General features: G+C 39.1%; 1 protein-coding gene across 3 annotated transcripts; it reads left to right on the top strand.

Moving 5' to 3' along the window:
• Nucleotides 1–6,191: 6,191 nt before the first annotated feature.
• Nucleotides 6,192–40,140, top strand: TNFRSF9 (TNF receptor superfamily member 9). Of its 3 annotated transcripts, XM_060201403.1 has the most exons (8): nt 6,192–6,271; nt 6,983–7,166; nt 9,383–9,490; nt 9,843–9,980; nt 10,877–10,943; nt 14,844–14,932; nt 15,790–15,924; nt 38,005–40,140. In XM_060201403.1, the coding sequence occupies exons 2-8, from the start codon at nt 7,052–7,054 to the stop codon at nt 38,091–38,093; spliced, it is 741 nt and encodes a 246-aa protein (XP_060057386.1). In that variant the 5' UTR covers nt 6,192–6,271; nt 6,983–7,051; the 3' UTR covers nt 38,094–40,140. The 3 variants fall into 3 exon arrangements, with proteins under 3 accessions (XP_060057386.1, XP_060057387.1, XP_060057388.1); XM_060201404.1 differs by lacking the exon at nt 9,383–9,490; XM_060201405.1 differs by lacking the exon at nt 9,843–9,980.
• The last annotated feature ends 20,808 nt before the right edge of the window (nt 40,141–60,948 follow it).

Here is a 60,948-nt window from a genome sequence, read left to right as displayed (position 1 = left end):
ATTCCCAAATAGCATTTATACTCATAATTAACTTGAAATTATGCCTAGTATATACTGATAAAGTCTGTTTATTGCCACATCACAATTATTTTTAAGATAAAAATCACTTTGTTGAAGAAATGTTGATTTACATGGTTATTCCACATCTCCTCTAAATGAGTATCAATAAATCCCCTCTTCCACCTAACCATCAGCCAAAAGTCCCCCAGTCCTCCTCGGCTCTCATTCCCTAGTATCCTATTCTGAGTCTTTGGGACCATTGTGGAAGACCATTTCCCAATTAAGGTTTCATATTGCATTACCTCTTGCTTTATTTCTTATGTCCCACTGATTCTCTCCAGTTCTATCCCTTTTGTAGCAAAAGAAATTTAATCATGAGATTATTTGTTTTCATGAGGGAGAGACAAGAAGATCAGAGCTTTGTTGGCTATTAAGCCAGGATCCTCACATAGAAGTCTACCACTGAGCCATTTCTCCAACTATGTTTTAAAATAGATTTCAGCATATTTCAGTAGAATTTTTTTGGCAATTCTTTGTGTTATATTCTACACACTTGGGGTGCAGAAGCTGGGAGTTCTGGCTTCTGTGATTGCTTCTATTCTCATCTACTCTGTTCCTACTTTTTGGTTCCTGTTCATTAATCATTTTGTCCTGCTTTATATCTTATCTCCTTTCAACCACCAAGTTGCAGATGCTATCATGATTCCATCCTGACTTCCCTGGGAAGATGACCTCACCAATGTGTCTTGGAACCTCATCTACCCCACTACGGAAAGATAGACACAGGCTGGCAGTATGGATCGACGTGCCAATGCCAGCATCTCTTTTTAAGTACTTAAATGTTTCATTTCCCCTTCTGTTAAGGAGGGATGTAGGCTATTGTGCCTTACATAAGTGAGGAGACCATATAAATACATATAACAATGCACATAGTAAGCCCTTAGTAAATGTCAGCCTGCAACAGAGAAACATTTAGTTTGAGATTTGAGTGTGGAAAACTGTATGGTATAGGTTGGGGACATATGCCTAAATGATTTTCCAGTGAAGAAAGAGGCATAAAATATATCAGGAAGACTGAAGTTAGCAAATCCATTCATGCATGCCTCAATACTTTCACTAACACTTGTGAGGTCTGGAGTAAGTATCTAAATGAAACTGCTGGGACCTAGTGATAGCTCATTCAAGTGAGTTTACATCTTACTACGCAAAAGGCTCAATGCGTACGCCCCAATACCACATAGCAACAGCATGGAGTATACTAAGGGAACTGCATGAATGTTGCAATAGTGCTGTGTTGTCTCTCCCTTTGTCTTCCCTTCTCTCCTTTCTCCATCATCTACTCTTCTTTCCTCTCTATAATTAAAAGTTGGGGAAAAAAAAAGGGTCTGGAAGGCTGCTCAATGGTGCAATGCATGTATGTGCAAGCTCCTGAATTCATTCTCCAGCACTGCATTAAAAAGAAAGAAAGATCCAGAACCTAAAATATAAGTATTTTTTTTATATCTTGCTTTTTTTTTTTTAAAGCTATTTAGTAATGGCTTATAAGGTTAGAAGATTACAGGGGAGTAGTTCCACTCTGAACCCAACATTACAGTTCTGTGACCTCCGCCCCCCCATACCCTCCCCACAAGGATTACTACCATAGTTTTCAAAGTCTTAGTGACTGTCTGACTATATATTTGTCTTTTTAACAAGTCATGTTTTTCAGTTCATTATATTGTACATATGAGCAAGACCATCAGTAGCTGCCCTTCAGAGAAATGCAGATCATTTGGTAAGAGATATAAACTATAACAACAGGAGTCCTTGAATACAAATACCAAACTTAAAGAATCTCTAAGTATTATACATGATAAGGAAGATGAAAAAGGGAGCCAAGCAGTGGTGTACCTGGTTGAGCATGCACATTACCATGTGGCAGGACCTGAATATGAGCCCCTGCTCCCCATCTGCAGGGAGGATGCTTCATGAGTGGTGAAGAAAGTCTGCAAATGTCTCTCTCCTTCTCTACCCTCCCAATTCCTCTCTGTCCTAGCAAATAAAAATAGAAAGGAAAAAAAGAAGGCCACTGGGAGCAGTGGATTTGTAGTGCTATTACTGAGCCCCAGAGATACCCCTAGTAGCAATTAAAAAAAATAAGAAAGAAGAAGCGGTGAGAAAAAGAAAAATCAATGTAGGAAAGATGAAAAAGTACTAGAAAGAAGATGGTATCATTTAGAATGACATGGAAAATTGTATTCATTTAAATGTTTTATACAGAAAAGTACACCACGCACTGATGCTACCTTCAATGGAGTAGGGGTTGGACTTGAACCTGACTTATGCCCATGTTAAAACATATGCAATATCCAAGTGAGCTATCTCACTAGCTCAGAGATACACATTTGAAATATCCAATAAAGACCTATGATAATCAAAACAAAACAACATATTACTCCATGACATAAAAGGAGAAGTTTAGAATGTGATAAAAGAAATATTATTGCTAATACCACCAAAGTGCTGATACATTGTGAGGTCATCTTTGATTTGGTTCTGAAAAACCTTATTTTTTTAAATTTTAAAAGATGAATTTTGGTTGAATTTGAAATACTGGAAGGCTAAGATGGATAAAGCAATGTGATACATATTTTAAAGAAAAATAAAAATCATATTTAAAGAGTATTATGCCTTTGACAAACTTAGATAGTATGCATACCCAGCTAGCTGTAGAATTTGCCTCAACTTACTATAATGATTTAACAAATAAGGAGTACCATTAACTATTATGAAACTCTTTAAGCAACCAAATAAAGTTGTGAACAGGTTTCAATAGAATAATTCTAAAGTGATTGATGCTGTTTAATTGTAGGCTGGCAAAGCTGCTCTTGAAAATTTTTTAGATTGCTTAAGAATTTTAGTCACTACCCCAAACTTATGCATGTGAGATAATTACTGTGCTGGGAAACTACCTACATCATTCTCAGAGGAGGTACATTCTCTGCCCACAGAGTAACCAAAACGTAGGTTAGTAAGTCACATTTAGCTAAATGAAAATATGCACAAATGTTAAATGCAGAATACCATATGTAAGTAAGGAGTTCACTGATTAGGTGGTAATTTTGTAAGTCTTAGAAGGTGACCAACAACGTGATTTTTTATGGTATGATACTCTACATTCAGCCATCTCTACTGAAATTGGTGGAGGAGCTCTCACAGCTGTCATATATAAAATGACTCAAATGGCTTTCAAAATTTGGGAATAAATTCTACAGAGAGCCCATGTGTTTCTCTTCTCTGTTGATGCTTGCCCTGTTTGCTTTCCTGATGATAAGTGTAGGATGTTAGGGGGAAGCAAACTTGCATCAATGAGTTTTTTTTTTTTTTTTTTTTTTTTTAAAGAGAACTACTTGTCAGGCATTAAGATTAGTCTAACATTATTACTTTATCTTCACTGCTTCATTGGATCCTTACTGGATGAGAATGAGGTACAGGGTTATTGTATTCTATAGTATGGTTGGAAAACTGAGCTTTACAAAAGTTGAAATTTGCCTGAGATCATAAGACCATCAATGATAAAGTCAAATTCAGTCTTGTGACTTTAGAGAAAAGCTTAGATTAACTCTGCACTGCTGCTCTCCCCACATGATGGGAAGGGGGGGGGGGTGGTAAAACTGGGGTAAGTTCAGAAAATCAAAACCACCATGAGCTAGCACTTCCCATTTACCAGTATGGCTGTAATTAATCTTTTTAGAAAAAAAAACAAAACAGAAAGATAGCAAGTGATAGTAAAGATGTGAAGTTGGTGCCCTTGTCCACTGCAGATGGGAATGTCAAATGATGCAGTTTCTGTGGAAAACAGTCTGGAAGTTCCTCAAAAAGTGATCCAAAATTTTCTCTGAAATAAACACTCAGAGAACTGAAAATATGTATGTTCATACAAAAACTTGTACACAAATGTTCATAGCTGCAATATTCAGACTAGTCAAAAATTTGGAGAAAAAACTCAAAAGTCTATCAATTATAAATGGAAAATTATGGTATATCCATGAAATAGAATACTCTCCAACCTTAAAAGAAAGTGATATATTATTGAACTATGTTGCAATATGGATGGATTTGAGTGCATTATGTTAAGCAAGAGAAAGTTAATATAGTATATAAGATATTGTATGACTCCATTTATGAGAAATACTCAGAAAAGATAAATGCATAGAAATAGTAAATTAGTAGTTACCAAAGGCTGGGAGTAGGAGGAATGAGAAGTGACTGCTAATTGTTTTTTTGATTGATGAAATTATTCTGGAATAGGTGATGGTGTGGTTGCAGAACATAATGAATATACTAAAACCCATGGAAATGTACCCTTTAAAATGATGAAATGGTATGTGAAAAATATATATCCTTCATGGTTATTGCTGGAGCTTGAATCCATTGCTCCTAAGGCTTTTTTTTTTTTTTTTTTGATAGGACAGAGAGAAATTGAAAGGGGAGGGGAAGATAGAAAGCAAGAGAGAAAAACACTTGCAAACCTGCTTCACCACTTGTGAAGCAACCCCTCCTACAGGTGGGGAGTTGGGGCTAGGATACTTTCATGGATCCTTACCCTTTGTATTATGTGTGCTTAATAGGGTGTGCCACCGCCCAATACACATGTGTACATGTACATATACATATATATGACAACAGCAAGTGAAATTGAGGAGGTCTTGAATACTGGACTATAGAATTCGTGTTTTCTTTTGTGGATATGGAATGAAAGTTCGTTGTTTTTTTTTTTTTTTGTTTTGTTTTTGTTTTTAACCAGAGCACTAGTCAGCTCTGGCTTATGGCAGTATGGGGGATTGAACCTGGGACTTGAGAGTCTCAGGCATGAAAGTCTCTGCATAACTATTATGCTATACCCCCACCCTCTGAAAGTTTGTTTTTATCAAAACACTGTTTGGCTCTGGCTTATGTTGGTGCTAGGATTTGAACCTGAAACCTCAGTCTTAGGCATGAATTTTTTTTTTTTCTTGTATAACCACTATGCTGTCACCCTGACACCTAGGAATGAATTTTTATGGAGGATGGCTGCATTATACATATCCTGGACTCCTGTACAGTGCTTAGTGCATAGCAAGTGTTAATTAGCTCCCTTCTCTTCTCCTTTCACCACCCTAATTCAAAACCAAGCTTCCATGTCTCCTGTGGAATATTACTACTTTTCTTTTTGAATCCTAGAGGAAAAAGTCATGTTTTAGTTTAAACCATTCTTGCTATTTGTTTCCCTGCTTGACTTCCCAAGGACTAACAACTCTTTGCTGGCTTATCTTAGCCTCTGTAGAGTACCTTCCTCCTCTCTCCTTCCTTATTTTCTTCATCCCTCCTTTCCTCTTCTTCTTTCTCTTCCTTCTCCCCCCTCCCACTGTACTCCTCTCCTCTCCCCAATCTTCTCCTTCCCTTCCTTTTCCTCCTCTTCCTTTAACAGGATTGAAATAATGGTTTTCTAAAAATATTACAATTTCTACCTAATAATTTTACCCACCATGTAAATTACAAGCTTACTTTCTTTTGTCCCTCTCTTCCCTTTCTCCTCCCTCCCCCAGTTTCACCTACACATCAAGAAGAAGCACGGTAAAAAAGGAGACTTGGGACAGGACATCCAGAGTTCCAATTCCAGCATCCAGTTCTGCTGCTGATTTGTCTAGATGCCTAACCTGGATGTTATTATCTGCATAATGTGTTCCAGTGGCCGCATGGTGGTAGAGGTAACATTGGTAATAAGTAGAAGTCATATCAACTCCTTGGGTTCCTTTAAGAATAGTACTTATTAAAGTGCATATCTAATGGCAACACTGAAATTCTATTTCAGCCCTAGCATTACTGTTATAAAGGAGTTAGTTGGGAGGAGGGTGCAGTGTAAGGCAAAAGAGCTAATCTTTATTAACGGTAGGTTTTACCTCTTAACTCTTACTACTTTAAGGATTTGTTAGAAATGTTGATATGGAGAGCTATTTAAAATGAAAAAGTCCTTTTCTCAAAAGCCATCTGAGAAATGTCCTAACTGTAGAGAACAGCTTCCAAGAAATGGCTTAAAGAGCTATTATCAAGTGGCACTAGGGGATTTTGGGGTCACCAAATATCAAATGAACTACCACAGGGTGCTGGGGATTTCCCATGAAGCCCCGCCCTCAGCTGAGTCACCTCTTGTAGCTCCTGTGTTAGGCTTACTGCTTTTCTCACCGGCAGAACTTCAGCTGCTCTGAAGATCAAGTGGTGGAAAGTTCTCTTCTAGCTCTGAGCTCTCAAGGTTTGTCCATTTGGGGCAGATGGGGGAAGTGGTCTGGGTGAAGTTAGAAGCTTTGTTCCCTTTGTACATGTCTACACTTTCCCCTTCTAATTTCTAATGCTATATATATCATAGTGGAGTTGTAGATTGTTCAATAAAGATCAAGAAATTAGATCAAGAAATTTTTTTCCTATAGGAAAAAAACTATTGTTTCTTTTTGTTACTATAATAATTTCAAATCTCAAAACAGGCAAGTAAATATCTAGTAAGAAAATGTGATAATAAATTAGATAGATATTTCAGCATATTATCAATTAGACATTAAAATGTCCACCTGCTATTCAGACAAAAGGGAAATAAAAATAATAATATACCTTCTCACTGAGTTAAACTATTAGTTGCCATAGACAAAAATCTCTTTTTAAGGAGTGAAATCTGAATGTTACTGCTATATATTCATGAAAGCGTCCCAAAATTCTTACTATTGTTATTTATGTATTTTAACAGAATATATTGAAAAGTGCATGCTTAGATTTGCTCAAAACTATGTTTAGTAACTCTTGTCTTGTGAAAGTTATATGAATTTCCTGTCATTTTCATAATATTCCATCATTGATTATTCCTGAAATATCCTGAGTTATAGTCTTGTGAAATTGGATAGATGATAAATACAATATAGATAAATCTTAAAAGAGAAAACACCCCATTCTTATAGCTATTTACCTTTTACAGCGCAGTATTTATAAGAATAGGAAGTTTTATTAATATTATTTTGGAATCTGCCTTGCTGATATCATATTTATGCAAAAATTCATCATGGGAAGTGGCTACTACAATATAGTGGCAACTGTGCTATTGGTCATGAATTTTGAGAGGACAAGATCAATACAGGACCCCTGTAGCATCTGCCCAGCAGGTAAGAACTAAATGGATATGTGTCTTTGCTCTGTTCTGTTGAAAACATGGTTCTGTTAAACTGCTAGTCAGAACTAACCCACTCTGTGTTAGTGATCTTTTTATTCATTCATCTATAACATTTCTTGAATGGCACATTTCAGCTTTATGAATGTAGCCACATCACATAATTTCTTGTATCCTAGCTTTGTTATCTGAGGATTTCTGGGAGGGTTATATTCTGGGCTTAGATCAGAGCACTGCACATAACAATAAATCAGTGTTAGCTTTGTGTGTTGTGAGCACCTGTACTCAGACTAGTGACAGAACAGGTGGTTCAAGTCTTAAAAGAGGGCAAAAGGCAGACATAGCTAAATTTTTAGTGTATCAGTGGTAGAAATTGGCCTCTTCTGTGGTTCAGTCAAATTGGTTTCTCAGATAAATGAAGAGAAATCATATTGTCATAAATAATTTGATTGATTGATTTGTTGTCATAGCTATATTTTGTTCTTTCTAATTTTTATTAGTGATTTAATAATGATTTACAAAATTGTAAGATAATAGGGCTATAATTTCATACAGTTCCCACCACCAGAGTTTTGTGTCCCGTCATTGGAAACTTCCTTATTATTTTATCCTTATAGGAATATGGACCAAAATTCTTTTTGAGGTGCAAAAGGTAGAAGTTCTGACTTCTGTGATTGCATTTTCACTGGACATGTTGGCAGGTCAATCCATACCTCTAGTCTATTTCAGTCTTTTCCTAGTGGGAGAGGGCTCTAGAGAGGTGAGACTTCAGGACACACTGGTGAGGTCATCTGCTCAGGGAAGTCAGGTTGGAATTATCATAGTTTCTGCAACTTGGTGACTGAACAGTGGTAGGATATAAAGCAGGACAAATTGTTTAATAAACAAGAACCAAAAGGTAGGATTAAGTAGATGAAATTAGGGGTCTTTGGGTGGGAAAAAACTCAGAAGTCTATTTTAGATATGTTCCTAGGGCACCATGATTTTAGAAATTTTTGCCTGATCTTGATAACTACCAAGTGGGTGGACTAAAAATATTGTCTGGATGGGGCTGGGTGGCGGCATACCTGGTTGAGCACACATGTCACAGTGTGCAAGGACCCAGGCTAGAGCGCCCAGTCTCCACCTTGAAGGGGAAAGATTTGTGAGTGGTGAAGCAGTGTTTTAGGTATCTCTGTCTCTCTTCCTCTTTATCACCCCCTTCTCTCTTGATTTCTGGGCTGTCTCTATCCAATAAATAAATAAAGATAATTAAAATTTTCTTTTAAATTGTCTGGGGAGAGGGTGTCAGAGTTGAAAATAGGGTTAGAAAGCTGAATTAGGTCAGAGAGTAGCTCCCAAACTTGAAGAAAATGTATAAATACAATTAACTGTGAACCCCATCAATTTTACCTATGGATCATATACATTCATATTTAGCACAGGAGCCTGTGTAACCTCTGAGTCTCTGTCAGTCTGAGCTTGTAGTCTATCACAGCTGGGAATATTCTAGGTTACACTCATTTCCAGATCAGTCTTCTTGGAGGGGTGGAGTATGATGACCCATCCTCCCTTCAGAGAGTAGGGAAGTCCTTACCATTGCTACTTTTTAGTGAGGGCATGGTCCTAGAGAGGCCCACAAGATGATGTTCCTGATGGAAGTGACTAGTGATAGTGGAGAGAAGGATCTATTAGAGGTCTAGGTGATGTGGGAATCCAATGATTCCCTAACTAGGGCCCCAGATGATGGGGTGGCAAAGTATTGATCAAAGAGGCCATCATTAAGTGAGCCAGTCTCTTGTGCTTATCCAGCTTTCGTAGTCTGTTATTTGATGAGCTTAGACTTTCTCGCTGTTGTTAAATTGTTGAGTGTCATTTTTTGTATCCAAACCAGTATTGTGTTTATGGGATCTGGCCTCAAGTTAGGGAGAGAATAGAGTGGGATCTAAGTTAACCTTGTTTTACTGCATTTTACTTGCTTGATGATTCTAATAGAGGTTGTCATAGGGATAATACTTGTCCTTTAGTTGATATTGTTTTGTAATTTCTAATTCTGTTATTATGCTCAAGAAAATTTTGCTTAGTTTTAAAAAGTCAATCAACAATGCAAAGCCTATCCTTGTGGTATCTAGAAAACTAACCATTGCTTTATATTTGAGTTTTTTGGTGAGTGTCATAAATCTTCGGTGGTGATAATTCATTGTCAAACAACTGTTATCTCACCCTTCTTAGGTACTTACTGTGGGAGAAACAAAGACCAAAGTTGTATCCCCTGTCCTCCAAATAGTTTCTCCAGTATAAGTGGACAAAAGGCTTGTAACATGTGTAAAAAGTGTGAAGGTATGATTTTAAAGATATATTCTTCATCTGAATACATGTTGAGAAGACAAACCTTTTTCCTCTATTGAAATCTGTTCCACAGATGCTCATTTCTCCCTTATTGGGTAGATACAGTAAAAGAATCAACTAGAATAATAACCATTTGTCTATTGGACTTTTAAACATTAGACGAAACAGCTGTTGATGAGAGAGTTTTTAATTGACAAAATGTTAAAATGTGGTCTATCCAAGTAAATATTTGTTTTATGGTCACTGAGAACATAACGAGTAGAGCATGGTTATTGTTGCTGAAAATAAATTCATATCCTAGTTTTGGAGGGCAAAAGTAATGTAACTGTGAGGGGTCTTGCAGGTGTTTTCTGGACAAAGAAGGCATGTTCTAGTACCAGCAATGCAGAGTGTGAGTGTGTCTCAGGATTCCACTGTGTGGGAGCAGGATGTACCAAGTGTAGAGAGGATTGTAAACGAGGTCAAGAATTAACAAAAGATGGTGAGTTTCCTTTTTTTTTTTTTTCAGTCTATGCTTGGATCAGACCTGAGTCTTTTCGTTTTTTATTATTAGTGATTTAATGATGATTGACAGGATTGTGGGATAAGAAGGGTACAATTCTACACGATTCCCACCACCAGAGTTTCTTTCTTTCTTTTTAAATTTTTTTTTGCCTCCAGGGTTATTTTTTATAACATTTTTAAAAATTTTAATATTTATTTATTTATTCCCTTTTGTTGCCCTTGTTGTCTTATTGTTGTAGTTATTATTGTTGTTGTTATTGATGCTGTTGTTGTTAGACAGGACAAAGAGAAATGGAGAGAGGAGGGGGAGACAGAGAGGGGAAGAGAAAGATACACACCTGCAGACCTGCTTCACCGCCTGTGAAGCGACTCCCCTGCAGGTGGAGATCTGGGGGCTCAAACTGGGATTCTTACTCCAGTCCTTGGGCTTTTGAGCCACCTGCACTTAACCTACTATGCTACCACCTGACATATCCCTTCCCCTACTTAGAATTTTCCCTATTCTTTATCCCTCTGGGAAGATCTGAGCCTTTTAACAATAATATAAAACAGATTTGTAGAAATTCAGCACAACAAATAGTGAGCCACTGAATCAAATATATTATATTTACAACATCATTTTTTCAATCATTGGGAATAATTTGTAACATTCACATTTCACCAGGAACATGCATTTTCATACATTCTAGACATAAACAATACTTTATGTACCTTTAGAATGAAAGTTTAGTTATCTTGGGATTTTTGTTTGAAGAATTGTTGCAACAATCTGTGTAATCCTTAAAGTCACAACTTTATTATGTGATTATGTTCAGCATAGAGAAAATTATAAAAATGCTTCATTCTAAATTATTGCTTTAATTTTTATGCAAGGTTGTAAAGACTGTGAATTTGGGAAATTTAATGATCAGAAGCATGGCAGCTGTCAACTATGGACAGAGTATGTATGATTTACTTTTGTTTATCAAAATAAAGAATTTGAGGCCAGGATGAACTCACCCAGTAAAGTGCATGCCTTGCTAGGAGAGAAATGCTGGCTTTGCATCCTGGCAGCACAAGTGAGCACTACAGCCCTAAACGAGGCTCCGTGGGTAGTAGAACAGTGTTGTGCTCCACCTTTCTCTATCTGAAATTAAAAGAACGAAAAAATTGATCTGGGAGTGCTGGTATTATCCATACAATGATTCTAGCAATGCACAGTAAAGAAATAAATAAAAGGGAGATGGGCAGTGGTACAAGGACCTGGATTCAAGCTCCCACTATCCACCTGCATGGAGGATGAGTCACAAGCAGTAAAGCAGGTCTGAAGGTGTCTGTCTTTCTCTATCCCACTCTCAATTTCTCTCTGTCCTACCTTAAAATAGAAAGAAAGAAAAAAAAAAAAAAGAAAAAAAGGGCCACTGGGAGCAGTGGATTCATAGTGCCAGCACCAAGTCCTAGTGATAACCATGGTGACAATCAATAGATAAATAAGTTATAGGTTAAAGATCTATTTTTTGTGTTCTTTTTTAAATTTTTTTTATTTATAAAAAGGAAACACTGACAAAAAAACATAGGATAAGAGGGGTACAACTCTACACAATTCCCACCACCAGAATTCTATATCCCATCTGCTCCTCTGATAGCTTTCCTATTCTTTATCCCTCTAGGAGTATGGACCCAGGGTCATTATAGGGTGCAGAAGGTGGGAGGTCTGGCTTCTGTAATTGCTTCCCCGCTGAACATGGGCATTGACAGGTCGATCCATACTCCCAGCCTGTCTCTCTCTTTCCCTAGTGAGACAGGGCTCTGAGGAAACAGGGCTTCAGGACAAATTGGTGGTGTCGTCTGCCCAAGGGAAGTCCAGTTGGCATCACGTTAGCATCTGGAACCTGGTGGCTGAAAAAGGAGTTAACATATAAGCCAAAAAAATTGTTGACTAATCATGAACCTAAAGGCTGGAATAGTTTAGATAGATTTGGGAGTTCCTATTCGTGACCACAGAATGTGAACTCAGATCTACAGGGATGCAGAGGTCACATAGGCTCCTAAGCTGAATATGGGCCCCAGATCAGATCAAATTGATGGGGTTTAGAGTCAACAATATTTACACACCTTCCCCGTATTTGGGAGCTACTTTCTTCCCTGATTCAGCTTTCTGGTCCTTTTTGCAGCCATGACATCATCTCCCCAGACAGTAACTTAGATCCACCTACATATCAGATGTCAGGCTCAGGAAAAAAAACAACAAACTAGTATAGTCATGGGTCCTTTGGAATATAACTAAAATAGGACTACTAACTATCTACAAAACAAAGATCTATTTTTTAAAGGCAAGTAGTGTTATCATTGATATATTTTTAAAAATCTCTGAAGTATAAGGAATTTTGAGTAGTAAGTAGTATGGGAACATTTTATTGGACCACAAAGTGAACTGTACCCTCACTTCCCTAGCCCATAGGTCCAGGACATCTAGATCAGAGAACTGTGTTACTGTCTATATCACATGTTCTTTTTTATTTTAATTTTTTTTAAAAATTATCTTTATTTTTTTGGATAGAGACAGCCAGAAATCAAGAGGGAAAGGATGGTGAGACAGAGGGAGAGAGGGAGAGAGGGAGAGAGACAGAGAAAGATAGACACCTGCAGCCCTGCTTCACCACTCATGAAGCTCTTCCCCTGCCAGGGGCTTGAACCCGGGTCCTTGTGTACTGTAATGTGCACACTTAATCAGGTGCGCCACCACCTGGCCCCTCACATGTTCTTCTGTCTCCTTTCCTGTCACTCTCATTGATGCTTCTTGCCTTCCTTCACTGATTAGCCATCTTCAAGCATTCAGTGCCAGCATCAAAAGCAATATAGATGAAGACTAAATTAGGTTTCCTAAGTACATATATGTCTGAACAAATGAGAGCACCAGAGATAGAAAACATCTATCAGTGTACAGGGTAACATTCTTAAAGACTTGTTTGACCTGATTCAGGGCTACTCAAAGTGTGGTGTTTGGAAAGGTGTGACTCCTAATCAGTACCTTGCCTGACCATGGCAAGAAGACTGCAGCCATGGAGAAAAAGCATTCAGAAACTTTTAAGACAAATTAGCAGATTTTGTGTGCCTGCTAACTCTAATAGTAAGAATTTGTGTTTTTTATTTTGAATGTTGTTCTTCAGCAACAGATTGGAAACCTAAAATATTTTTTGTATTTTAAAAGAAATATCTTTCAGGAGTTGGGCGGTAGTGCTTTGGGTTAAGTGCAGGTGGCGCGAAGTGCAAGGACCGGCTTAAGGATACTGGTTCGAGCCCCTGGCTCCCCACCTGCAGGGGAGTCGCTTCACAGATTGTGAAGAAGGTCTGCAGGTGTCTATCTTTCTCCCCCCCACCCCGTCTTCCCCTCCTCTCTCCATTTCTCTCTGTCCTATCCAGCAACGACTACAACAATAAAACAAGGGCAATAAAAGGGAAATAAATAAATATTTTTTTAAAAAGAAATATCTTTCAGCACAATAGTGCAGATTAATCTTCATGGAAAGTGAGTATGAACTGGGCTTTGGAGAGGAGTTAAGAAATGGGATAAATAAAAGGGCAAAAGAGAAGACATAAGGACAATGATGATGATCACTGTTTATTGGAAGTAAGTCAGTCATGTGAAAGTGTGTCACTGGATCATTCATTGGCTCATCACAATAGTCTTTTTTTTTTTTTTTGTGGGGGAGGAATATAAATGTCTTACTTCACATCTGAGAAAACTGAAGCCTACAGTGATTTTCTAACTTGCACAAGGTCATTCAGCTATGTAGACAGACTCATGGCTCAAACTCTGCTCTATCTGATGCCAGCACATCACAAGGTTAGATCTCCTGACTTCTTTGTTTAGTCATTTGTCCTTCATGTGAACTGGAGATGGACAAATATGCTTAAGAAGTTGGAGGTGTCAATTCCGTTAGGACCCTCAGAGAGAAGATGGAAAAAAAAAAAGGACACTCAGAAGTAATAATAGGTGAAGGTGTGACTTAGAAAGGAAAAGAGGTCAAGACCATGGAAAAAAATGGGTCGTGTATGTATGTATGTATGTATGTATGTATGTATGTATGTATGTATGTATGTGTGTATGTCAATACATATCTGTGACCTTGAGAGAACTACTGTAGTTTCAGTGGAGGGAATGGAGACGCAACTCTGGCATTAGAAACAGTGTGGAAATATCCCCCTGTTATCTTATAATTTAAAAATAAATATTAAACCATGAATAAAAGAGTTGGGGTGAGAGATTAACCTGGCAAAATATCCTAAACTGACCTATGACTAGGGTCCCTGACTCAGAAAGAATGGGAAACCCAGCTTGGTGGGTATAGAGGGTTGAAATGTGCAGAGCTGACCAAAAGCTGAAGGAGGCCAGATGATCAGGTGGATATTTTTCTTTTTTTTTTTGTGTGTGTGTGTTTTAATATTTATTTTATTTATTTATTCCCTTTTGTTGCCCTTGTTGCTTTATTGTTGTAGTTATTATTGTTGTTGGATAGGACAGAGAGAAATGGAGAGAGGAGGGGAAGACAGAGAGGAGGAGAGAAAGATAGACACCTGCAGACCTGCTTCACCGCCTGTGAAGCGACTCCCCTGCAGGTGGGGAGCCGGGGTTCGAACCGGGATCCTTATGCTTTGCGCCACCTGCGCTTAACCCACTGCGCTACAGCCCGACTACCGATATTTTTCAAATAGTCTTTACCTTGCCCATATATCCAGACCCACACCTCTATGTTAGTAGGCATTGTGTTACTGAGTTAAAAATACTAACATTCTTCATCTGAGTGATCTGTACCTATATTAACTCTTTAAACTCTTTTTTTTTGTTGAAACTTTTAAGCTGTTCTTTGCATGGAAAATCTGTACATGTGAATGGAACAAAGGAAAGTGATGTAGTGTGTGGACCAACTTCCAAGGACTTTTCTCCAGGTATTCCAGCCACCACTAAACACACCTCTGTGAGAGAGCCAGATAGCTGGTTTGTTATTATTAAGCCAAAATGAAAGGATCATAGCTATTTCATTTGCTATCTGAATTGTCCCAATATAATGTCATATATCTCTACCTCCAACAGATACCACCAATGTGTTTTACCCCAGTTTCTCAGGGGTTTGTTTACCAGTCAGCCTAAGATTCACATTAGCAGAGCAATGTAAGGAAAGATTTCAGTCAAATACATATTATAGCTTTGATATTGAGTCATATATATACTAGAGTTTAGTATTTTCTTTTGAACTAAGCCTTCATGCCTATGGGGTTAAACCACTCCCAGGGGACTCTTATTTCATCTTTTTTTCTAGATAGAGGGTGATAGACAGAGGGAGAGTGGATTGGAGAGAGAGAGAGAGAGAGAGGAGAGAGAGAGAAAGAGAAAGAGAGAGAGAGAGAGAGAGAGAGAGAGAGAGAGAGAACACCACAGCATTGCTTCACCAGTCATGAAGCTTCCTCTTTGCTTGTTGCTCCCATGTGGTGTCAAGGGTTCAAACTCTGGTCCTTGCACAAGTTAAAGTGTATACTTTATCAGTTGATCTGTCTTCTAGCCCTAGTCCCATATTTTCTATGTGCTAGAAAGGCCAAAATCACATTATTTTTTGTGGACCTTTAAGAAAATTACTGAAGATACTGTTTTAAGTTTTCTTAACATCAGAATATTTACTACATTATCTGGTTAAAGATGCCCAAGAGACTATTTCTCCTACTTAGGGGTTATCAAACAAAAATGTGTATATACTTTGCAAAACAATATTTCTATATTCCTTTATTCTTTTGCTTTTTTTTTTTTTAAGGTCAGACATCCCAAGTCACCATCTGCTTTCTGGCACTGACATCGACTGCCATGTTTTTCTTGGTGCTCTTTCTTGTGCTTCATTTCTCTGTTACGAAACACAGCAAAAAGAAGCTCCTGTACATATTCAAACAACGTAAGATCTATATAAACATAATAGATGTGAGCTGTTTTGAGGCAAGACTTGTGACAGTAGAAAGGAAAAGATTATTATACACGAGGGGACAACACAGTGGCTGCATATAGGACTTACTTACTGGAAGCTGCTAGTTCAGTCTCTCCTGCACCACCAATAACCATAACTATGGTGGTGCTCTGGGGAAAAATAGTAGTTAGGTAGTTAGATAGACAGATAAGAAAGAAAAAGAGAGGAAGGAAGAAAGAGAGAAAGAGAAAGAAAAAGAGGAAGGAGAAGAGGAGGGAAATGAGTGGAGTTAAGTAAGGGAAGAGAAAGGATGGGAAGTCATGGGTAAGGGACAAGAGGGGGGACCATAAAGGATGGTTAAGATAAAAGACTCAGTGTAGAGCCATGGTTGTCAAACAGGGACAGCATGCCCCTGGCAATATAAAGCATCCTATTGTGCAAGGGTCAGGACCCAACAAAGAGCTGTCCATCCCCCAATGGCAACAGTGTTAAAGGTGAGGAAACCTGGAGAAACTTGCAGCACTGCTTCACTGTTTGTGAAGCTTCTTTCCCTTTAGGTAGGGACTGGAGATTTGAACCTAGATCCTGTAACATGTAACAGCACTGTAACATGTGTCCTCTACTGAATGCACCACCACCTGGCCCTTTGAAGTGGTTAACAAAATTGATTTTATAATATTAGTCTGGATTAATAGCAACAGTGCGTTCCATTCACTGAACAATATGTTATTTCTGTAAGTAATTCAGCAAATATCTGGCACTTGCCAAATAAAAGCCAGTAATATTTATTCAAAACTATAGATGGGAGTAACCTGTTTTTCATCTTAGTGGAGGGAAAAGCAGTAGATAACAGGCTAGACTTAATCCAAAGAGTGAGGGAGAAAAAAGGAGGGGTGGGTGATGGTGCACCCAGTTAAGCACACATATGACCATCCACAAGGATCCAGGTTCTAGCTCCCTCTCCTCATCTGCAGGGGGAGCATTTCATGAATGACAAAGCAGGTGTCTATCTTTCTCTCCCATTACCTCCCCTCTCCTCTCAATTACTCTCTGTCTTGTCCCCTCTCCCCCCCCAAAGAATGTGTATGTTGGAGGAAATCTCTGAAAGATCTGTAGTAGAACCTGAAACACTCTAAGATGGGGGGTGTTGGTAGTGCAGTGCGTTAAGCACACATGGCGCAAAGTGCAAGGACTGGGTAAGGATGCTGGTTCAAGCCTGGGTTCCCCACCTGCAAGGGGTTCGTTTCACAAGCAGTGAAGCAGGTCTGCAGTCGCCTATCTTTCTTTCCTCCTCTCTGTCTTCCTCTCCTCTCTTGACTTTTCTCTGTCCTATCTAATAAGGACAATAACAACAATGGCAACAAAATGGAAAAAATGGCCTCCAGGAGCAGTGAATTCATAGTGCAGGCACCGAGCCCCAGTGAGACAACAACAACAACAACAATGGCAACAAAATGGAAAAAATGGCCTCCAGGAGAGTGGATTCATAGTGCAGGCACCGAGCCCCATGGAGGCAAAAAAAAAAAAAAAAAAAGGGGGAGTGTCTATTTGGAAATTATTACAAATATGTGAGAAAAGCCATCAAAGTAACTCACTTGGACAGTGTACTTGATTTGCTATGCACACAACCCAGGTTTAAGCCTGGCCTCTAACATCTTGAAGGAAGCTTCAGTCTATGGTGTCTTCCCCCATCTCTATCTTTCTTTCAGCCTGGAGCAGTGAGGTCCCAGTGATGGCAAACAGATTAGATAGACAAATAGATGATAGAGAAAATATGAGGCAGTGTTAATAAAATCTTATCCTTATATCTGTAGATGCACTATAATAACTTGTATAAAATTTTTGAAAATAGGGAGTTGGGCGGTAGCAGTGGGCTAAGAGCAGGTGGTGCCAAGCACAAGGACCAGCATAAGGATCCTGCTTCCAGCCGCTGGCTCCCCACCTGCAGGGGAGTCGCTTCACAGGTGGTGAAGCAGGTCTGCGGATGTCTATCTTTCTCTCCCCCTCTGTCTTTCCCTCCTCTCTGCATTTCTCTCTGTCCTACCCAACAACAACAACAGGATTAACAGCAATAATAATTAATAATTACAACAACAATATAAAACAAGGGCAACAAAAGGGAAAACAAAGAAATAAATATAAAAGAAAAATTAAAAAGAAGCAATTAAAAAATAACTAAAAATAGAACAAAAAATAAAAATAAATAAATAAAAAATTGAAAGTAATATAAACCTTTTTACATTGTAAATTATTGCATACAAAAATGCATATATGTAACATGTGCTCAACCAGGTGTACAACAACCCAGTGCCTATGTAAAGTATAACAATTTGTAAAATGAAAACCCTAACACCAACTCAGATCAAGATACAAGACTTTTGTACTACCTGAAGCCCTAGGTATCCCAATTCCAGAAGGAAACCCTCCTTCCCTCCTCTTGCCAACCACATTTAGATTCTCTTTCTTTCTCTCTCTCTCTCTCTTTCTTTTCTTTCTCTCTTTCTTTCTTTCTTCCTTTCTATTTCCTTGTTGGGGAATTAATGTTTTACATTCGACAGTAAATACAATAGTTTGTACATGCATAATATTTCCCAGTTTTCCATATAACAATACAATCCCCACTAGGTCCTCTGTCATCCTTTTTGGACCTGTATTCTCCCCCCAACCCACACCAGCATCTTTTACTTTGATGCAGTACACCAATTCCAGTTCAGATTCTACTTCTGTTTTCTCTTCTGATCTTATTTTTCAACTTCTTCCTGAGAGTGATATCATCCCATATTCATCCTTCTGTTTCTGACTTATTTCACTTAACATGATTTCTTCCAGCTCCTTCCAAGATGGGCTGAAAATGATGAAGTTTCAACATTTTTAATAGCTAAGTAGTATTCCATTGTGTATATATACCACAACTTGCTCAGCCACTCATTTGTTGTTGGACACCTGGGTTGCTTCCAGGTCTGGCTATTACAAATTGTGCTGCTAAGAACATATGTGTACAGAGATCTTTTTGGATGGGTGTGTTGGGTTCCTTAGGATATATCCCCAGGAGAGGAATTGCAGGGTCATAGGGTAGGTTCATATCTTACCTTCTGAAAGTTCTCCAGACTATTCTCCACAGAGGTTGAGCCAATTGACTACCAGCAGTGAAGGAGGATTTCTTTGATCCCACAACCTCTCCAGCATTTGCTGCTGTTACCTTTTCTCATGTATGACATTCTCACAAGAGTGAAGTGGTATCTCATCGTTGTCTTTATTTGCATTTCTCTGACAACCAAAGACTTGGAACATTTTTTCATGTGTTTCTTGGCCTATTGGATCTCTTGTGTGGTGAGTATTCTGTCCGTTTCTTCTCCCCATTTTTGGATGGGGTTATTTGTTTTTTTGTTGTTGAGTTTGGCAAGCACTTTATATAATTTGATTATTAGCCTTTTGTCTGATGTATAGCATATAAAGATCTCCCATTCTATGAGGGGTTTCTTGGTTTGGGTAGTGGTTTCTTTGGCTGTGCAGAAGCTTTTTAATTTGATGTAATCCCATGGTTTATACTTGCCTTAATCTTCTTTTTAATTGGATTCAATTCCTTGAAGATGCCTTTAAAATTTATGCGGAAAAGAGTTCTGCCAATATTTTCCTCTAAGTATCTGATAGATTCTGGTCTAAAAATCAAGTCCTTGATCCACTTGGAATTTACTTTTGTGTTTGGTGAAATATAGTGGTTCAGTTTCATTCTTCTGCATGTCTCAACCCATTTTTTTCCCAACATTATTTGTTGAAGAGACTCTGCTTTCTTCATTTAATAGTCTGGGTACCTTTGTTAAAGATTAGATGTCCATAGGTGTCGGGGCTTACTACTGGGCTCTCAATTCTATTCCACTGATCGGTGTGTCTATTCATGTTCCAGTACCAAGCAGTTTTGATGACAATGGCTCTATAATACAATTTGAGATCTGGGAGTGTGATGCCTTCAGTTCTGTTCTTTCTTCTCAACATTGTTTTGGCAGTTCTAGGTCTTTTCAAATTCCAGATAAATATTTGAAACATTTGTAATATTCTCCAAAAAATGTGTTTGGGATCTTGATGGGGATTGCATTAAATTGTATATGGAGCTGTGTAGTATATTCATTTTAATGATGTTAATTCTTCCAAACTATGAACATGGAATATGTTTCCACTTCTTTGTGTCTTTTTCAACTTCAGTGACTCATAGTTTTCAGTATACAAGTCTTTCCCTCCTTTGGTTAGGTTTATTCCTTGATATTTTATTGTTTTTGTTGCTATAGTAAAAGGAATTGATTTCTGGATTTCAACTTCTTCTAACTTTGTTTGCATAGAGGAATGCCACTTACATTTTCATGTTAATTTTCTAGCTTGACACCTTACTGTATTGCCTGATGATTTCCAAAAGCTTCTTGCTGGAATCCATCCTTGAGTTTTTCTATGTATGCTCTCATGTCATCTGCAAATAGGAAGAGTTTGACTACTTCTCTTCCAATCTATATGCCTTTAATTCCTTCCTCCTGTCTGATTGCTATGGCAAGAACTTCCAACACTATGTTGAATAGTAATGGTGATAGTGGGCAGCCCTGTCTAGTACCTGATCTGAGGGGAAATGCTTCCAATTTTTCACCATTGAGTACGATGTTGGCTATAGGTTTGCTATATATATATTCCACTTATTCAGGAATTTTCCATCTATTCCCATTTTTTTAGTGTTTTGATCATAAAGGGCTGTTGTATTTTGTCAAAGGCTTTCTCTGTATCTATTGATATGGCCATGTGGTTTTTGGTCTTGCTTTTATTGATGTGGTGGATCACGTTGATTGATTTACATATATTAAGCCAAACTTGTACCCCTGGGATAAACCCCACTTGATCATGATAAACAACCTTTTTAATATACTGTTGTTTGCAGTTGGCTAGAATTTTGTTCAATATTTTTGCATCTATGTTCATCAGAAATATTGGTCTGTAGCTTTCTTTTTTGGTTGTATCCCTGTCTGCTTTTGGTGTCAGAGTGATGGTGGCTTCATAGAAGCTGGAACGGAGTAGTCCAGTGTCTTCAGTCTTCTGGAAGACTTTTAAAAGTAGAGGTATTAGTTCTTCTTTGAAGGTTTTGTAGAATTCTTTTGTAAAACCATCTGGTCCAGGACTTTTATTCTCGGGAAGGGTTTTGATAACTGTTTCAATTTCACTAGCTGTGATGGGCCTGTTCATGTTATCTAGTTCCTCTTTATTTAATTTTGGAAGTCCGTAGGTATGTAGGAAATTGTCCATTTCTTCCAGGTTCTCAAGCTTGGTGGCATATAGTTGTTCATAAAAGCCTCACATGATATGTCAAATTTCTTCGGTGTCTGCTGTGATATCTCCTCTTTTGTTTATGATCCTTTTATTTGGGTCTTCTCCCTTTTTGTTTTGTGAATCTGGCTAAAGGTTGTCGATTTTGTTCACTCTTTCGAAGAACCAACATTTACTTTCTTTGATTTTTGTATGCTTTTCTTGTTGTCAATGCTATTTATTTCTGCCCTAACTTTAGTGATTTATGTCCTTCTGGTTGCTTTAGGGTTCCTTTGTTCTTCTAGGTCTTTAAGATGTGCAATCAGGCTGTTTATTTGTGCCTTTTCTTGTTTCCTAATGTGTGCTTGTGTGGCTATGAACTTCCCTTAGCTGTGTCCCAAATATTTTGATAGCTTGTGTCTTCATTTTCATTGAACTCTCAAAACATTTTCATTTCTTCCTTTATTTCCTCTTTGACCCAGTAGTTATCAAGTAGTGTACTGTTGAGTTTCCACATTTAGGGACTCTTACTAATCTTTTGCTGATTGTTAAGTGTTAGTTTAATTCCACTGTGGTCTGAGGATATACTTGGGATGATTTCAATGCTCTTGAATTTGCTAATGCTGACTTTGTGGCCTAACATATGGTCTATCCTTGAGAATGACCCATGTGGACTTGAGTAGAATGTGTATTCCAGTTTCTTGGGATGAATGACTCTGAAAATGTCCAATAGTTCTAGTTTATCTATCTGGTCATTTAGCTCCTTCATTTCTTTATTGATTTTTCTGCCTGGATGATCTGTCAAGTTGAGAGAGTGGGATGTTGAAGTCCCCTACTATGACTGTGTTGCTGTTAATATATTGCTGTAGATCTTTCAGTAGATATTTGATGTATTTAGATGGTTTCTCATTGGGTGCCTCAATGTTAATAATTGTTAAGTCCTCTTGATTGACTGATCCTCTGAGCATTAAGTAATATCCATCCCTATATTGTTTAATTTAATTTATTTTTAAGTCTATCGTGCCAGATATGAGAATAGCTGTTCCTGCACTTTTTTGTGAGCCATTGTCCTGTATGATAGTTTTCCATCCTTTCACTTTGAGTCTGTGCTTGCTTTGTTGAGTTAGGTGGGTTTCCTATAGACAGCATATGTTGGGTTGTGTTTTCTGATCCATCTTCCTACTCTGTGAATTCAGGCCATTGACATTTATTGATATCAAAGATTGAAGATATTTTAATGCTATTCTTGTAGATTTTTAGAGTGTTCTGGTATATAGCATATTTATGGTTGTCTGACTGTTTATAGGAGACCTTTCAGAACTTCTTTAGGGCAGGCTTGGTGATCATTGATTCTTTCAACTGTTCCTTATCTGAGAAGGTTTTTATGTCTCAATCTAGTCTGAATAACAGTCTAGCAGGATACAGTAGTTATGGTTGAAAGCCTTTCTCATTGAGCACTCGACAGATATCTTGCCATTCTTTTCTGGCCAGTGGTGTTTGTGTGGAAAAGTCTGCTACTAATCTTATGGGTTTTCCTCTGTAGGTGATTCTTTGTTTTTCACTTGCAGCCTTCAGTTTCCTTTCTTTATCCTTATTTTTTTCCATTCTAAAAATGATGTGTCTTGGTGTCTTTAAGTCTGGGTTAATTCTTTTTGGGACCCTCTGGGTTTCTTGAACCTTCATGTCTTTGATGTTGTCTAGGCTAGACAATTTCTTAGCTATTATGTCCTGAAGAATGCTTTCTTCCCCTCCCTCTCTTTCTTCCTCTGGTAAGCCAATAATGTGTATATTATTTCTTCTGAAGTCATCCCATAGGTCTCTGTTGTTGTTTTCAGTCTCTTAATCTCTTTTTGAGATCTCTTATTTCTTTTTTAGTTGCATTTAATTCATCCTTGATCTTGCTAATTCTGTCTTCAGCTTCATTTATTCTATTCTTTCTCTCTCTACTTTTTTCTGGAGTTCATCTATTTTGTTACCTCCTTCTGATACTGTTTTAGCTTGTTCAACTAGTTGTGTTCTTAGCTCAGCTATTTTAGCTATAAGCTCTCTAATAACCTTGAGATAATTAGTGTTTTCTTCCAGAGCTTCATATGTTGTTTCTGCATTTCTGATGACAATTCTTTCAGACTCTTTACTTACTCCTGTGATTATTTCCTTAGCTAGTGTTTGGATGTTTATCTCATTATTTTATGCTTCAACCTTTGGGGGCCTTTTAGCTGGACTCTTGTCCTGGTTCATTTCTCCAATATTTCTTTTGTTGTTTTAACCATTCTATGTAGTATGTTATGAGATTCCTCTCTCAGTACTTTTCAAATTACTGATCACTCTTGCCTGGATTGACTTGTGTCTAAGTACGGTAATTAAAGGGTTCACAGTTGTGGAAATTGACAGTTATTTCAATGTTATTTTAATCCCTGAGTTGCAGTGTCTTAAAAGCATCTTTTGTTGCTTTTCTTCCCTGTTAGGCTATGGAAGTCTGAGGGCTTTTAAACTATAAGTAGGCTTCTTAGCTTAATCCCTCATTTCTGACTAAGAGATAAAGCAGGGTGGGGCAGAGATAATCCAGTGGTTATGCAAAGAGACTCTCATAGTCCCACTGCTAGGCTGGTTAGTTCTCTGTTCCCTGGTGTCAGCACAGGACTTCCCCCCTGCTGCTCCAGCTTCTGAGGGCAGTAGCAATGGAGATTCACAGTTGCATTTGATGAGTCTTAGGGAAGTATTCTCTTCCTTTCAGCAGTCTTTTTGTTCGTGAAACAGACTGGAGGTGGTGTCTCAACTGGTAAACTGCCAGACTGTTACCACTGACTTAATCTCTCCCTAGGCTCCTCTCTGTCTGCAAGCCACACGTATTTGCACTCACCAGGGATTTGGTGGGTTCCTGAAGTTGTTCTAGTCCTGTCCTGTTGCAGTCCCAGATGATCTCCTTTAGTATTCCTAGCTGACCTGGGAGAGGAGAGGAAAGGAGAGGACAGAAGAGAAACACATCTTTTGCTGCTCTGTAGCCTTTCCTCTGGAACTCCCACATTTAGATAATTTTTTTTTAATTTTTAATATTTATTTATTTTACATTTTGTTGCCCTTGTTATTTTTTTTATTGTTGTTGTAGTTATTGTTGTTGTCATTGTTAGATAGGACAGAGAGAAATGGAGACAGGAAGGGAAGACAGAGAGGGGGAGAGAAAGATAGACACCTGTAGACTTGCTTCACCGCCTGTGAAGGGACTCCCCTGCAGGTGGGGACCCGGGGGCTTGAATCAGGATCCTTAAGCTGGTCCTTGGGCTTTGTGCCATGTGCACTTAACCCACTGCGCTACTGCCAGACTCCCCACATTTAGATTCTTATGGTATTCATTTCCTTGATATTTTTAATTTACAGTTTAATTTGGCCATTTGTGAATTTCATATGAATGAGCCATGCTGCATCTATTCTGTGTTTTTCCTTCTTCATATCTTTATGATTTCACCTGTTGCCTTTACTTTTAGTTAAGTTCTACTGTTGGATATCTTCTGTTGAATTGTAATATTGTAGCTAGTTTATCAAATACTGATGACCACTTGGGTTATTTCCAGTTTGGGGCTATTGTAAACAGTGATATTTGAATATTTTTATCTCAGTATCTCAGTATACATGTTTATGTATTTTGTTTTGTTTTTACATAGGGTTAAAATTGCTAGGATAAACTGTGGCTCTTAGTCCTTAGTAGACATACCAGATGTTTTTCTAAAGTTCTTGAGGCCATTTGCCTTCCCCCTGCAGCTGTGAGAAATATTTTTGTTCCACACTTGATACTATAAAACTTCTAATTTTTTTTTTTTTTTTTTTTTTTTTGCCTTTAGGGTTATTGCTGGGGCTCTTTGCTAGCACTAGAAATCCAATGCTCCTGGAGGCCATTTTTTCCATTTTAATGGATAGGGTAGAGAGAAACTGAGAGAGGAGGGGAAGATAGAGAGTGGTAGAGAGAGAGAGAGAGACCTACAGATGTGCTTCACAGCTTGTGAAATGACCCCACTCTGCAGGTTGGTAGTTAGTGGCTCAAACTGTGATCTTTATGCAGATCCTTGTGCTTAATACTATGTGTGCTTAACCTAGTGCACTATCACCCAGCCCCCAAACTTCTTAAATTTTATCTACCTGGTAGGTGGTATCTCATTGTGGTTTTTAATTTTCATTTTCCAGGTTACTAGTAAAATTAGATATCTTTGTTTTTTAGTTATATTGGTCATTTAGATTTCCTCTTTTGCAAAGTGTGTGGTCAAGTTTTGGGGGGTTATCTGTCCCTATCTTGTTCACCTATGGGAATTCTTTAGTTTGTGGTTCATGTGTATGCAAATAGGTTTTCCCACTCTGTGGTTTGTTCTACTCTCTGTGAAGTCTTAACTTCTGATTTAAACCTCTAAACTCATACCTAGATTTTTGGCTTAACGAGCTATTCTCATTCCCACCCCAAACGATAATGAAGTTCTTTATGAAATACTTTTCAGAAATATTTATGAGTAGTTAATGAGCTGCAATAGAGCCATGACCCATTTTTAAACAAAACTTATATCACTTAAAAAAAAAAAAGCAACTTTTTACCCACTATAATCTTGAACTCAGTTACAGCCAACTCAGTTTAAGAGAGGAGTTGGTTGTGTAAATCTTCAGTCCTACATATTCCATATATACTTACAATTATACAATACACTCTCTATATATTATATAAAACATATGTGGGGGGCCTGGTGGTGGTACACCTGGTTGAGCATATATGTTACAGTGCTCAAGGACCCAGGTTCAAGCCCTTGGTCCCCACCTGCAAGGGGAAAGCTTTGCAAGTGGTGAAGCAGGGATGCAGGTGTCTCTCTCTGTCCTTCTTCCTATCACTCTCTTCCCTCTCAATTTCTGGCTGTCTCTATCAAATAAATAAAGATAAAAAACCAAACATTTAAAAATATGTGGATTTGAAATAATAATTGTATTCAGAATTGATTTTGGGAGATGAGACACATAATAAAAATAGTATAGAATTAAAAGACATTTTTATTTGAAAATAATTAGATAAATATTCACAGGAAATTGAAAAGATAGTGTGTTTAAATCCATGGTCCATTTTTTGTTAAGTTTTGTATAAGATGTGGGAGATTTAGGTCTTATTTTTGCCTGTGGATGTCCAATTGCTCCATTAGTGTTTGCTGAAAATATTGTCCTTCCTCCATTGAATTGCTTTTGACAAATTTATTGAAAATCACTTTACTATGCTTAGACAGAGACTATTTTTGGTTTTCCTATTGTTCTTCTGATCCATGCACTTATTCTTTTGCTGATGCCACATAGTTTATTTTTAATATTTTATTTTAGAGAGAGAAAGTTACAGATGGGAGAGAGAGAGAGAGAGAGAGAAAGAAAGAGAGAGAGGAGGACCCTGAGATCAGAGCACTGCTTGACTCTGGTTTATCATGGTGCTGGGAATCGAACCTAGGACTTTGAAGCCTGAGACATGAGTGCTTTGCATGACCATCATGCTATCTCCCCAGCACGCCACAGTGTTTTGTTAGCTGTATCTTTAAAATAAATCTTGAAATTGGAAGGTGAAGAAGGCTAGAATGGGTCCTTTTATTTTCTTTTTCAAATAGTATTTTTTCCAACTTAGGTATTAATTTATTTAGGAAATATTGATTTACAGGAATTCTTTTTTATTGGGGAATTAATCTTTTACATTCAACAGTAAGTACAATAGTTTATACATGCATAACATTCCCCAGATTCCCATATAACAATACACCCCCCCACACTAGATTCTGTTGTTATTATGAGAGTACGTTTTCCCATTTTCCCAAGATAGGTGTTAGTACATTTCACTTTCCACCGAACTATCATCCTGTTCTACCATACGGACTTACATCTCCAACTTCCCCTCTCTGAGTCCCTAGATCTGCTTAGAAAGAGTACAGTCTACAAAGGCTTTTTTTTTTTAAAAAAAAAACAATTCCTTTGTATTTCCATGTAAACTTTAAGATAATCTTATCAGTCTCTACAAAAAGTCAACTGGAATACTGAAATAATAGTGTTATGCCTGTGTGTCAACTTGGGGGAGAACTGACTATACTATGCTAAATACTCCAATCCATGCACATAACATGTCTCCTCATTTGTGCATATATTTTAAATTTCTTTCCTCAGCATTATATTAGTTTTTGGCATATAAGTTCCATTCATGCCTTTTTAAAAAATTGGATAGGACAGAAAGAAATTGAGAGAGGAGAGGGAGATAAAGAGGGAAAGAGAAAGATAGGCCCCTGCAGACTTGCTTTACTGCTTGTGAAGCATCCTCCTGCAGGTAGGGAGCCAGGGGCTGGAACCCAGATCCTTGTTCATGTCCTTGTGCTTAGTACTATGTGTGCATAACCAGGTGCACCACCGCCTGCCCCCCGATTCATGCTTTGTTAAATTTAGACTTTAGTATTTACACTATTTTAACAATTGTGCATGTTACTGTATCTTAAATTTGGCTTTCATGAGTTCATTTTAGTATGCAGGAATATAGTTGATTTTTGCTGAACTCACATATTTGTTTTATGAGAGCTTTGTATATTCCTTGGTATCTTTAAGTATAGAACTCAATATCATCTGAAACAAGAATAGCTTTGTTTGTATTTTTTCCTTATATTTATGCCTCTTATTTTTATTGTCTTATTGTACTGGCTAGAATTTCTAGTACTATGCTGAGTGAGAGTGATGAAAATGAATATCCTTCCTTACTCTTTTTTCCACTTTCTCCTCCTCCTCTCCCTCCTTCTTTGTCCTTCTCTTATCCTCCTCCTCCTCCTCCTTCTTTTCAAGATAGAGACAGAGAGGCAGAGGAGGAGAGAGAGATTGAAAGAGACTAAAAACTCCTTCCATGTCGTGGGCACTAGGCTTGAACCTAGGTTTCACAGCACAAGTGAGCTATTTCTCTGACCACCTTAGTCCTAGGAAGAAAGCATTCTTCTATCTTCACTAGTAATTGTGATATGAATTAGATATTTAAAACTTTTCTGGGATATTTACTTTTATGAGAAAGGAGGAAAGCAAGGGACTCAAAGTGCCATTTTATTTTTTGTCTCCTTTCTCTGGCTTTTATTTTATTTTCCCTACACTATATTCTTAGAATGCAGTGATTTAAATTTTTTATTTTTGCTCATTTTTATTAGCTTCTCACATATTTTTCAGAATTATTTTTTTCCAAAAGAGGGTAAGGAAGCATATTTTAAAGCATCTGGTTGTGACAAACGAGCTTCTCTAGAGACTATGAAATTTGAAACAATTTATCTTTCAAATCTCTATCGCTTCTTTTCACACAAGAAACCACTTGGATCACACAGAGATGTTTATTTTTTCTGAGTCTTGCCAGAGTATTACTCAGAAATGAATTTCACTTTCAACAGGTCAGCAGATTTCCAAGGATTATCTGTAATTATACTATGTAATTACCAGTACATTTTTCTCCTGAAATTTCTAAAAAAAAAAAGAAGAAGGTAATGAGGCACTGACAGAAGTCCAATATAATGTTCATATTAAAAGAGAGGCATGTCATTAAACAAAATGTTAAGAATGCAGTGATTTTAAAACTATTTTTATGTGAAGGAAAAAGAGAGAATGTGTGTGTAAAACAGTGTGAGCAGGGCTGGGTGGTGGTGCACCTGGTAAAGCAAACATGTTACAATACACAAAGACCCAGTTTCAAGCCCCAGGTCCCCCACCTGTAGGAGAAAAGTTTCATAAGCAGTGAAGCAGTCCTGCAGGTAAATATCTCTCTCTCTCCCCTTTTCCATCTGCCCTTTCCCTATGAATTTATCTGTTTCTAGACAATAAATAAATAGATTTTTAAAAAAGAAAGAATGAATACATACAAGGCCAGAACTCTGCTCAGCACTGGCATATGATAATACTAACAATTCAACCTAGGACCGCAGGCATGCAAGACCTATGCTCTAATGCTGAGATATCTCTGTGTCCCTAACAAATGAGTCTTGATTGAAACCCAGACATGCTGGGTATGATAATATCAGGCTTTTGATCTACTAATACCTTGTATTTTCTAAGACTTCCTCTGATACCACTCCATCAGAGGAGAGGGGGTACTACCTTGTTAGTGGCAGGCAGGAGTGAAAGTCCAGATTCTCCACTAGACTTCCAGGGCTTGAGGGGATCCTCATCTCTGCAGACAGGTGTGAGAGGTCAAGCACCCCACAGAGCCTCCACTGGCCCACCCTAACTAGGAGAAGTAAAGCCTCCCTCCCCCATCTTTGTTTTACTGCTCTCCACATGGTTTCTATTGACAGGAAAGTGGTGTGTCTTGGGTGTGTCTTCATTACTCCAAGGTGACAGTAAGTCCTGCCTGTCCCTCTAAGCCTCCTCCATTACTGATGCAGGTGTCTATCTTTCTCTCTCCCTTTCTGTCTTCCCCTCCTCTCTCAATTTCTCTGTCTTATCCAATAACAACAACAGCAACAACAGTGGGGGGAAAAATAGATGGCTGCCAGGAGCAGTGGATTGGTAGTGCAGGAACCAAGCCCCAGTGATAACCCTGGAGGCTAGAAAGAGAGAGAGGCGAGAGAATGAGAGAGAGAGAGAGAGAATGAGGGAACCTGCCAACATATGAGTAGTAGGCTCTCAGGTGCTCTCTCTCTCTCTCTCTCTTGTCATGTGTACTCCAAACATGTGAGCACTTTGTTTTCCTGAGTAAAGTTTAAAATTCCTGAAAATAAAATAAAATTAAAAAAGAAAGAAAGAAAGGAAGGAAGGAAGGAAGGAAGGAAGGAAGAAAGAAAGAAAGAAAGAAAGAAAGAAAGAAAGAAAAAGAAAGGAAGGAAGAAAGAAAATGCAGGCTCGCTCTGGGTCCCCCACCCCCCTGATCAGCAGTGGCTAAGGGTCAGAGTGACCCCCTGGGAGTCCTGGGGTAGCTCTGCAAAGTACACGGAGAGACAAATAAAACAGCTCCAGGAGAATCTCAAGGGGTCATCATATTTATTGGGGGATAAGGCAGGCAAATATTACCATTGCTGGGGGGGGGGTGGAGGTTAAGGTAATTACTAACCCAAACACAGAGCAACACAATGCACATTCACATTTACAAGGTTTGATCACAAGCTTCACAATGTATATTTATCTGGAGGTAGATTGAAGGCACTGTAGGGCAGGGAGGAGGGGAGGCAGCTGAGTAATCAGGATGTTTGCTGGCAATTTTCAAGTTAGCCAAACAGTAATTTATGGTCTTTGTTTAAAAAGAGAGGAAGGGTGGCCTGTGTAGAGAGGCGCTCATGTCTGGGAGTCCAAGTCATAAATTCCAGAGGTCAGGAGGGACCTGCCATATCTCAACCCACAGAGAGGAGGGTCTGGGGTCGACCAGCTCAGACTCTCATGGAAACAATGGCCTGGACTTCCCAGGCAGTGGGCCCAGCCAGAAAGAGAGAAAGAGAGAAAGAGAGAAAGAAAGAGAGAAAGAGAGAAAGAGAGAAAGAGAGAAAGAGAGAAAGAGAGAAAGAGAGAAAGGGAGAAAGGGAGAAAGGGAGAAAGGGAGAAAGGGAAAGAGGAAGAAAGAAAGGGAAAGAGGAAGAAAGAGTCAGGGCTAGTGAAATAGCTCACTTGGATAGTGCTCTGCTCTGCCATGTGCTCAACACAGGTTCCAGCCCAGCCTCTACCACACTGAAGGAAGTTTAAGTGCTGTGGTATTTTTCAGTCTCTCGCTGTCTCTCAGTCTATATCTTCAAAAAAAAATTAGAAAGATAGAAACAGAGTTCAAACCTGGGTTTCTTTTGTACACTGTAACGCATGCGCCTGCCAATGTGAGCTATCTCAACTCATTACTCAGTTTTTTTTTAATTTTTTATTTAAGAAAGGATTAATGTACAAAAACATAAGGTAGGAGGTACAACTCCACCCAATCTCCATAACCAACCCCCTCCCCTGATAGCTTTCCCATTCTCTAGCCCTCTGGGAGCATGGACCCAGGGGTCGTTGATGGTTGCAGAAGGGGAAGGTCTGGCTTCTGTAATTGCTTCCCCGCTGAACATGGGCATTGACTGGTCGGTCCATACTCCCAGTCTGCCTCTCTCTTTCCCTAGTAGGGTGTGTCTCTGGGGAAGCTGAGCTCCAGGACACAATGGTGGGGTCTTCAATCCAGGGAAGCCTGGCCAGCATCCTGGTGGCATCTGGAACCTGGTGATTGAAAAGAGAGTTAACATAAGAAGCCAAACAATTTGTTGACCAATCATGGATCCCAAGCTTGGAATAGTGGAGAGGAAGTGTTAGGGAGGTACTCACTGCAAACTCTAGTGTACTTCTGCTTTCAGGTATATATTTTGCAATAGTTTATGGATACGTGTGAATATAAGCTCTCTCTCACAGAAACTGGTGTATATCTAGGTTATGGGACTTTGCTAGAAAGTGAACTACCTGAGATGAAATTAGAGTGTACTATAAAAGAAAAGGTCTCACCCGAGTAATGAAGCTGAAGGGTTGTCATTCCACACATGAAGTCTCTGGACACAGTCTGAGGTGAAGCATGTTGAGGTGGCAATCGTTGCGTTGGTTAGGTTGTGATCAGCGGATGCAATATTATTTGGTTTGGATTGGGAGATGCATACGGGAAAGTGGGCCCTATCCAAGGATTCCAGGACTGGGGGAAGTAGGGGCTCTATAGTGGAGATGTGAGGTTCCTGCTGTCTTAGGGTTCAAAAAGACAATCGATAGTTAATGTTATCATCACATTATTTGGTAATTGGGTTAACTTTGAAAAGTCCTTTTGTTAGGGTTTGCTGTACAGTATCCAGTATCTTGTATATAGCTGTGCTATTGGATGCTTCTAATCTGCTTGGTCTAGGCTTTTGAGAGAGTCTGCATATCAGATACACAGCCTATATATTAAAAAGATTCAGCTTGTGTTTTGAGAAACTTTGAGACATACAATTGATTTTCCCCCTCTCATATTAATTAACTACTGATTTATATGTCTACATTTTGCTAGGAGTGTACATAAACACCATTCCCACCACCAAAGGACTGTGACCCATCCCTCATGCCCACTCTCACCCCCCACTAGCCCAGGAAGCTGCATGTCTACCCCTCACCACTAGGTTTTTATTTTGGTGCCCTACTTACAATTTGATCCGGTCCTGCTTTTAGTTTCCCTTTCAGATCTTCTTAGTCAACTTCTGTTGATGAGTGGGATCATCCCATACTCATCTTTATCTTTCTGACTTAGTTCACTTAACATAATTCCTTCTAGTTCTGTCCAAGATGGGTCAGAGAAGGTGGGTTCATTGTTCTTGAGAGCTGCATAGTATTCCATTTGCTTGGGTGTTATGGAGTCCTTGGGGTATAACCCCAGGAGAGGAATTACTGGATCATATGGAAGGTCCATGTCTAGCCTTCTGAGAGTTTTCCAGACTGCTCTCCACAGAGGCTGGACCAATTTACATTCCCACCAGCAATGTAAAAGGGTTCCACTGTCCCCACATCCTCTCCAGCATTTGTTGCTGCTGTCCTTTTTGATGTATGCCATTCTTATAGGAGTGAGGTGGTATCTTAGTGTTGTCTTAATTTGCATTTCTCTGACAATCAGTGACCTAGAGCAGTTTTTTGGATCTCCTCTGAGGTGAATGTTTTGTTCATATCCTCTGCCCATTTTTGGATGGGTCATTTGCTTTTTTGGTGCTAAGTTTGCTGAGCTCTTTATATATTTTGGTGATTAGTTTCTTGTCTGATGTCTGGCATGTGAAGATCTTTTCCCATTCTGTGAGGGGTCTCTCTGTTTGTTTAATAGTTTCTTTGGATGTGCATAAGCTTTTCAATTTTATGTAGTCCCATTGGTTTGTTTCTGCTTTAGTCTTCCTTGCAATTGGGTTTGATTCGTCAAAGATGTCCTTGAGGTGTAGGTGGGAAACTGTTTTACCAATGTTTTCTTCTAAGTATTTGATTGTTTCTGGTCTGACATCTAGGTCTTTGATCCATTTGGAGTTGATTTTTGTTTCTGGTGAGATAAAGTGGTTCAATTTCATTCTTCTGCATGTTTCAACCCAGTTTTCCCAGCACCATTTATTGAAGAGAGCCTCCTTTTTCCATTTAATCCTTTGGGCCCCCTTATCAAAGATTAGATGCCCATAGGTGTTGGGATTTACTTCTGGGCTTTCAATTCTGTTCCACTGGTCTGTGTGCCTATTTTTGTTCCAGTACCATGCTGTTTTGATGATGATGGCTTTATAATATAGTTTAAGGTCTGGGAGTGTGATGCCTCCATTTCTGTTTCTTTTCTTCAAGATGTTTTTGGCAATTCTAGGTGTTTTCAGGTTCCAGATAAATGATTGTAGTGTTTGTTGTATTCTCTTAAAGAAGCTTGGTGGAACTTTGATGGGTATTGCATTAAATTTGTATATGGCTCTGGGGAGAATATTCATTTTGATGATATTTATTCTTCCAATCCATGAGCATGGATATCTTTCCATTTCTTGGTATCAGTTTCTATTTCCTTGAGTAGCGACTCATAGTTTTCAGCATACAAGTCTTTCACTTCTTTGGTCAACTTTATTCCTAGGTATTTGATTGATTTTGCTGAAACAGTAAATGGGAGTGATTTCTGGATGTTGTCTTCTTCAGATATAGTGTTTGCATAAAGAAATGCCACTGATTTTTGTACATTGATTTTGTAGCCTGATACCTTGCTATATTGCCTAATAACTCCCTGTAATTTTCTACTGGATTCTTTAGATCTTTCTATGTATACTATTATATCATCTGCAAATAGTGAGAGCTTGACTTCTTCCCTTCCAATCTGTATTCCTTTGATTTCTTTCTCTTGCCTGATTGCTATGGCAAGAACTTCCAATACTATGTTGAAGAGTAACGGTGACAGTGGACAGCCCTGTCTAGTCCCCGATCTGAGGGGGAATGCTTTCAGCTTCTGTCCATTGAGTATGATGTTGGCTGTAGGTTTGCTATATATAGACTCCACTATCTTGAGGAATTTCCCATCTATTCCCATTTTTTGTAGAGTTTTGAGCATGAACGGGTGTTGGATTTTGTCAACGGCTTTGTCTGCATCTATTGAGATAATCATGTGGTTTTTGGCTTTTTTTTATTGATGTGGTGAATGACATTGATTGACTTATGGATGTTGAACCAGCCTTGCATTCCTGGGATGAATCCCACTTGGTCATGATGAACAATTTTTTTGATGTGTTGCTGTATCTGGTTGGCCAAGATCTTGTTTAATATTTTGGCATCTGTGTTCATCAGAGATATTGGTCTGTAGTTTTCCTTTTTTGTTCTGTCCCTATCAGCTTTTGGTATCAGGGTGATGTTGGCTTCATAAAAGGTGGAAGGGAGTATTCCTGTTTCTTCAATCTTATGGAATAGCTTAAGAAGTATGGGTATTAACTGTTTCCTGAAGGTTTTGTAGAATTCGTTTGTGAAGCCATCTGGTCCAGGACTTTTGTTGTTGGGGAGATTCTTAATAACGGTTTCAATTTCTTTGTCTGTGATTGGTGCATTTAGATTTTGTAGTTCTTCTTGGTTCAGTTTTGGAAGTGCATAGGTTTCTAGGAATTGTTCCGTTTCTTCCAGATTCTCTAGCTTGGTGGCATATAGTTCTTTATAGAAGTTTCGCAGAATTCTCTGGATTTCTGTGGTGTCAGTTGTGATGTCTCCTGCATCGTTTACAATTCTATTAATTTGAGTCTTCTCTCTTTTTTGTTTGGTCAGTCTGGCTAGGGGTTTGTCAATTTTGTTTAATCTTTCAAAGAACCAACATTTGGCTTCATTGATCTTTTGTATGGTTCTTTTATTTTCGATGTTGTTTATTTCTACTCTAACTTTAGTGATTTCTGTCCTTCTGGTTGCTTTAGGGTTCCTTTGTTCCTCTTCCTCTAAGTCCTTGAGGTGTGCAGTAAGGTCGTTCATTTGAGCTTCTTCTTGGTGTTTAATATGTGATTGTATGGCTATAAGTTTCCCTCTCAGTACTGCTTTAGCTGTGTCCCAAATATTTTGATAGGTTGTGTCTTCATTTTCATTTGTTTCCAGGAACATTTGAATTTCCTGCTTGAGTGAGTCTCTGACCCTGTGGTTCTTAAGGAGCATGTTGTTTAGTTTCCAAATTCTGTGTCTTTTAATAATTTTCCATTTGTTGTTAAATGTTAGTTTTACTCCACTGTGGTCTGAGAAGATACTTGGGATGATTTAAATGCTCTTGAATTTATTGATGCTGTCTTTGTGGCCTAACGTGGTCTATCCTTGAGTATGAGTTATGTGGATTTGAAAAGAAGGTGTATTCCAGTTTTTTGGGGTGGAGGAGTCTGAAAATGTCCAAGAGGTCTAGTCTGTCAATCTCTTCATTCAATTCTCTTGTATCTTTATTGGTTCTCTGCTTTGTTGATCTAAGTGTGAGAGTTGGGTATTGAAGTCTCTCACTATTATTGTATTACTATTGATGTATTTTTGAAATTCTTTCAGTAGGTGCTTAATGTATTTAGATGGTCCCTCGTTGGGTGCATAGATGTTAATAATTGTTAAGTCTTCTTGGCTGATTGATCCTCTAATAATTATGTAATGTCCTTGTCTATCTTTTATTACTTTATTTAAAATCTATCATGTCTGACATGAGAATGGCTGTTCCTGCCCTTTTTTGTGGTCCGTTAGCCTGTATGATAGTTTTCCATCCTTTCACTTTAAGTCTGTGTTTATCTTGTTGTGACAGATGGGATTCTTGCAAGCAGCATATGGTTGGGTTATGTTTTCTGATCCATCCCCCCACCCTGTGCCTTTTAATAGGTGAGTTTAAGCCATTGATGTTTATTAATATTATGGATTTAATGTATTGTAGTGCCATTGTTCAAAAAAAAATTTTGTTTGCTCTGATATATTGCAAGTATTATAGTGATGTTCTTGTTTATAAGAGGTCTTTTAGAACCTCTTTCAGGGCCGGCTTGGTGATGGTTGCCTCCTTTAATTGTTGTTTGTCTAAGAAGGTTTTGATCCCTCCATGTAGTTTGAATGAAAGTCTAGCAGGATATATTATCCTTGGTTGAAATCCATTTTCATTCAGGGCTCAATAGATATCTTGCCACTCCCTTCTGGCTTTTAGAGTTTGAGTGGAGAAGTCTGCAGATAATCTTATGCGTTTTCCCTTGTATGTGACTTTTTTTTTTCTCTCTTGCAGTCTTTAGGATCCTTTCTTCTTCTCATTGTGACTATGATGTGTCTTGGTGTCTTCAGGTCTGGGTTGATTCTGTTTGGTACTCTCTGGGCCTCTTGAACCTTGATATCCTTTCTGTTATTAAGGTCTGGAAAGTTTTCTTCTATTATTTCCTCTAGAATGTTTACTTCCCCTTCCTCTCTTTCTTCCTCTGGCAGGCCAATTATACGAATGTTACTTCTTTTGAGATCATCCCATATGTCTCTGTTGTTGTTTTCAGTGTCTCTCAATCTCTTTTTAAGCTCTTTCACCTCTTTCTTCATTTTCTCTAATTCATCCTCTGTCTGACTAATTCTGTTTTCTGCTCCTTTTAGTCTGCTTTCCCTTGCCTCAGCTTCTTTCTTCATTACAGCTATTTCAGCTTTCAGTTCTCTAATTGCCTCAAGATAATCAGTATTTTCCTTGGGGGTCTCAACTATTGTTTCCCTAATACTGCCATTCCTTTCCTTCAATGTTGTTTTCATTTCTGTGATTAATAAGTTTATTATTGCTTGCATACTTTTCTTATCTATGGTTACTTCTGGCTGATTTGTAGTTTCTTCTGGGCTCTTGTCTTCATTCATTGGAGTAGCAGTTTTATTTGTTTTTGATCTACCCATTTTTTTTTATTTATGTGTTTCTTTTTCTTTATGCTCTGTTGTTCCTTAGTTGTTGTGTCTTGAGTACAAGTAACACTGTACTAAATACCTTTATGACAATTGCACTCACCAACCTTTGGAATTACAGTAGCAACTGAAGTAAGTATTGAAGTAGTTTAATCGTTATCAGTTAGCCAAACAATTTCTCCAGTCCGTGAAAAAATAGTAACCAAATCCCAGTGAAGAAAGAGAAAAGAGAGAGAGGATAGCAAGAATAGACAATTATGCAAATCTACTATCCACTGTATATTCTAGGGGTGACAAGAGGGGAAAGGGAACTAGAGCAGAGATACACACATAGAGAGTCCACTCTGAGTCAGATTTCGTTTCCAGAAGATGTGATCAGAGCACACGCTGCTAGAAGCTTCTCAGTCCACCATCTTCCTGGAACCCCACTCAGTGTTTTTTTTAAGCCATTAAGGAGAATAGGCAATAGTTTTTCAGGACCAATAAAAATATTTAGTTAAACAGGAAACAGATTAAATAATACTAAAGAGGGGGCTAGGCAGTGGCACATTGGGTTAAGTGTATATAGTATGAAGTGTAAGGATCCTGGTTCAAACCTGGGCTCCCCACTTGCATGGGATCACTTCACAAACAATGAAACAGGTCTTCAGGTGTTTCTCTCTCTCTCTCTCTCTCTCTCTCTCTTCCTCTTCCCTCTCATTTTCTCTCTTTCCTATAAAAAAAAATTGAAAAAATGGCCACAGGATCAGTGGATTTGTAGTGCAGGCACTAAGCCCCAGAAGTAACTCTGGATGCCATAATAATAATCATTATCATTGTAAAGAAAAGTTCAGACTTGCATTCACTTTCTCATGGATAGTTTTGTGAACTTGGGAAGATTTATTGCCTTAATGTTGTTTGGCTGTGATGTATGGAAAGCAAACATGAAATATCAAGACAAGATTTATTTATTTATTTATTTATTTATTTATTTATTTATTTTAGCTTTTGTGAGAACAGTGCAAACTGCCCAAGAAGAAGATGCTTGTAGTTGCCGGTTTCCAGAAGAAGAAGAAGGAGAACGTGAGCTGTGAAGCAGAAATCCAAAGAGCTCTTGGGAATTGCTTGAAGAGACTTGGAAGAGAAATGAGTGACCCAGTGGCTGTGTCTTTCTAAATTGAAAAACGCCATCCTAGATAATGCCCAGGATTTACCCAAAGTTTTCTCTAAATGCTAATGAGTTGGACTTTTAAAATGTTTTTTAATGTTTATTTTAAAGTGCTATTTTTAAAATAAAAAATAATTTATTTTTTTAACTTACAAGAGTGAGAGAGAGCAGAGCACAGCTCTGTCAGGGAATGAACCCAGGACCTCACACATGAAAGACATGTACTGCTGAGCTAGCCCTTACCCACAGTGCCCCTTTATCAGAGAAGTTTGGGATAGAGGTAAAGGGGCATTTTCTAGTTCTCAGCTGGTTTGGGATATATATATATATATATTTAAATCGATAGTTTAAATTTTATTATGAAGGCCTGCTAACATTATAACCAAAATTAAATTTGTTTGTTCTGTGTCAGTAAGATATGACACTAAACAATATGATGTAAGAAATGCCCCAACCAAAATTTCTGCTGGTTTAGTTATACAACCAGTGACATCTGCCACCATTAGCAGGAGAAATGACAACAATTCCCAAGGTTGTTTTTAAGGGCAACACATCTCAGACCTAGAGCAAAAAGGTAAAATGACTGCTTCTCCTTGACTCCTCTCCATCTTCACATCTTCTACCTTTGTCTTACTCCCCTCTGAACTGGAGCTTATATTCTTTTTAATTCTTCAGATCTCTAGCCGGGGATTTAGTTCAGCAATGGAGTGCATACTTTGCATTTGTAAGGCCTTGGATTTTATCTTTGGTATCACTGATATACCAAAACCAAACCGAAAGAACAAAAAGACCCAAAAATAGTATTTCACAAACATAATAAATGGAATATGTGTGTATATGAAAGGTATGAAGTGTGATCGTAGAATGGAGAGATCCATCATCACAGAGCCCAACCAGAGAGCCAGAGCTGCAGGTGCCATACTCTCATTGGTCAAATGTGAGACACCACTAAGTCTCCTAAGGTAAGCCTTTAAGAATCATGGATTCATTCCCCAGTACCATGGGTTCATTCCCATGGTTCATTCCCTGTTTGGTTCCTTGTGGGAGTGAGCCAGCCCAGCTCCCATGTCACCACCCAGTCTGTTAGCTACCAGAGCTTAGACAGAGAGCAGGGAACCTCGCGCCAGCAGCAGCAGGGATGAGCTCGCTGAGGGGTCTTCCCAGCTTACCCTGGCAGCAGACAATACAACAGACCTCCTCAGAGTACTGTGGAGGAGGATGGAACCTTTTATAGTTTCAGTTATAAGTTTATAAAGGGGTAGCTGTGCAGGGAAGTAGCCAAGCTGGCCAATGAGACCAGTATCTCCTTATAAGGGAAAAGAGAGCAAAGCAATGAGAAGGTGTGGATGGTGATGCAGGAATGGGGAAATAGAATTTTAAAGAAGGCCTTGAAGCCCACCAGAGGGAGGAGGGGTGAGGTGATGTGGTGAGGCTGATAGGAAGGTTGGAATTCCCTGAGTACTCTGGCCACATTTCTCGCTCGACAAGGCTGGCATGCTAAGGGGAATCTGATAGATGAGGGGTCAACCATCCATGCTCAAACACGCATTAGACCCAAAATTCCCCAGTACCATATTCCTCCCCCCCACAAAAAATTAAAAAATAAGCATGTAAAAATCATTCCTCACCCATAACCAGAGCATCGCCTGGCATTAACAGTGATGGGAGTTTAAACTCAGGACCTACCTTGTAAGTCCTGTGCTCTACCTGGTGTGCCACTTTCCCGACTGCTCTTTGTGTTTCTTGTTTGATATACTACTTGGCTTATTGCTAGGAGCTCCTGTAAAACATAATAATATGTTTTGTTTTCTCTTATTTATTAAGGACACTTTTAGTTTTTTAGTGAAAATGCATGATTAGTGAAGTTCCCTCATTTTCCTGATTTGTGAATAGAATTAATTTTTATTTTAGAATCATGAATGGGTGTTGAGTTTTGTCATAAATTTGTGAAAAAACAAAATAAAATATTAATTGCAGACACAGTTAAAGGTTCTATTATCCTTGAATTAGATCTACAGTTCAGCAACATTCCAAGAATGTAATAATATAACCCCCATCCCCTTTAAAGAATTTATTTTCTTATTTATCGAGCTCTTTCAGTAGAATTATCTGACATTTTAGGAGCCCAAACTTTTCCACAAAAGAATTCTGTGAACCTGGTATAAGATTAAGAGCACTATCATTGGCACAATCCCTTGTTTAATAGGAGGCAAAGGAAAGAAGTTTGCCAGTGTCTTCTCAGGGACAGAGCTAGGTGTCACTTTTTTTTTCTTTTAGCTTCCAAATGGAAGCACTGTAGATTTGAATGTGGTTTCCCTTTAGGCTTCTGATACCTGGTGTTCAACTCTCTTTCCTCACATGTTAGTCTAAACATTTTAACTGTTGTCTTTAACTCTAACTCTTGCCCACCATCCACATTCATGAAAGGACCGGTTATCTCTTACGAGCTTGGGCCACTCAAGATAACTCAATTAAATGCTCATTTGCTTCAGGCTGTAAACACAGAAGCCTTAGAGTTTATTCTGTTCTTGTGGCAGAGGTTGGGTTTATTTTCCAGATACCCTTTTCAAAGTACATTTTGGTATGAAGTGTACAGTTATAAATGAAAAACACAAGAACTTGAAGTATTTTCATATTCCCTCCTAAATGACAGTTAACAAAGAGAAAAAATCCAGAAAGAATAAAATGTGACCCTTTTGGGGGCAAACATAAGAAATACAATAACTAAGTTTCATAGAAATGAATACAAGTTTCTAGGATCAAAATGAATGAGCATATTTTAGGGTATGCCACAAGTTTTCTAAGTGCTTAAAAATAAGTCCCTAGACTTATCTTATCTCTGGTGGAAGATAGCAGTTTGATGGAAACTTCTGATATGAGGGGCATATGGTCCTGCAGTGGGCGTCTCCCTCCTCTGCAGAGCAGATCTTTCCGTTTGTGGGTGGGATGCACCCATGGACCACAGTGTAAGGAGTTAAGTGTGGTCTGTATGTGGTGGGGTGAGCAGAGTGAGTGTGATAGCTGTTTTTGTAGAAAGACTCTATAACAAAGCACACATCAATCTTTTTTTAGACATGTATAAAAAAAGGTAGCTTAGATTTTAAAGACTATCATATCATAAAAGGTGAATAATGAAATCATGTGCCATTCTCTGCAAACAATAGAAATCTCAATTTCTGAAGCCAAGGTATATGAAATATTTTCGGTTTGAGATGTTTCCAACAACTGATTCAGTCATGAGTGCTATTTTATTTTTCTTTAATTTTATTTTTAATTTAATTTTTTTAGATAGAGACAGAGAGGGGGGATATGAGAGAGAGAGAGGAAGAGAGAGAGAGAGAATGAAAGAGACCACAGCACTTCAGTTTCTTCACTGTGGAGACCGATCTCATACATGGCAAAGAAGCAACCTACCCAAGGAAGCTATTTCACTAGCCAGTGAGTGCTATTTCTATATCAACATTGATTTCAAGGGATACATTTTCAAAAATGTAAATCAGATTCTATTGATTTACCATTGCTTTACAATATAGTAAGATTTTGAGAGTATAACTTCAAACTCCTCTTTCTGTGGCTCACTTCAACTACCTTTCTAAATCCACTGCTGTCACATCACACAATGACCATCATTACCCATTTTTTCCCTGTTCCTATCCTGCCTCTTTTTCCTCTAGTAACTACCATCTTTCACCACAGAGTCTGAGTTATTTTTGCTGCTTTGCCAGTTCCTCTGCTTTATCTATCTACTAATATATTTCAATAAAAAATAGTAATTTTTCACTTTCTGATTTATTTAGTTTAGCACAGCCACCCACATTGTCTCAAAAAGCACAATTTCACCACCATTATTTTTGAGTGTATTTTAATCCTGTCATCCATTGGTGGGGCTTTGGAATGATTTTTTTTTTTGTATTGTGTCTAATGCTGCCATAAACACAGGGGTGTAGATATCTTTTTTGTTTGTTTGTTTTCACATTTTTGGGGTAAAGACTAGAGGTGGTATTCTGGTTCATAATATATTTTCATTTCTGGTTTTTAAAGCACCGAAACCCACATTTCAAACTAAGCAGTGAAGTCTTTTGAACATGTCTTTTACAAATTTGTTGAAGGGGCTGATGTGAAATACTGAAGTGGCATCTCTTCAGACCTTCTCCAAAGATTCATCACCTACTTTTCAGGCATTCAGGGAATGACAGGGACACCAGAAAAGAGACATGATGTTACTGAGGATCTCTTATGTGATCTCACAGGCAGGAGCCATGGCTTCTAGGAGCTTCCAGGCTGGTAGAGAATGGATGGGAAATCTCATGTTAGAAAGGTGGAGAAAGTCTTCCTGGAGAAGGTGATAATGATGGCATTAGTAGGAGGTACCTTTCACCCACACACACTAACACAAGCTGTTTCCTTGGGAGCAAAAGGTCCAGGGAAATGGGTGAGGATGGGGACAGAAGGGAACTGAAGGAAACTGATGATTTTATGGGGATCAGACATCCCAAGTTTAGAAGTAAAGAAGCTCAACTATTTTATTTTTATTTTTATTTTATTTTTTGCCTCCAGGGCTTCACTGCTCCAGACCAACCTTTCCAGGTAGAAAAAGACAGACAAGGTCAGTGAAATAACTCACTTGGATAATGTGTAGCTTTGCCATGTGCACTACTCAGGTTCAAGCCCAACCCCCACTTCACTGAAGGAAGCTTCTCTCTGTATGTGTTTCTCTCCCCCTCAGAGGAAAAAAAAAAGGAAGGAAGGAAGGAAGGAAGGAAGGAAGGAAGGAAGGAAGGAAGAAGGAAAAAAAGAAAAAGAGAAAAAGACACCACAACATGGAAACTTCCCCCAACACATGAGTTCAAACCTGGGTCAGTGAATGGCAAAGCAGGAGTTCTCTCAACTAAACGTTAAGCTTGTTGTCCAACAAAGTTAGTTTTGACCTATGAATGGTGAATGGGATACCGTGGGAGGAATTTGATGAGATTTGCCTCTTGAAAAGATCACTCTGATTATAGTGAGGAAGTGAGTTAAAGAGGGGTATAAAGAACTAGAGAACTCCTCCTAGGAATTCTGGGGAGATGCTAAGCTGGGGTGGTTGTTAGTTGGGTATCTGGGAGAGCAGTACACCATGACAGTCTAGAAACAGTGGAGAGGCCAAGGATCAGCAGAGGGGCTGTGTGAAAACTCGGAACATGAGAGGCAGGGCAAGGTTTCTGGCCTGCAGGAAGGGTAAATAGGATGGTCAAAGACCACCAGGAAGTCAGAGAAGCGACACTATAGCATAGCTAGACCAGGGTCAGTCATCACCCTTTCAGGGCCATATTAACCATGAAAACTTGTTGCTATGCTTCACATTGGTTTGGTCTCATCCCCCCCCCACCCCCCGAGATTGTGGTTTAGCCCCTGTTGTTTCCTGCATCCCCTTCTCCCTGCCCCCTATCCTACGTACTTTCTGAGTTCCTGCCACCGCCAGAGGAGAAGGATGCAGGACAGATCTGTGTGGTGATTAGTTTGGGAGTCCCTCTCTGCGGCAGGAGGAGAAAGACAGAAGAGCACATGTTTGCCCACTCGTGAATAAAGATTAAGCTGCGTTCTCAGCTCAGCCGTGTGTCTCTGGTCATCTCTGTTACCCGCCCGTGAAGCCAGCCTGGTTAAAACAACAAAAACTGGGCTTTGGGAACCCAGAACCATGAGAACTGGGCTGGTGAAATAGCTCACTTGACTATCCACTGCTTTGCCATGTGCATGACTCAGGTTGGAGCCCAGATCACACTGCATGGAAGGAAGCTTCCTTTTGTGGTTTCTTCCACTTTCTCTTTCAGCCTCTCCCTTCACCTAGTAGGGCTATGAGGTCATGTTTTCTATAGGGCAAGAGGGAAGTGGTTCTTAGCAGGACTCAAAAGAGGCCAATGAATGGTGTCTGGTGGCTAGTGGGGGTGGGGGGTGGAATGGTGGGCGAAAGGGGGGTGTTTCCAGCAGGGAATGACAAAAGGTCAGAGTCTAGGAAGCTGAAGATACTGGCATAATTTCCAGATCTTGCACATTAATCATACACTTATTAGAAGAATCTGAATTTTTTCACTTTATTCTTCAATCCTTCTGCAAACAGGGTAATAAAAGACTCAGCAGAAACACAGGTAATAGTGGTAACTCCCCACCTTAATTCTACCTAAGCAACCCCAGTTATGGATGAGAATTTCAAAGAGAAAACAAAAGTCAGTCAGGAGAAGCTATCAGCTACAAGGTACTCCCTTCCTCCTTTGCCTTTTTATCTCTCACCCTCCCTGTCCCCATCTCTATGCAGCAAGGAGAGACCAGAGCTTTTATTATAGAAAAATGGCCTCGACAATGACAAAGGTGGAACTATATAAGACTGTTGTATAGAAAAGTCACCATAAAAATACTTGAGGGGACATTGTACAGTTATCCCTTCTTTTCTATCCCAAATGTATCTGATTCTCTTCTGTGACCCTTGGAAAGTGCCAGTAAATATAAGTAAGATGAATTAATAAATTAATTATTTAATGACTTGAAGACTTACGGCAATATCTATTGAACATACTTCTCACGGTTAGTAGTACAATAGATTTTCATACCTCAGGTACCCGAGGTCCCAGGTTTGATCCCCAGACCTACATAAACCAGAGCTGAGCAATGTGCTGGTTAAACAAACAAACAAACAAGTGGAAAACATGCCTCTCTGATACACCAAATAAGACAATTTGGGGCCCTACATTGTTTAGGTTAAGTCCATGGATGTTTGATTGCTGCCTAGATCTCTTTGTAGTCAAGTTTACATAATCCTTAAAGCCTTGGTTACCTCTTTCTTTCCCAACCAGTCTGTTGGGAAGATGATACAAATCAGGCATTTGACATATCAACCCACACAAACCAAATGTTTAAGAAATGATCTTTTCATATTCTTACTAAATGAACATGAATGACATGTTTTGCCAAGCTCAATGTAATAACACTTCTATTAAGTAATTATATTTTTATGATTGCAAGAAATGCTTTTTATTGTGTGTAATCATAATTATACATCATGCAACCATGGGGTTTCCAAATATAGGCATTGGCTGTTCTAGTCCTGGAGGCCCCAAGAAATCAATTGCATTTCAGCTGCCCCGTGCAGAGATCCTCATGCATGGTAAAGTGTGAGTTCTACTTAGTGCACCACCATTCATCCCAGAAGAACGTACTTTAAAAAATAAATTCCATCTGGCCTATAGATTTCAAAACAATAAATTTAAATGTGACACTGGAGCCTCACATATGTGATACCATATTGCTGACCATTTTATTCTTTATTTTAAAGAGAGAGAAAGAGAGGAGAGGTAGAGATAGACAAAGAGAGGGGAGAGTTATTTCTCCATTCATGGAGATTTCTGATTTCACCCATGATGCCCATGTAGTACCAGTGTAATAAATTAGTGCGTAATATAGCTCAAAAGTAACCAAAGAACGAGAACTGAGGCCACATGGAGGACAGGGAGTTAGGTTTGTTTTACATTAACAGGTTATAGGCAGATTCCTACTAGACCTGCACAGCTTGTCCCGCAGTAGGCAGTTTTACTGAGCTTCAAACTGGGTGTAGCACAAGCCAATTGGTTAGAAACAGTGTCCACCAAGGTTCTGACAATAAAGGTGAGAGCAGGTTGGCTACCATTAAAGCCAGACACTGGGATGCTGGAATGTAGAAGTGGGTGTCCACCAGGAGCCTATAGATTTTTCATTTCATTCCCTCCTCTTCTTGCACCCAGGAAATCTTTCCTGATGTACTGGATTACCTCAGTTTACATTCTCGTTGTACCAGCTATAACTTAACTGTTTCTAGGCACTCAGTTATAAACTTTACTAACATGTTGACAGGCTCTCATGAGCAGAGAGAGAAACCATACTCATAGCACTAGTTTATAAAATTCTAAACCTTGCCTCTGTTTCTTTTCTAAGTCACACCCATATCTGTTACTACTTTTTATGCAAAACTGCTTTCTCTAATAACATGGGAAGCCCCTGTGTCTGGGGAGGAAGTACTCTAGCATGTCACAGTACTGCCCGTGTTCTCCAGGTTCTGCCTGTTTATTCCCTAGCCTCAAAATTTCCCCATTTAGGAGTATGGAGTTTCAAGCTTCTATAACTGCTTCCTGCTGACATGTGGGCAGTTGCCTGGTCGATCCGTACTCCTAGGCACACTTGTACTGTCTGTAGCATTTGATAGGTGAAGTGGTCCATCACTGGCCAAAACAGCCAAACTAGAGATGCTAGATGGAAGGCTTCAGATTAAAGAAAATAAATTTTTAAAGAATAGCTTATTTAACCTTGTGTAGCAACCCCTGTATGCCAGTGACCTCAAACCAAATTCAGTTAAAGTATATTGATTTTAAGCTAATTTTACTATAAAACTTTTAATAAACTCAATTTAGAGAGTTAACACACGTTAGTGACAATGCTTCTAAGAGGAGTCACAGTGCCAAACAAAAGCCAAATTTGCTGCGGATTAATTTTCCAGAAAGACAGCTCACAGCACATTTTGGAGGCCCTCCATAATGTCCTGGAACCTCTCATCTAAAAAATACATACATATAATTTGTATTTCAGTTTGAAGATAAAGAATTGTCACATTAAACACTTTTAAGAAGTTAATCAATTTAAATACTTAGACTTCTATTTTAAATACTCATCTACCTTAGGAAATTAATTTTTACCTTTATATGATCACACAAGAACAAAGTTGGAAACTTTTGTACACTTCTAGTCATATTTTATGTACTGCGTTAAGTCAGCAGGATATTTACCAAAATGATTTAATTACTCTTAGTGTAGAACAAAAGAAGTATTCTAGAGATTCTTTAAGAATTCAAAACTTCTAGATGATGAGGAACTAGCCATGTGTCTATCCAGTATGGCACCTACCACATGCTGGCTCACACATGATCAATGAGAAAGAGAGAGGGGGAGCAAAAAGGGTATTTACTCACTCAATCATACACACACACACACACACACACACACACACACACACACACACACCATATGTTAAAACATTTTCCTTAAAAAATTTCTATCTGAGCTAGCTTTTCTAAGCTATCCACCATAGCCTCCTTTCAGCCTGCATACTATGGCCTATTATAGGACCAGAATTCACATCAAGGGTGTGCACTTTTCTATTCCTATAAGGGGCTGTGCCTCTCTGGTTCCAAAGCCCTGGTCTTACCCAAATGGAGCCACAGCAGTCAGATCTTTCTAGGACCTCCAAAAATGTAATAAAAAATTTAGTAGTATAGCTCAAAAGTAACCAAAGAATGAGACCCTAGGCCACATGGAGGGCAGGGAGTTAGGTTTATTTTACATTAATGGGCTACAAGCCAATTCCTTTTGTGCTGCAGTACTCAGCTTTTATCATTTTTAAACTAGGCGCTGCACAAGCTGATTGGTTAGAAACAAAGTACATCAAGGTTCTGACAATAATGGTGAGAGTGAGTTGGCTACGATCAGAGTCTGCCACTCAGAGCCCAACATTGGGATGTTGGAATGTAGAAGTGCGCATCAGCCAGGAACCTATAGATTTTTCATTTCATCAGGGCCAAATTCACAACTTCACACTTGGTAAGGCAATGAAAATAGAGATATCTTTTCTGTTCACTCTCTGTGCCCTGTACCCATCACAGTGCCTGTGTGTGTAGTAAGTACTCAGTAAAGATCCAATAAAAAATGAGTGAGAAAATAACTCAGTTTCTATGAGACATGGAGATGATCAGAGTAAACTGAGTGCACTAGCCAGGAATCCATGTACACATTCATGTTCCTAACTCCTGTTCTCTCCTACTTCAGTGCTAAAGAAAATTTCTTAAACATTTGGTTTCAAGAATACACTTGTTTCTTTTCTTTTCTCTTCTTTTCTTTTCTTTTCTCTTCTTTTTTTCTTCCTAACACAGAGTAAAAACCCAAGAAAAACATCTGGTAACTAAGAACTCATGTGCTCCCTCTCCTCGACTCTGTTCTCCTCGCCTACTTTCCACTTCTCCGCTATTCTGCAACTGCTCCCCTGAAGCTCCAAACCTTGATGTCCAGCCATGGGGTTTTGGGTCCACATTTCCAGGAATTTGCTACTAATCGAAGCTGTACAAATATAAGTGATGTTTAGTTACATAGTCAGCCTCTGTTTTATAGGTTTCTGGTTTCTCTGAGACAATTAACTTCTGTCAGTGATTAGGAAATATAAATTTCTTAAACTTCTCAAACCCCCACTTACTCTCATGACTCTCATGAAGGAGCAAGCTCTAATAAAGGCTATCCACACACAATTAGGTGTGGACAGGGCATCTTTCTGTCAGTGTTAATTGACAACAGAAAAACATCACTCATATTTTTTATTTTTTCAAGGTAATCTAGTTAAGTGTTAAATTAAAGCTTCCAACCTCAAATATGGCTGAACAGTGAGTGCTGGTATGCTTCTAGTTCTGCTTCTGGGATCCCTTCTGTTACATTGCTTGACGTTGTGGTCTATTTACATGGTCATTCTGTTACATTGGTTTGGTCTCACTCCCCCTGCCTCCAGGAGATTTTGGTTTAGTCCTTGCCTTTTCAAGCTTCTAGCTTCTCCCTGCCCTCTATCCTACGTACTTCCTTGGTTCCTGACTCTGCAGCGGGAAGAGAGAGAGGAAAGACAAAAATTGGGTTGTGAGTAGATTAGATTAGTTTTTTGAACCGTTTGCTCGTGAATAAAGAAAAACTGCTTCTCCGCTCAGCCATATGTCCCTGGTCATCTGTCTCCCACCGCAAAGCTAGCCCAGCATACTGGCACCCTGAACATTGACTGACAAGTGAGCACCTGTGTTTCCTTCCACCAACAATAGTAGCAAAGCTACACTAATATATGGAATAATCTATAGAGAAATGGACCTGAATCCAAGACCTAACAAAAGACAAATGGTAAGTACCCAAATGGTGAGGGCACAGAGCTATCTTACCCCAAGAAAGAAACTACCACATGACAACAAGCTGAAATTGGGAAGAGATCTCTAAGGTATAGAAATTAATTTTTATTTTTTAAAACATTTTATTTTATCTATTTATTTTGCATGGAGATAGAGAGAAACTAAGAGGGAATGGGGAGCTGGAGAAGGTGAGAGAAAGAAAGACACCTGCAGTACTGCTTCACTGTTCATATAGCTTCTCTCTTGCAAGTAGGGTGTGGGGACTTGAACCTGGGTCCCTGCAAACTGGAACATGTGCACTCTATGGGGTGTACCACAGCCTGGTCCTGGTGCAGACCTTTAAAAAACTTCTAATTAATCAGACAATTAACTTATTTATTGGATAAAGACAAAAAGAAATCAAGAAGGAAGAAGAAGATAGAAGAGAGAGTGAAAAGAGACACTTGCAGTACTGTTTGTGCAGTTTTCCCTCCTGCAGGTGGGGTTGGGGGCTTGAACCCTGGGTCCTTTTGCATTGTAACGTGTGCACTCAACCATGTGTGCTACTGCCTCATACCCTTAGTGCAGAATAGTAATCTGAGGATGAGGGTGTGGGTGGTATCAAGCTCCTGTAATCTTAGCCTTATTATAATTCTATACTTGTAACATTTCTATACAAGACAGAGAATTGTATGCCATAAGGCAGCCAGTCACAGCAACATTATCTCTTTCTTTTCTCTTAACAGAGGCAGAGAGGCAGAGACAGTGCCTTAGTTCCAAAGCTTCCTTCAGTGCAGTAGGTGCCAGGCTTGAACCTTGCACATATGGAGAAATAACACACTATACAAATGAGCCATTTTACTGGTTCAGCAGCCGTCTTTTTGATGGTTTATGTGACTTTTTTAGAACAGGGCTAATGAATATCATGTTAGACTTTGGTCTACAGCAGTCCAGGAAGTGGCACAGGGGTAGAGCTCTGAACTTTGAAGCATTAAGTCCCTAGTCCAGTCCCTGGCACTGTCTCTGCCAGATTGATTTTCTTATCTCTCTCCCTCCTCTTTCTCTAGCTCATGTAGTGAATAAAGTAAATCTTAAAAAAAAATCAGCCTCTATGGTAACATATCTAGAAGGATAAGACCATAGGAGGAGAATTCTACCTAACACTAACTAGTGGCAATTTAATTGGAGGCAGAAAGACACTATCAGAATTGTTTTGGGGATGCAGAAGGTAGGAGTTTTGGCTTTGTAACTGTTTCTCCACTAGACATGGGCATTGGCCATTGATCCATACCCCCAGCTTGTTTCTATCTTTCCCTAGGGTACAGAAAAATTGTTAATTTCTTAAAGAAAAAAACATATCAGGTTCTTGCCAGTCCATTTCTGACTGTTAGCAAACAAATTTCATCCTTACAGCCAACAAGCATTCTGCAGGTCTCCCAAAGCAAAACCAGCTTCCAAGGGGGCCAACTATTTTCATTGCTTCTTTGACAGTCCACAGTTTGTCAGATTCTGTTTCTTGTCATCTTCAAAATGTGTGCACTGTCACTATCTGGGACTGCAGCCCCAGTTTCTTCTCAGATCTGAATTCCTACCCATGGAAACCTTGTGACTACTGAGTACTTGCTACATCAAATCCCTGGTCCTCACCCAGGCTGGTTTGTCTTTAGTGCTATAGGCTCTGCCAGTCAGTTGTGAGCATGAGCCCCAAATTATTCCCCAGTCCACTCAAGCACAGAGGCCTGTCTTAGGTCCTCATGAAGCACCAAACATAATGAGAAGATAGAAGAAATTGCCCAAACGGATGGGTCAAGAGAACCTTAAGAAAACTCCAGACTCGTGGGTTGGGCAGTAGCGCAGTGGGTTAAGTGCACGTGGCGCAAAGCACAAGGACCAGCGGAAGGATCCTGGTTCCAGCCTCCAGCACCGCACCTGATGGGGAGTCGCGTCACAGGCAGTGAAGCAGGTCTTCAGGTGTCTGTCTTTCTGTCCCCCCTCTGTTTTCCCTTCCTCTCTCCATTTCTCTCTGGCCTATCCGACAACAACGACATCAATAACAATGATAATGACAACCACAACAGTGGTAAAACAACAACCAGGGTAACAAATGGGAAAAAAATGGCCTCCAGGAGCACTGGATTCGTGGTGCAGGCATCGAGCCCCAGCAATAACCCTGGAGGCAAAAACAAAACAAACAAACAAATAAAAACTCCAAACTCAACAGAGATATGTAAACTTCCTAAATAAACTGTCAGAGCTAATGGTCCTAAGGATGCTCACTGAAATGAAAATTTCAGTGGAAGAAAACTGTAACAAGATAACGTGTAAGAGAAACTATGATAAAAAAATCCTAATTAAAATTATAGAGCTAAATAATACATTGGCTTAATTTAAAAAATACCATATAAGAGGCCACCAGCAGGAAGATAGAAGTCAAAGAATGAAGTGTTGAGCTTGAGGATAGGGTATAGGAAATTACAAGGAAAAAAAATTCAGCCAAGTGGAATAAAAAAAAAACCCTAAAGTAAGTGATGACAGCATAAGAGATAATAGAGTAGTGAGGTAATATTAAGATAAACAATATCTACATCAAACAGGAATCAGGATAAAAGAAAAAAACAGAATATTTTTATCCCAACTTCAATATAACTTTACTTAGGAAGCAAACCTGATTTGCATGGAGGTTGGTGTCAGCAACAAAAATTGTTTCCCTGGAAACTATGGCTCTGCCTCCCCTCCCCAAAAAGACACCGAGAGCCTTATAAGATGCGGGAAGATTGGTTTTGCATTCACCCCGCGGGAGGAATCGGGTCAATACTTCTTCCCTCTGGTTATGCCCACCAAACCTGCTATTAAGGTCTCTGCTCCTCACCCTCGATTTCCTGCCTCAAGTTAAATTATATCAAAGGGAGGAGATGCCAGAAGCTATTTCTCTACTTGATAAGCTTTGAAACAATGGAAGCCCTTGAGACAAGTTTCATTTCCCCCTGGGCAGGCCATTTCCCCTCAGGTAGACCATTTATCAGAAATCAAGTGACACAACATATAGTTGTAGTAGCAAACATGATTTCGGCCATTGTATGTTGCAAGGAATATTCCACTTTGAAGATTGCTCCCCCTCCTCCTCCTCCAGCACTTCCCCCCCCTTCCCCAAAGCCTTATAATGCCTGTGAACACAATAAAATTTTGAAGCTTGATCAGAATCCTGTCTTGCTGTCGTTCTTTCATGTCTCTTGTCCCTGTCATTCCAGGTTCCAAGGTTCCTAGCCCCTGTTCACCGCTCCACCGGTCGGGGCAGCAAAGCAGTTGAATTGAGCTCAGATATTTGGATCCTTGGGGTGTGGGAGTCTCTTTGTATAACCACTATACTATCTTTCCCCCACCCTGCTTTATCTCTTGGTCAGGAGTGAGTTATTAAGCTAAAAAATGTACTTACAGGTAAAAAGCCTTCAGGCTACCATAGTCTACAGGGAAGAAAAAAAACAAGAGCCTTTAACAGCCACTGTGCTTCAACTCAGGTATTGAGGTAACATTGAAACAACTGTTAATTTCCACAACTGTGAACTCTTTAAGTACGTTACTTTAAGCACAAAAGTCAATCTAGGCAAAAGTGATCAATGGACTGAAAAGTACTGAGAGAAGGAACTCATAGCACACTATAATAATGGTTAAACCAAGGAGAAGTACTGGGGAAATGAATGAGGACAAAAGTTCAACTAAAAGCCCCTCCAAAGGTAGAAACACAGAAGAATGAAATCAACATCCAAATGTTGGCTGAGGAATTAGTTACAGGAGTGAGGAAAGAGTTTGAAAGAATTATCATCAGCATCATGCAGAAACAACAAATGATATTCTGAAAAAAAAGCACTATCTCGAGGTAATTAGCTGAAAGTTGAAATAGCTGAGCTAAGAGCACAACTAGTTGAACAAGCTAATACAGTATCAGAACAGGGTAACAAAATAGCTCAGGTACAGAAAACGGCAAAAGGGAGAGAGAATAGAATAAATGAAGCAGAAAACAGAATTAGCAAGATGAATTAGAGAAAACTAAGAAAGAAGTAAGAGATCTCAAAAAGAGATTAAGAGATACTGAAAACAACAACAGAGACATATGGGATGACTTCAAAAGAAATAATATATGCAGGGGCCAGACAGTGGTGCACCTGGTTAAGTGCACACATTATAGTGCACGAGGACCCAGCTTCAAGCCCCTGATCCCAACATGCAGGGGGAAAGCTTTACAAGTGGTGAAGCAGGGCTGCAGGTATCACTCTGTCTCTATTTCACCCTTCCTTCACAATTTCTCTCTGTCTCTATTCAATAATAAAAATAAAATAAAATAAAAAGATTAAAATAAAAAAAGAAGAATATACACATTATAGGTCAACCAGAGGAAGAAAGAGAGGGAGGGGCAAGAAAGTATTCTACAGGACATAATAGATGAGAACTTCTCTAGTCTAGAAAACATAAAAGACATAAAGGTTCAAGAAACCCAGAGGGTCCCAAACAGAATTAACCCAGACTTAAAGACACCAAGACATATTGTATTTAGAATGAAAAGGAATAGGGATAAAGAAAGGATCCTGAAGCCTGCAAGAGAAAAAAAAAGAGTCACCTACAAAGGAAAACCCATAAGATTAGCAGCAGATTTCTCCACACAGATACTACAGGCCAGAAGAGAATGGCAAGATATCTATCAAGTGCTCAATGAGAAAGGCTTTCAACCATAACTACTATATCCTGCTAGACTGTCATTCAGACTAGATGGAGGTATAAAAACCTTCTCAGATAAGGAACAGTTGAAAGAATCAATGATCACCAAGCCTGCCCTGAAAGAAGTCCTGAAAGATCTCCTATAAACAATCAGGTCACCATAAATATGCCATGTATTAGAACACTATAAAAATACAATAATGGCATTAAAATATTTTCAGTCTATAATATCAATAAGTGTTAATGTTCTTAATTCATCTATTAAAGGCACAGTGTAGGAAGATGGATCAGAAAACACAACGCAACCATATGTTGTCTACAGGAATCCCTCCTAACTCAACAAGACAAACATGGACTCAAAGTGAAAGGATGGAAAACTATCATGCAAGCCAATGGCCAACAAAAAAGGGCTGGAACAGCTATGTTCATATCTGACATGCTAGACCTTAAAATAAATAAAAATTTAAAAGATGGGGATGGACATTATTCAATGCTCAGAGGATCAAGTATTCAAGAGGACTTAATGACTATCAACATCTATGCACCCAAGGAGAGGCCATCTAAATACATCAAACATCTACTGAAAGAGCTACAGAAATATATTAACAGCAACACAGTCATAGTGGGGGACTTCAACACCCCACTCTCTCAACTTGACATATCATTCAAGCATAAAATCAATAAAGAAATGAGGGAGCTAAATGAAGAGATAGATAAACTAGAACTATCAGACATTTTCAGAGTAAAAAATGATGATTTCACCATTTTTCAGCCCATCTTGGCTAGAGCTTGAAGAAATCATGTTAAGTAAAATAGGTCAGAATAGAAGGATGAATATAGGATGATCTCATTCACAGGCAGAAGTTGAAAACAAGATCAGAAGAGAAAACACTAAGAAGAACTTCAACTGAAGTTGGTGTATTATACCAGAGTAGAAGACTCTGGGATGGGTTGGTTGGAGTGGGGAGTTCAGGTCCTAGAAAAGAATGGCAGAGGACCTAATTGGGGTTGTATTGTTGTGTGGAAAAATGAGAAATGTTATGCATATACAAATTATTGCATTTACTGTTGTCTGTGAAAGTTTAATCTCCCAATAAAGAAAAGAAATCTGGAAAAAAAAAGTGTTACAGGACTCTGGATTCCTCACCAGACCTTTCCCTCTGTTTAAAATCACCAAATATAGCCTCCTGTGAGTCTGGCTTCTCTCCATATGTCACTCTCCTATTCTTCTGTGCTTTCTATGCACCTCTGTATTGCTCCCCCTCCCCAATTCCTACATTCCCTACAGTCTACATGCACGTATTCTTTTTTCTTACCTGCATGTAAACTTGGAAACCATGACTTACTTTTCCAAATTCTCATTTCCAAGACTAGCTGCCAGTACACAGTAGGTGTCTAATGAATGCTTCTCAAATATTCTGAATTGTCTCTTGGAAAACTGAGGGGGAGCCTTACACTTCATCTTAAGGAACACCATAGGGGAGAAAAAAAGAGCTGCTTGCCTGACTGAATTTTTGATATTTTGTGACAATTACCAGCAGTTTCCTCCTACGGAAATAGTAAATTCTTGAACATTTGCTTTAAGGAGCAATGTCGGAAGAATCCCACTTGCATGTGAATTGCATTTGACCTAGGAAGTCATTTGATTAATATATCAAGCATGTCTTCCTTTCCAATTACGTTCCTTTTGTATGACATTCTCTGTGGGAAATGGAAGGCAGGAAGAAGCCTCACTAGTCTGGGATCTTCAATTTGCTCTATACAATTCATGTATGGCCCAGTTAGAATTGATATGTATTCTAATTGGTTTAACGTCCAGATTTAAAGTCACAGCAGAATATTCAGCATAATTAATAGAAGTCAATTAAAAAATTAATTTCTTGCTTAAGGATGGACTTGAATTCTACTGCTATTGAGACAGGGCTGAGCCTGCTCCAGATTTGGTCCAAGATACTGCTCTACTCTCACCAGGCCTTTCTCTGTTTTTTAGAATAATGTCTCATGTCCAGTTTTCTTTCTGTGCATCCTTGCAGTTGGTAGTACAAGTGGGTATCCCTACATGGAAATAGGGCTTCCTGTGTTCCTGGTAGGATCCTGACTCCTTGACAGTGAGGGCGGCCTTTCTACATGCCCAGTAAGATTAGCTCCCTTCCTATATATTTGATGCATCTCCTCCTTTTGGCTCTTCCTGAGTTGACTCAACCTGGAACAAGTAAGTTACCTGAGTTTCATGAACTGTATAATAAGTTATCAATCCAAAGAAGGGGGGCACCCTGGACCTGTAGTCAGCATCTGCAGCAGACTGGGCAGTCTTGTGAGACTGAGCCCTTAAGCATGGCATCTGTGCTGACCAGCACTATTGGGCAGTACTCAGTGTAATCCATGGATAAGGCCTTACTGCAAAAACTGTTATTTAATTTCATTATTTGTGGCAATACTTTCCACCCAAAGCAGAGTACTCACTGGTTCTGGGGATCAGGTTTTACACATCTTTGAGGGATATTTATTCAGTCTGCTAAAATTCTCTCTTGAGTCTTTATGCTTCCCCCCCTTTATGAAATAAAAGGGTCATCAGTTGAGAATAAGAAGAGGGTATTGTTCTGAGAAGATAGCATAATTGTAATGCATTGGACTTGCATGTGAGAGGTCTCAGGTTCAATTTCCAGTACTACTGGAAGTGATATCCTGGACCAAGCAAATATATATTTGTGTGTGTATGTGTGTGTATGTATGTATGTGTGTGTATGTATGTATTTTTGTGTGTATGTATGTATGTATGTATGTTGAGGGGACAGAAAGGGATAGCAAGTGTAAATTCTGCAAGGCACTCAACAGACCCAGGAAAGAGACAATATTGCAGACTCTCTGGAAGAATTTCTCTCTCTCTCTGGAACCTCAGTATTTTTTTTAACATCTTCATTTAATTGCACGAATCCCAGTCACATTATGGAGAGTAATCTTTTTTATTTAAAGTCTACTGATTTAAATTTTAATCACTTACAAATTTTAAATATTAGGTTAATACTTGACCCAAACTTGGATAATAAGCTGACAAGTTAGTTTTAACCACCACGAGATATTGAACTGCACTGACTATGTTTATTTCCTAAGCTGGTTGTTGAATATGTAAGTATTCACCAAGCTGTCCTTTAAACTCTTTAATCTTTAAATCCTGTGCAACACATTAAAATACAGAAGTAAATAATTAATAGCAATAACCAGAATGTCTGCTTCAAGTACCAAAATAAAAGCAAACTAATGACACTTTAAGACACATTCCTTAAAAACTAGCTATAAAAATGAATACTAAATAATAAATTTTTAATTAGAATGAAGTCATGAAAAACTATAGTTAGAAAAGTTAATCTAAGATCTGAATTTTACTACTTTTAGTTACATTTATTTTTCTTTTAGAGCTGAGTTTTTGTGCACGTGGAATTTCACAGCTCCCAGGCAGATTGATTTCTCACTTAGATGAGAGAGAAGGAGAGGGAGAAAGAAGGAGGAGGAGGAGGAGAATGGGAAGAAGAAGAGGAGGAGGAAGAATGAGAAGAGGAGGAGGAAGAGAATAGCAACAAAGCCTCCCCCCCCCCCATTAGTATGCTGAGACTCCATTCCTTTTAACTAACACTTGTGTGAAATGCACATCAAGTTGGAGGGGAAAAAACACACAAAGTTCATTTTTCAAATGCAAATTTGAGGCACTAATCAAGAATAAAAATAGTTTCAGTTTGGAGCCCTAAGATATCAGAAAAGGTTTTTGACCAATGCTTCTTTTCTTGCTGACATGAATCCTGGCTAAGGACCTACAACGCTGCTCCCGACCTGAGGAACTGAACAATTATACTCAGCTAGCAGGGTTAGTGGAGGAGCTTAGTGCTTGCACAACAAATCTGCTACTCCCAGGTACAAAGAAACTGAGAAGAAAGGAGGAGACTGAGAGGGGAAAGAGAGAGAGGTACCTGCTGCACTGGTTCAATGTTTGCGAAGATTTCCCTCTACATGTAGGCATGGGGGCTTGATACCAAGTCATTGCTCTCTACCAGAGCTTCCTTTTACACGAGAGGTCACAGACTTGATGAGAGCAAGAAAACTCCTATGTGATCAGTACAGAAACCATTTGCTCAGAGGGGCAGTGATGTTCAGAATTTTAGACTTGGGGGCTGATGAAAACCTAATCAAGTGGAACACCAAACCTGCCAATCACACGAGAAATGTTGGTACCTGAGGACACTTGGCTCCTGAGCAGTGGGGTGTAATTAATTCTCATCTGGTGTAAGGTCTCTGCATTTTTGTCTAGCAGCTCTAAGGAAAATGAGCTAGAGGAAAGCATTACCTGCTCAGGCTTATATGGCAACGTAACATTGAAGAGAAAAGGAGCACATTACCTATTGACGGATTATCTTCATCTTTAACAGTAAGGTCTTGTCTGCCCTGCAGTCCTATAACATGAGCCTGAAAGGCAGAGAGTCCAGGTCTCCATTGTCTTCCATGTAGTGGTCAGTCTGTGGAAGGGCTGCTGGGCATCCGGCTGGGGTGGGGGCACTGGGCATCCTGATCAACATCTTTTGATAATTTCAAGGAGAGGCTCCTAATCATAACAAAGAACAAAAGAAATCATAAGGTTTAGAGCAGTAGTTCCCAAGCTCTTGACTAATAACTAGTGAGAAATAATAGTAATAATGACAACAATAATAAAAAAGATACCAGAAAAGATGAAGCATGCTCAAGTTCTAAGATTCTTCCTTCTTTCCTAGTTCTTTTCTCTCTCTCCTTCCCTCCCTCCCTCCCTCACTCCCTTTTGTTATTCTTCCCTTTTTTCCATATCCCTTCCTTTCTCTAGCCATCACTAAGCATGATCCCCAAAATTAAATATCATAACATGTGTGTGCATTTACTCACGGAACTCTTGATCTTCCAGGTTTCACTAGGAACTTTTAAGTCAGACAACAAACAAGAACAAGTACCTTCTTTTTAAAATTTTATTTATTTATTTAAGAAAGGATAAATTAACAAAACCATAGGGTAGGAGGGGTACAACTCCACACAATTCCCACCACCCAGTCTCCATATCCCACCCCCTCCCCTGATAGCTTTCCCATTCTCTAGCCCTCTGGGAGCATGGACCCAGGGTCCTTGTGGGTTGCAGATGGTGGAAGGTCTGGCTTCTGTAGTTGCTTCCCCACTGAACATGGGTGTTGACTGGTCAGTTCATACTCCCAGTCTGCCTCTCTCTTTCCCTAGTAGGGTGGGTCTCTGGGGAAGCTGAACTCCAGGACACATTGGTGGGGTCCTCAGTCCAGGGAAGCCTGGCAGGCATCCTGATGGCATCTGGAACCTGGTGACTGAAAAGAGTTAACATACAAAGCCAAACAAATGAACAAATACCTTCTACCACAAGAGGGCAGGCAATACCACTTGCTGCAAACATCTAACTTCAACCAGGATCAAAGGTTGTGGAAGAGAAGAGATCTTGTGATTCTTACCTCTCCTACCACACAAACATAGATGATTACAGAGGTTCAGGGACTGTCTGAGATCACAGACCTAGTTGCCAGTCTTTTTCCTCAAAGGTAACATGTCCCCAAATTAAAGAGAGCAAAATAGGAGAACCCTTATTAGAGCCATCTTTCCCCAATAATTTAGTAGTTTAATGATGATATATAACTCACAGGAAAAAAGAAAATGTGTGCTTGGGAAGATAGCATAGTGGTTATGTGGGAAGATTTTCATGCCTGAAGCACCAAATGTTCCAGGTTCAATCTCCAACACCACCAGAAGTCAGAGTTTAGCAGTGCTCTGGAAAGAAAAAGAAAAATAAATAAGTAAAAAGTAAGGAAGCAAGCAACCAAATGGATACTCATGGACTGGAAAATAAGAATATGAAAAAAAAAACCAACCTACTAACAAACAAATTAGGCATTCTAAACGTCTAAGGCTAAGGCTTACACATTCCATTATCTGTCAGGTGAGTCCACAGGTAATCTCAAACTGAAGATACTTCAAACTAGTTAAGAGTTCTTGCTTTGGGTCTGATGATATGGATCTGGCACCAGCTCTTCTGCTTTGACAACTGGATTGCAATGCCTCTCCACATCTGTTTCCTTGCTTATGATATAAAGGAAATAACACCTATACTTCAGTTTTCCATGGCCAGAAAGTGAAATTATATATTTCAATTGCAGTGTCTGGTTCATAGTGCAGGACAGCTTTTACAATAAATAATAGCATCTTCCACAGTAAACTTTTCACTGCCTCTCCCAAGAAAAACAGATCATCTCTGAATTTCTCTCCACCTTTCACCTTTCATATCTAATCAATCAACAAATCTCAGTGGATATTTCTAGAATTCACTTGATTCTTTCACCCCTACTACCTCTGTCCTACTCCAGACCTTCATGATTTTTTTTCTGGGGGTGGGGCAGAGAGAAGGAAGGTGGTGGTGACTGGGGCATTGAAATAGCTTAAGTTTACTTCCTAACAAAGTCCCAAAACCTAGATATAGACCAGGTCCCATGAGACAGAGCATATGTTCACATGTATCCATAAATTAGGGCAAAATATATACCTGAAAGCAAAAGTACACAGTAGTATGCAATGAGTCAGTATAAAGTTCCTAATGAAATAGTATCTAATTAGACTTAGATACCCTACTCACCTACTTCCTATTACAGTTTTCTTACTCACTCCAAAGCTAACCTCATCAAAGCAAGGACTACAAAAGCTGAATAAGGACAAGAGACTGGCATACTTTAATGATGACTCTTTAGTCACTATCAGGCCACCCCAGCAGCTGGGGCCCTAGCTGGGGAGTCCTGAGATTCCAAACAGACATGATGGGCCCAGACCTCAAATAAACCCCTCTCTCCATTGTTACTGGTCATCTCTATCAGGAACAACAAAATAGACCCCTTTGTGGGCCCCTCATAGGACCTTGCCCTCAACTTGGATCAACAACGGTAGAGAATGTTCCATCCTCTGAAGGGAGGATGGATAATATACTCTATGCTACACCTGAGGAAGATGGGTCAATATTGGAGCAGCTTGGAATGTTCCTACTCATGAACACAGAATGAGAGCTCAGATCTATAGGGATGCAGAGGTCACATAGGCTCCTACGCTGAATATGGGCCCCAGAGCAGATCAAATTGATGGGGTTTACAG

The sequence above is a fragment of the Erinaceus europaeus genome, chromosome 11 (genome assembly GCF_950295315.1).
Source record: "Erinaceus europaeus chromosome 11, mEriEur2.1, whole genome shotgun sequence".
Taxonomy (NCBI): domain Eukaryota; kingdom Metazoa; phylum Chordata; class Mammalia; order Eulipotyphla; family Erinaceidae; genus Erinaceus; species Erinaceus europaeus.
This window is presented reverse-complemented; position numbering and strand designations above follow the sequence as displayed.

Bases quoted from the DNA above. Each gene is read 5' to 3' on its own strand.
- TNFRSF9 (XM_060201403.1), top strand. From the start codon at position 7,052: ATGCAAAAATTCATCATGGGAAGTGGCTACTACAATATAGTGGCAACT. The intron at 7,167-9,382 runs GTAAGAACTAAA...CACCCTTCTTAG, and splicing joins CTGTAGCATCTGCCCAGCAG to GTACTTACTGTGGGAGAAAC. The intron at 15,925-38,004 runs GTAAGATCTATA...TATTTATTTTAG, and splicing joins CCTGTACATATTCAAACAAC to CTTTTGTGAGAACAGTGCAA.